The sequence below is a fragment of the Scomber japonicus genome, chromosome 16 (assembly GCF_027409825.1).
Source record: "Scomber japonicus isolate fScoJap1 chromosome 16, fScoJap1.pri, whole genome shotgun sequence".
In the NCBI taxonomy this organism is placed as follows: domain Eukaryota; kingdom Metazoa; phylum Chordata; class Actinopteri; order Scombriformes; family Scombridae; genus Scomber; species Scomber japonicus.
The window spans coordinates 14,297,959-14,353,773 of record NC_070593.1 but is presented as its reverse complement, the minus strand read 5'-3'; the positions used below and the strand labels follow the sequence as shown (position 1 = coordinate 14,353,773).

General features: G+C 39.8%; 2 protein-coding genes across 4 annotated transcripts; both read left to right on the top strand.

The window, feature by feature from the left end:
• Positions 1-7,946: 7,946 nt before the first annotated feature.
• LOC128375828 (ribosomal protein S6 kinase alpha-1) lies at positions 7,947-43,195 on the top strand. Of its 3 annotated transcripts, XM_053336246.1 has the most exons (22): positions 29,202-29,375; positions 30,928-30,981; positions 33,887-34,003; positions 34,157-34,238; positions 35,288-35,368; positions 35,520-35,599; positions 35,727-35,833; positions 36,399-36,436; positions 37,081-37,223; positions 37,321-37,391; positions 37,491-37,579; positions 37,742-37,806; positions 37,913-38,015; positions 38,334-38,464; positions 39,055-39,180; positions 39,477-39,566; positions 39,708-39,866; positions 40,125-40,286; positions 40,471-40,547; positions 40,638-40,755; positions 40,864-41,001; positions 41,217-43,195. In XM_053336246.1, exons 1-22 carry the CDS (start codon positions 29,334-29,336, stop codon positions 41,337-41,339), a joined length of 2,196 nt encoding a protein of 731 aa, XP_053192221.1. In that variant the 5' UTR covers positions 29,202-29,333; the 3' UTR covers positions 41,340-43,195. The 3 variants fall into 3 exon arrangements, with proteins under 3 accessions (XP_053192219.1, XP_053192221.1, XP_053192220.1); XM_053336244.1 differs by lacking the exons at positions 29,202-29,375; positions 30,928-30,981 and adding an exon at positions 7,947-7,967; XM_053336245.1 differs by lacking the exons at positions 29,202-29,375; positions 30,928-30,981 and adding an exon at positions 32,107-32,399.
• A 7,039-nt stretch (positions 43,196-50,234) lies between these two features.
• On the top strand, positions 50,235-50,870 carry LOC128375832 (TMF-regulated nuclear protein 1-like). The gene has a single exon (XM_053336250.1). The coding sequence runs from the start codon at positions 50,235-50,237 to the stop codon at positions 50,868-50,870; it is 636 nt and encodes a 211-aa protein (XP_053192225.1).
• The last annotated feature ends 4,945 nt before the right edge of the window (positions 50,871-55,815 follow it).

The window sequence follows — 55,815 nt, the reverse complement described above, 5'->3', positions numbered from 1 at the left end:
ATGCAACCATCATGTAGGACACAGGCTGTCTGCTCACGCCGATGTGCACATGGTAACAACCTGTGGCTCATAAAGCTGCACTGGTTTGGTGTAAATCACTTCCTTGTTTGTAATACGATATCTGTAGCATTGTAAGGCTGCACAAAAATCGTCTTTTTTGAATAAGTCAATTAAGCTGGTGAAGCGAGTATGTGATTCCCACGTTTTGTGTCTCTAATCTCATTGATGAATAGCTGCGTGCACAATATTACCCAGTGCCCTTAATCAGCTTTGCACAACATGAGTATAACTATAATTGAGGCTCATTTTTCTATCTCTCAGCCTAGATAACCTTTCTCATTTGATGGGTGCATGAACAAAAAGACGCTGAAGAAATCATTTTTGAACATTTGATTGATGAATTTGCCCATTTTGACCTTATGCATGAAATTCCAAAGACAGTTAATGGGATCAGTTTAATTTAGCCATGTAATTAATTCCATGAGTACTAGTACTTTCAACAATGTAGAGGGTATAGATTTTCACTTTGAGATATTATTTTGCAGTTAACTTTAAGAGTAGACAAATATCTGTGTGTGTGTGTGTGTGTGTGTGTGTGTGTGTGTGTGTGTGTGTGTGATGAAGGAAAACACCTGCACACAATGCAGAAAGAAGGACTAATTCAGAAACAGTGTCATCGTGACATATTTTGTACAGTGTTCTGCAGCGTGTGAGTTGGCTGAGTAGTGTGTTATAGCTGAACAGATGGTGTAGCTGAGTCTGTGAAGAGTGTTAAGTTTAATAGTGTAAAAATACGCTTGCTTGCCTGCTTTTGTTATGCGAGTTAGTTACAACTCTTTGATTGAGAAGCAAAATTGTGAGATGCATGATAACAAAGTAGCATATGCGTGTGTGTAATATATTAGATTATATGCATTGAGAAGTTGTTTTTGTTCCCAAATATCAGAATCAGCACCCCAAATCCAATATTGGTCATGCTGTAATTAATTTGATCGCACCAGCCACTGTCAGTCAGAATGGGATCTATGCCCTTTATCTCTTGTCACCAACCTACCAACAAGCTGCACACTCTGGTTCCTGATGGTGCACCAGAAAAGAAGAAGGGTTGGAGTAGAGATTGATTGAGCAGAAAGAGAGAATGAGACTGGAGGCCATGCCAGTGAGCATGTTGGAAGAGTCAAAAGGGAGGCGCAGCAACAGGAGTCTGCCTGGTGATATGGACAGATGGGACAGATGGATCCAGGTTTTGGAAATCAGTAGATGGAAGAAAAAAATCACGTATTATTATTAAACCACTATTCTCAAAACTACTTCATATGCAGTAGTTTCTCATCTGCATGAACTGAAACATATGCAGCACAGGATGATGTGCTGTGATATGCCAGTTTGCTAGAAGTCATCAAAGAGAAGCTGTCATGAATGGAAGGCAGGTGAATCGCATTTTTTGTAGCTTGATGCTGTGGCAAAGCAAGCAAAAATTATTCAAAGAGACCTATTCAGAAATATATGTTTGATTGAGTTCCATTATATTCACAAATCACAAAACCATGCCTGATGTGATTTAACTGATCCTCTGTGAATCATCTCTGACAAGTGAATTTCAACAAATCATCCCCATTCTATCCTAGTTGAGTCAGTACCACCTGCATCGCCTGCTGTCATTACTAGGTGAATGGAAGTCCTCCAAAAGATATGAATCATGTCTCAATGTCGGTATTTAATTATTGCAGATTACCACTACAGATAAGCTTCATGAATATGTATCCTTCAGGCTTTTTGAATCATTATAAAAATTTCAACCCCTTAACTTTACGCTTTTCATTGACTTACAAAGGTTGTAATATTCCCACTGTGATTTAAAGAAGTTTCTGTGCCCTTTTTTATGTAAAAAAAAGAAAGAAAAAGAAAATAATGAAATTCAGTTTTCTTCACTGGATAGAGGAGATTCCTAAGCACAAAATCCAAATTTTCCCCTAAAACTTTTTGTAAAGAAGGACAAGCAGGATTTATAGAGCACGTCTGTACAATCCCACGTGAAGGAGAGAGACAGAAACTTCTTACAGCGAAGGTTAAGTCCTTTTGGTTATTGCATAACTGAGTATAGGAGAAAGTAGGGTTAATAGGAGGAATGTGTGCCATGTTTGTTAGGCAGGTGTGGTCAGCACTGTAAAGTGCATGCTTTTTCTCTACGTGTGTGTGCGTATGCGTGGGCTTAGCTGCAGCTTATCTGGGTGTGACCCTGTGGAACACCTGAGCAGGGCTGGGTGGGCATGTGATAACAGGGCCCTTTGCTTGATAGGTGCTCTTAGAAAGGCAGCACTTGTGTCTTTTGAATTGAAAGCTTTTCTGTATGCTTGTGGTTGCTAATGCTAGTGAGAACCCTTTTTAGCACAGACTAAAACACAAATAGAAATAGCTAATGTCCATTTTCTGGAATTGAACAGAGGAGAACAATTTAGTAATGTGACCTGCTGTCAATAGTCACTGAGATTACAAGAAATTCAGTCAGATAGGATTACAGGCGCCAACAAAAGAACCATTATTGTATTTCGTAGTTGCCAGGATACAGGGCAGCGCTGCTCTAATCACGCTGTTAAAACACAGATTTACCCATCAAACACATACAGCAGCATTGCCCTGAGATTGTTTACTTTGTCTATTCATATAGGAGTCTTATGAGAAATTAAAAGTCCTCCTGTCTGGCTGTGGCTGGTTTTAATAGGTTGGTCTGTAAATCTTTTTACAGTATGCTTGTTTTTCTCCTAGGGAACACATGTGTGCTTTTTTGTTTCTGGGTATGTGTTTGCACAGCATAATTCACAGCATAACTCTACATACTCACTTTTACTTGGAAATCACGTTTGCCCATTAACGTATTCGACTTTGAGCATATTTATGGGGCTGTTTGTGTATGTGTGTGCATGCTTGTGCTCTGATTGAGGAAGCCCAGGGGAGGGAAAGCACCATTAACTGGGCCACTTGGATCAGCCATGCAGAGCTAATGAGGTTGAAATGTGTTGAGCAGCATCGTCAGGAAGGCATTTCTGACCACACACACACACACACAGTTTTCTCACACACTAAGATTCACTCACCTCATCATACTAGGTTAAGTAAAAGCAATAGGTTACACTTCACCAATATGGAATATGAGATGAAGGAAAGAAAAGAGCCAGAAAGTGGAGTGAAGTACTTCTGAAAGTTAAATTTCACACAACACACAGAACTTCCTCTCAGTTTTCTTTAAATTAGCCCTCCTAAAACACATCTGTGATTGACTTCGAACTGCACTTCACTGCTTAATTGCTGCTGTACCATTTCTCCTGTGTCACCCCACATTAAGGCTCTTGCAGCTTTTATGACTGGCACGGTTTGGCTAAATTAAATTGCCTCCCTTGAGATCACTATTAAAGTCCAACCAGATGAACTGTTGGTCTGTAAAACTGCCCGGGGTTGAAGAACCCATCCAATTTAAAGCTGTTGGTTGTTGTAAGTGTAAAGCACAAAGCAGAAAATGAGGAAGTACATCCAGTTGCTGAATGCATTTAATCACTTGACACCAAGATAATATGTTGTGTATTACAGTGACAGTAAATTAAATACAGTCTTCTGTGTGCTTTCTGTTCAGAAGCTCTATTTTTTCCTTCCAGTGTGCAAGAACCTTTCTCTTTCGTCACTGCTTGTGATTCTTTCAGTTTCTTGCACTGTAAAATCTTTTTGATAAGGCAAGTGCTTTTTATTGTGTTGACTGCTTGTCTTACATTGTGCAGTCTAAAGGAAGGGGAAGAGGGCATAGGAAGTGAACAACCTCAGCGTCGCCCTTCTGTGATGGGAAAACAAAGCAGAAAGCGGAAAAGGGGGGAGTAGTTATTTGGGATGTTGGATGTTAGGATAGAATACTTGGCTCCAGACAGAATCCAGTTTCTTTGATCATTGGAAGGGGTCAGTTATCATCATAGATTTATTTTCACACGTATCAGTGGTACAACACTGTACATCATTAAAGGGACACTCCACTGATTGATTTGTCTTAACATGATTACAGGTCACTTTACTAGTTTGAGTCAGCCTATGAAAACAGTTGTGTCAAGTTTTCTGTGGCCACGGAGGAGCTTTGATACTGGTGCCTGCATTACAACCTAGAAGTGTAGGGTTTGAAAGGGATGGTCTGACAAAAGATTTGAGCTGCAACGAGTTGTTAAGGTGATTGTCAGAAAACTAATTGGAACTTAAAGTTCAAGTATGTAACTCTGACACCAAGTGTTTAGAAATGGTACTGCAGCCCACGTTCAAAACACTGGAGAAAGCTGTCACTCCTCGCCCCCTCCTGCCAGAGTTGACGTTCACACAGGTTGCCAGTTGTAGGATATGATCCTGCACTCGCGCGAGACGAGTGCAAACATACACAATGCGGAGTGAGGACGCGACCCACAGTCAGATATCCCAACCTGCAGAAAGTCATTTCAGGGAGGTCCATTCTGAGGGTGGGAGGGGGTTACATTAGGTGTCTGTCCGGGGGTGGGGGGGGGGGTTGCGATCGGTCTAATAAGCGGCAACACAGAGTTATAAGGACGCTTTGCTCTCACACGCGCCACAATATGTGGGAGACTCCAGGAGGGTTGGGATGTCTGCACAATGTAAGTTGAACGGCTAATGTGTATGTTATTATTACTCATTGTTGAACGTAACCGCTGTGAAACAATCAGAAAATAACGTGTTATTGATCTGATTCACCAGCTTCTTACTGTCACTGCTCCCTCCCTCTTCATCCACTCTACCTCACTCCACCACAGTTAACACAACATCTGTCTATCACCAGATAGATTACACGGCTTGATTTACAACACTAATTGGTCCAAACCACTAGTAGTTCAGACACAAGCGCACAACTTGAATGGATGCTTGCACAGTATGTTGTATGATATGTCGTGATCTCATGAATCTTGCAAATTTTGCAAGGTAACGTGGCCTTTAATAGGTACCAAGAGTCAGGATATCATGACTTCTGGATCCATTTTTGACAAACTTCTGTTTTCTTTACTGTTGGAATGTCCCTTTAACACCACATTATATGAAATTATTTGATGAGGTAATGTCCCACTAACATGATGCAAACAGTAAAAATCACTTATACCAGGGTGTATGGTTCTCTACTTGAATGATGAAGCTGAGCTCATTATAACCTTTCATCCCTCTGGAACTGGGTAGTACATTTTTGCCTATCAAATACACAGCAAAACACTCATAGTATACTAATAAAATAAACAATACATGCCTTGACTAAGAATAGGTTTGACAACAATACTGTCATGAGTCATTATTTGACTTATTCTGCCAGTAATGTTTGACTTCCAGTGTGTGGTTGCATCTAAAACCGCTTTTGTGGATCTCACCTGAGTTGTATTGTTTTCATACAATATCGTATCACACTCTCAGGGCAAATGAGCTGGAATCTAAAGAAAAAAAGCCAAAACCTCCTTCTCAAGTCCCAAATGTGATGAGGCATTGCTGTGTCTTCACACAACATGTCGACCACCCTAGCCAAATAATGCCTTCCTACAGGAATTCTCTGCCTTCTTAACAACCTTATCTTCTGTGTCCCCAAATTTACTATTGCTGGGTGATTTTAATATTCACTTGGATAGCATCAACAATGCTTTTACAAAGGACTTTAATTCATGCCTCGACAGCTTTGGAATACAGCAATATATTGATTTTCCAACACACTCCAAAGGACACACTCTTGACCTAATCTGCTGTTCTGGTGTAACCCCTCATAACTGCTGTGCCTCAGATCTGCCTATCTCAGACCACAAGTTAATATCCTGCAATGTCAATCTAAGATTATCCAAGACTAATATGCATAGCTCTATCACATTCTGAAACATTAAAAATATTGACTTGACTTGTCCGTCTACAATGGATTTGATGACTTCCCCAGCAGAGAAAATGTATCCACCACAGATGAACTGGTATCTCACTACAATGATGGACTTCATGGACTGCTAAATACTCTTGCACCTCTGAAAAATAGGTCTGTTCCTGTTACCCACTCTGCTCCTTGGTTTACATCAGCATTACGCCAGCTCAAAACTAAAGGGTATCATTTAGAGCGCCTTGATGTAAAAACCGGCCTTGCAGTTCACATAGAAATGTATTATAATCACATACTTTAATACAAGGATGCTCTTTCCTCAGCCAAGACCACATACTACTCAACCTTAATCAGGACAGCTGATGGGAACACTAGAGCCCTATTCTCAACTCTCATCAATATTCTGAAACCACCTGATGTTCTACCACCCCACTTACACAGTTGCACAGTGTGATACCTTCATGACCTTCTTCAATGCCAAAATTGAAAATATCCACCAGACACTGACTGCTACAAATAACTCTGCATCCTCTCTGCACTCTTGGCCTACATCTTCCGTCAGCTCTCCGCTCACCAGCTTCATACTGCCAACTGTCTCCAAAATAACTGGTCTCATTCATAAATCCAAGTCATCTACCTGCCAGTTAGACCCCCTACCTACCCACCTGGTCAAAATCTGCCCACCTGCCCTGTCCACGTTAATAACTGACATCATTCATTCCTCACTGACTTCTGGTGTTGTTCCATCATCACTAAAGACTGCTGCAATAACACCAACACTCAAGAAACATGGTGCTGATCCCAATGACTTGAACAACTTCCGTCCCATCTCAAACTTGCCATTTCTCTCCAAAATACTAGAAAGAACGGTTGCAGCTCAGGTCCACACCCATCTGTCTGACAACAACCTCTATGAACAATTTCAGCCAGGCTTCCATCCCCTCCACAGCATTGAGACGGTCTTTGGTCTTCCGTGGAAATCTCTTCACAAACTCCAACTGGTACAGAACGCACCCGCTCGTATCATAACCAGAACTCCCTCTATTGAACACATCATTCCTGCCCTGCAGCAACTTCATTGGCTTCCTATCAAATCCTGCATTGACTTTAAGATTCTCCTCCTCACGTTCAAGATCCTTCACAACCTGGCACCATCATATCTCACTGACCTTATTCACATCTGCACACCTTCCCGAACTCTCCTATCCTCCTCTGCCAACCAGGTCTTTGCCCCATCTGCCAACTTACCCACCTTGGGGTCAAGAGCCTTCAGCTGATCTGCCCTCCACCTTTGGAAGTGTTATCTGATTTATATTGTTTGATCATACTGTTGTTGTGTTATATGTGCCTTGTAAGGTGTCCTTGAGTGCTTTGAAAGGCACCTTTTTAAATAAAATGCATTATTGTTATTATTATTATTGTAAGTCTTTCCTGAAAGTCAAATACAAACAGTATGCAATACAATCCATGCTGATGTATGTTTGCCTAAGTGTGTGTTCAGCGTCTGTAGACTTTACATAATATCAAGTGATCCAAATGTAACTTGATATTCTAATGGCTACTGTTGTTTGAAATATCATCACAGGTATCTTAATAATTTCCTTCACATCTTGCTTTTCAGTTCTCAGTGTTGTTCTTTTGCTTGGTGTCTAAGATAGCAAGATACATATCTAATCATCTACTCTGACTGAAATCCTACTGTATTTTCAAAGTTAGCCACCCACTTGTACTGTCTGAACAGCCTTTGGCAAGGCATTGTTTTACAAATAACAATGATTACCCTTTTCAGTGAGACTTACCTACAGGGGAACAGATGAAGGATGTGCATTTGTGTGTCAGCCTAAGATTATTAGGTTTGCCAGCAGAGGAGCAAAGTGCTGGATACAATGGACTGTTGCCACCCACACAGTCTTGCAAACATTCTCTTGCATCTCTCTCCCTCCTTGTCTTTCTTTGTCTCCCTCCTTTACACATACACACAGGAACACACATGATACATGCATTGTTGCACACACTGACTGTGTCTCATATCTGCTTTTTTTTACAGAATGGGCAGAGCACGACTGAAGATGGAGTCACGCCTGCAGTCAAGGTACATGACATCTCTGGAACACAGACACACACCCACAAATACAGATACACAGTCACACACACACAAACACACATACATACACATACATACACACACACACACCCACACACACACACACACACACACACAAATGTGATTCAATATTTATGCAGCCTAGCATCCAATAAATTAGACTGAGGATTGGACACAATTCTGCATTGAATTGAATTCTTTGCTTTTGTTACTGCTTTTATACAAACATGAGAAGCAGAAGGCAAAATTCCATTAAAGGGCATATTCTTGTGTGAATCTTCATTTGGAAATGTTTCCATTTTTCTCAAGTAGGAAAAGAAAGCCCTCATTTGTGCGTGCACACAAATGTGTGACTGCATTGATTTATTTGTTTAGAAAATGCATTGACAGCTTTTGGGCATTAGCAGGCTGGAGTTTAATGTGTTGAATACTGAGTGAGGCAGATCAAGCGATGTCCAGCTACGTGTCTGAGTGTATATAGTAGGGACATAGTATTACATAGTATTACACAACATGCATGTCCTCATCTCTCCTGCATGTTAACACGTCACACAAAGACAAATACACACAAGCTTGCACATATAGACGCACACTTGCTGAGAATCATTGAGTCAGCCCTTTTCCTGCCTCCTGGCTGGCCTCCATGTGTTATTGTCCAGCCCTGAAACATGATCCTGTTCCCTGCTGTTGACTATTACTCTCCAGCCATGTAGCAGAGGACAAGGCAATGTTCCCTCGCCTCTTTTTTTTCTGTTCTCCCTGTCAAGGAGGAGATGGTCTGAAGAGCAAAGCTGAGCGTCTTTTCTTTCAGTGCTGAAATATATCCTGTGATTGAGGGAGAGCTGAGTGTGCTGGATGAGAAAGAGGAGTATCAGTCAAAGATTCAGTACACAAGGGCTGCGCTGGTCAAAGCTATTCATTTTATGGCAATGAAAAAAGATGCAAGCTTCTTTAGCTTTTGCAGCATTTAGAAGAAAGCCCCCCACTGACTTAGCTAATATTATCATTGAAATAATTGTCACAGTATTAATAAGATATTTTACAATATTAGAATACAATATGACAAATATAAGCAACTCTCTTTGTTTTAGGGTGAAAGTTGTGGGAAATTACACCAACACTGTGTGTCTGCCAGTATCCATTACCATTTTCTTGAGATTTAAAATCTATTTACCTTACAGCGACTGGAATTATTTTTATGTATGGTAGCATGTGGCCTTTGGCACTAAAAAACAGAACACACACAAAATGTTGTACTTTAAGATGAAAAAGGCCTGGATTGATCGCATCATGTCTGATCTGTAAGATTATGTCAGTATCTCGGATACATCCCTAATCATATCATCACAATATGACTCTGCTCAAAGTTGATCATATTTAATTATCGCTGGGCAGTTTTGTAATTATGTACGTTGCATGTTTTGCTAATTGATTGGAGAGTATTTCAGTAATCTTATCATTCATGTAATCTTGTTAATAAGGATGTCCTCTGTACAGACGAGTGGATTTTCTGCCAGTGACTCTGCAGAAATGGTAGCTCGTATTTCTAAAACAACATGGTTAGACAGTATGAGATAGAAATATGTGATGCATTTGCAAGTGGTGAAAATAAGTTAAAACTCTCCAAATAAGATGATAAAAATGATATGTACCACTGAGACGCCTGAATCCGGTTATAGTTGTGGATGGGGATAGACCCTGTCACCCAACTGTTCTGGCACCATGCAGGCAGGGTAGTTGTAACCAGGCACTACAGCGATCGATGCCGAGCCACTGTTTTATTGCTGGGAATCTGATAATGGCTGCTGTTATCTACTCTAGCCATGGGAGTTACCTGGCTCCAGCAAACCTAATGGGAGGGACAGAGCAGAGAGAGGGGGAGGGTATAGAGGTGAGGATTGAGACCAATGGAGTGAGCGAAAGGGAGGAAAGGAGAACCTGCTCTTAATTCCTACACTAATGTTAGAGCTTGAAATTAATTTAATTAATTAATTAATTAATTACAGTAAAGTGATCAACAGCCTTAGAGAGAGAGAGAGAGAGAGAGTGTGTGTATGTGTTTGTTTCAGGACAGGGGGCAGCATGTATTACAAAGTTTTAGCTCTTAAGGCCTCAAAAGTGATTTGGATAAAACAAAAATTACTCTTTGATTGAATTGCTCATAACTTACAGACATGCAACCTTTGCTGAAGGGTCTCATGAAGATATTACTTCAAAAGTAGGGATCACAAGCGAAAAAGGTGGAGAACCAATTTAAGCTGTAACCAGCGATTAGTCTTTTGCTTGATAATTGACTTTACAACCATTTTTTGTTTTACTGCACATTTCTCTATAAGGCTTCTTCTCCAGCTCTCATTATCTTCAGACAGTTTAAAATAGATTTTAAAAAAGATATTCTGGTGTAAAAGTGCAGTCACCATAAACAACAATTGGCCTCTGGTGAGCTGTATCGATGGGATGATCAGACAGCAGAGCACAGTCACTTGAGAGGGTACTTTACTGATCTGTCTCGTCGCAGGGGGATGATATTACCCAGCAATTTACCACCTGGCAATAAGCCAGGCTTTCAATGATCTGCTCCAACACAAGTGTGGAAATTGAACTATTTCTAGCGACAAATCCCATTAACCTCATTTCCCTTGAAGATACCTGAGAGGAGGATTTGTTCATAAAGACGAAGCAATGGATATGAGAGCCTTACTTTTCAAGAAAGAAGTGCAACAGAAAGATGATTGAGAAAAGTCCATCAAATAGTGTATGTGGTGAGAGTTCTTCTGTCTTCTGCAGGAAAGGAAAAGGAAGGGTAGTTTAATAAGCCTAGCATTCAGGAATGACCTTAAATTAGGTTTACAGGACATAAAGCAAGCTGGCAGCTGTATTTGGATTTCATTTGGGCTAGTGCTTGTTGTTGGCAATCTTTTGGCAGGTGTGCTTTTTAAAAAAACAGCCGTGTCCTTCGTATGTCTGAAATGATTGGTGAGTTCATTGATTTCTTGATCAAAAGAAATTTAATTGGCTACAATTTTGATAAATTTTAGTTATTTGCTGGTCCCAGCTTCTCCAGTGTAGCATTTTGCTGATTTTCTTTGTTTTACAGTATAGTTGAATATATTTGGGCATGTCAATCAAAGCAATGTATTTAAAGACATGATCTTGGACTCTAGGAAACAGTAACTGGCATCTGGTATAATCCTCTGACTGCTAGATTAATTAATTATGAAAATAGCCGTTGGTTGCCGCCTTAATCCCTCAAACTGTTTGCCTTGGCAAATGAGTGTCTCATTGATTTTCTTTAGTGGAACTAATGAGACAAGGATTTGATTGTGGACAAACAAAGTCAAATGATAGTCAGTTAGCATCACATAGTAACTTGTAGAAATACTAACAAAGAGACAGCAGAACCAGAACAAAAATGGCCCTAATTAAAATGCCAATGAAAAAATATTTTATATTTTACCCAACATCACTATAAATGTTTGGAATTTTTTGATGAAAATGTTGAGCCAGAGCTTGACAATGCCCCCCATTTAACACAGTTAGTACACGCCTTGCATTTTATTACTGGAGATTGCAACAGATTAGAGATTTTTCTTTTTATGACATTTTTTTGGTGCAACAAAAAAATAATCTCTTGACCCAACTCAGGAAGTTGTAAATCCCCCTCATAAAACAAGAAATGTTCCAATTCCAAGACTGTTTGGTGACTCCAGTTTGCAATAGTATTCAAAAACATGATTTTTAGAATACATGGAAATAACACATTTATACTGCATGCAAACCTCATGAAGAGGAAACAACAAACTTTTATAGCAAGCTTAAAGGAGGCAAGGATTTCATTCTAAAAAACTAGGCTGTGTTATATATGCTAATATGGTGACTAAGGGCCCCATTTTAATGATCTATAGTGCATGGCATCCCCTCATTAATCATAGGCGTGTTTTGGGCCTAACACGTGGTAAACCCACCAGAGTGTCATCTCCCATTCCCTTTAATATCCAGGAGCGCTTTGGCGGATTTTTATTATAACAGCGCATTTACCCAGCAATGCGTTTCAATAATGTAACTTACTTTTGCTGAAAAGAAAGTTGGCTGATGAGCTGCTAACCTCACATTTAATTATATAAAGGGAGAATATGGAGATATAACCAACCAGTCTGATGAGTGTAGCAGCCTAGTGTCATCAGCTGATTGAATAAACAGTGAGTGGCTGTGCGTAATGGCACTGCGCTCTGTGCAGCATCAGAGGCTACAGACTTTCATAGGTTGTTAGGACTGTCCACAGCGGCACTCTCCATTTTTTACAATTAATTAAATCTGATAAATATTATGACTAACTAATATGACTGTATTTTTAATATGTGGATGTACATCATAATACGAATTCACATTGTGGTCCTTTTATTTGTAATGCTTTGCATGTTTGTGTGCTGCTGCGCGTCCGTGTGTGTAACAAGACCAGTGTCGGCGTGCAGCACACCCGCTTATATAGGATCATATTGGAGTCTTGATAATGCGCCCCTTAAATAACAGTGAAATATGCGCCAGTGACTTTAGACCTGTTTTTTTTTTTGGTCAGTAGCGCAATCGCTTTCCTCTGCCTCAAAATAGCAATGCGCCACCAATGCGCCTGACCACACCTCATTTTGAGACCAACACGCCCATAGGCGCACAGACTGGTGCAAGTGCATTTGCTATTTAGACAATGTGGGCGCAGGAAGAGAAAATGACAACTGCGCCGGGGGAAACTAACAAAGCCACATGAGCCACGCCCGCCATCCGCTGTGCGCCGACCGCAAGATGGGGCCCTAAATCTTAAGAAGAACAAAGTATGTGGGGAATTATATTCATAGTATGGAATTTTATTTGTATGCCTGATGTGTTCTTGTCTGTGCTTTAATGTCATAATTCTGTTGCTGCATTTCCCACTCAAGTATGAACTCCCACCTTCCAAGCCTGAGGGCAGAAAGCAGAAATAGGTAATGCCTTTTCCATTGATGTCAGTGACATGTTTGTAGCCCCTCATGTAGATAATGGCTTTTTACTGCAGCGAGGTGCTGAGCGAGTGATATTTGTGCTTCACTGACCGAGTGACAAGGGGGCACAGCAGAGCTGAGATGGGAACAGAGGAATTGTCGAGAGCATGAGGGGATAGAGGGTAGAGCAAACAGCACAGGAGGACTGCAGGAGTGAAGTGTAGAGGAGAGAGCAAACAGGCTGCCCCTGCATAGTTGTCCCTCCATTCACTCAAATGTGGACACAGACACAGTTGCACAGTTTTTGGCTGAAGAAAGATTCAGTGTGCAGGAAACCAAAAGAGAGGAAGTAGCAGAATAACATTTTCAGACACACACACTGGGATCCTCGGATCACTAACTACAGGCATTCATACACAGTACTCCTGTGCATCATTCCTCGTTGGTCATGTGTGTTTTAATAAAAAAGGAGGGCTCTTGATGTGGAGTGTTTCCAGGATTGATTAAATATTTACCAGTGGAGAGAGTGTGTAGGCAGCGATTGTGGCAAACGCAGTGATCTTTTTGACCTCCGTGCTACCGTAGGGCTGGCGAGTCAGGAAATGGGAAAGTCAAGGCTCTGTAGCCTTGCAGTGTTTGTTTGTTTAACCGTAAAGCCTCACTGTGTGCACATGCACATTGTAGGCATGGCAACCACTCTTTTTTTTTTCACAACATGACCTCGTACTTGATATATGTAGCGTTACCCACCTCCTGCCCCCCACACACAGGCACTGTTAAACATACATGCATGCAGAGGTAGACACACTAAGCCCTCCTTTCCAATTCCTGTTGTATCTGTGTATAATCTTAAAAGCCTGGATGGGGTTAGGATTATACTCTGTACAGGATATCATCTAGATCACTCAATACATTGATGGACCATCTGTTTACTGCTCTGATTGGTTGTGTATCCTTTTTCTCTTGTCTGTAAGTCACATTGATGAGGAATTAACTTGCAGATGCTTAGATTTATGTGAAAGTATAAGAAATAAAACTACCTGCCTCTTCATGAATAGCTGTGGTTGCTAAGATACTGCCAATGACACTAATTAAGACAGTGAGTCCGAGACAATACTACACAATTCCATATCTGTCTCATATAAATAAACCACTTAATAACACAACTTGTTGGTTTTACTATTCGATTTAAAGAAACAAGATATCATGTGTTAAGTAGTGATTTTTTTGCTGGTATGCAGATTTTGTTGGGTTTAGACAAAGCACGGGTTTAAACTAAGATAAGCTAACTAAATAGTGTATTTTCCAAAATGTCAAACTATTCCTTTAACAGAAGTTGAGTTGCAATAAGTAGACAATAAATTGATTAGTTGAATTAATCAGCAACAATTTTCATTATTGACTAATTATTTTAGTCATTGCTCAAGATTTGCTGGTTCAGGTTCCCAAATGTGGTCATTGTGACCAAACACATTTTTGACCATAACTCAAGAATTCATTCTCTGTGTGCCTGTTGTGAGGAGCATCCTCCTTTATGAGAGGCAGTCTGCAAGTATTTCTCCTTCTGAGGGCTTTCAATCTGGTAATTTCACTGAACTCTCTTCAGAGATTCCAAGGGCAGAAAGCAACAGGGAAAAGAAAGGCAGAACAATTTCTTCTCTACCTTCTCAGTTGCTTGTCTTCCTCTTTTCCTACATAAGCTATCTTTTTTTTTCTCTTGGCTTCACATCACTGCAGGGGCTGTTTGCATTTTACCTCTTGATGAGACGCATCCTATCATTTGAAGCTTCCCTTTCATGTTCCTTTTGGGTTTTTGCCGAGTAATAGTAGGATTTATGTGACGAAACTGAGCATGTGCATGAGACAGTTTTGAGCAAAGGTGTGTAGTTTTGCTCTAAGCTCCTACTGAAGCTCTTATTCACACCAGGATAAAGAACTGTTGTGTTGAAACAAACTCTTAGCATTTTTGTAAGCCTCAGTTTAAAGTTGCAACGTGGAACACATAGATCAGTATTCTTGTGTTTAATAAATAACCTGACACTATCTAAATATGGTACTACTCACCAACCATCTGCTACTCATGTTTGCCAAGTTCAGTGAATGCCAAGAATAATTTGCAAATACTGTAATGATCATATGATCAGTCCTGCTATTCTGGATTACTTTACTTTAACATCTCAATTTGAGTTCATTTTCATTTGGTGTTTAAATTTCACAGCTCATTTTTAATGTTGTATCAACATGTCTTTTGTTTCTCTTTTTGCTTCCCCTATCCTCAAAACCTTGAAACATCCTTGTGCAAGCGCTGAGTTGCTTGCGCAAGGATGGTAAGTGGCTCTGTTTGAGATAAAGACAGAAAGATTTTGGCCTGCACTGATCAGCTCAAAGGTGTAAATGTGTGTGACTGGGCTACAGGATATTACTGAAAAAGGGTATGGGCCTTCCTGAGCTTATTAAACTTTAAATGAATACAATTAAACTTTATGGAAGGAGCAGCTATCTTGAGAGAAGGAGGCTGTTAAGCGATAATTCCAGCGTGAGCCTGTGCTTTATTTTGTTTCTCTGCTCTGTGTAGCATTAGGTATGAGGCATAAGTATTGTACATTTCTTATAAATCCTGATCATCTTACAACAGAGTTCAAAATCCTGCCAGAGGAGTAATGTATTATACTGGCATCTGCTTGGCTGTGATCTCCAGTGAGCAGAGGCCTGTATTAACAAGGTTTCCACACGCCTTAGAGCTCCACAGAACCAAACACTTCACATTCCTCTGCAGGTTTAGGAGGAGTTATGAACAGGCGGGAGAGGGGCTTGGGGTAAAGGGAATAGAGCTGTCTATTATTGTCTGGCCGGGGCACACATGCAGCAGTGTGTGTATGTGTCTCTGGGTTTAAGTGTGATGCCTTTAGTCAGATGAACTTGTGAAGTTTCATGGTGCTCTGTTTGTTCTTCCTTTTCCCCAAAATAAATCCTAAAATATTGCAACTGTGCGCATCTGTTAGTATCTCACAACTTGCTCCATTGTGTGTGTGTGTGTGTGTGTGTGTGTGTGTTTTGTGCATACGTTTATTTCCAGAACAATAAGTGACGTTGACTAAACAGGGTTCAGCAATAGGGGAAATGAAAACGTCAACTTTTACATTCTAATAAGGGGAATTGCTGATGGCAGCATTGTAGCACGGACTCAGAGGTGACATTGGTTGTGCCCATCACAGATGTGGCTCTACCAAACACACACACACATATCCCCTGATAGTCTTGCATCACACTTTGTGACAGGACACCTAGGAGGCAGCTTATAGCCACACAGGGCCTAGATATAGCGGACACACAGACAGAGTGTGGTGTTTGTCTGTCTGCCTCTGAAGTACAGATACTTGACTCTGTTTTGTTTTTGTTGGGTTGCTCATCATTTTCTCGCCCATCATGTACGAACAGGAGTGCACCGTCTTCCCGTTCGTCCATGACTCAGCCAGTTAAAAAGTGTCTAAAATGACAGGATTATGTGCTTGGCTCAGAGTTGACGGAGCTTATTGCTCTCCACCGGTCCCCCATAACTCACTGCTTCTGCCTTTTCTTCCTTTGGTAACATACATCATTACCGTTCATACCTCAGCAGCCCCTTTCATTTCCTGGGTGTGTGATTAGCTGCTAGTTAGTTATCATGTTAATGAGCTGCTTGTCATAAAATACACACCCACGGACTGGTATGCCAGGAGCCAGAGGATGTTATCAACTAGATTCTAATACATAGTGAGAGTTTTCTCTTTATTTGAATTTAGCTTGATTTATTTGTGTTGCTCTTAAACTTTTAAAGAATATGGCAGCTGCAGCTCTCATCATCAGAATAACAGTTTTAGATTAAGAAAAAAGATTGTTATTTATGAGGATTATGTTTCCATAAAATTAGATTTAGAGATTAAAACATATCTTGCCATGCATTCTGAATATCTGAATCTTTGATCAAAGTCTATAAATCCAGTGTAAGGTATATAAAGGGATTTATGAATTATTCAGGTGCATACAGTACACGTCTTTTATGTGCAATAGTACATGGAGCAAGATATATGAAACTGTTATTACAGAAGAAAGTCTTTGTGTGCTTTAATTGGAAATAGTATGTCTAGCAGTATTTTATCATAATAATGAAACCTTGCTCGCTGAGTGTTTCAGCTGTGTTCCACTTCTGTTCCAAAACCGTACCCATGCATAATTGTGGCGCTTGCACCAACAATTAACTATAAATGGGTTTTAACATAACCCAATTTAACCTGATTTGCACTTAAATGGCAGTCACCCTCATGGACCATAATGCTAGACTGTCATCTTTCCCTGGAAATAATAGAAAATAATTATTCTGCAATTAAACCAGCCAGAATACTGTAATTGTGCACAAACTGTAAGAACCTTAAAATGAGATGAGGCCTAACAGAGACTGACGGTGCCCCTCTCTCAAAGCAAAGGTGCTGGACCACCAGCTGTTATACTCTTTTGTCTCTTGTTGAAGCCATAGGAGGGCTGAGGTTGTGTCAAGCAGTATTAATACAAGACGAGTGGCCTAGGTAGAACACCCTGGGTTTTACCATTCGCCTCACAGAACAAATGATGTTCCTTTTTAAATAGCTTTTAAGACTGTGATTACATTGAAATTGGAAACCTTACAGGTATTTGATACTGTGTTCTTCTCTGCTCTGTTTTAGGCCAGAAAGTTGAGTGTCTTAAGATTTATGCTTGCTGTCATCTTGCCAAATTTTTTAACAATGTTAAAGCAGCCAATATTTCATTACCCAAAGTGATGCACGGTTGCACAGTTATATATTATAAGGGGTAATAACCTAATGATTGGTGGCGGTTTTAGGTTTTATATTGTATACATATTGAGACATAATATTCCTGTTGGAAATTCCTTTTCATATTCTTGGTGAAAATTGCTACAGTTTGCTGTATGTAAAACAGATTATGATTACTTTGTTTGCGCATGCATTATTTACATCTGACCATTTGACTTGTTATGTTACTTATGTGAATGTTAGCATTATTGTTCCACTCATACTATATATTTGTGTATTTCTGCGTTCTGATCAATATTTCACCACTTTGATTTTACACCTTCAAATCTATCAATTCAATTGAAATGTGCCAATGGAAAGCCCAAAAATGTCATGACAACACACCCTTTCAGAACGGTACTGTGTTTAAGAAAGTCTGAGAGAACATTTATATCAATATGACAGCTTATTAATAGTTCATGTAATGTGCAGGTGTTGCCTGCATGATTAAAGCAGGGTCAAATCTAGTAAAAGTATTAATACATGATCCTTTTGAATTGTGTTAGATCTAACATCAGTTAATCAGTTCTCTTCCATTCATACCACCATGAGGTAGATATTGAATCTTGCAAACTATTTCTAGTTATTGCACTTGTAATTATAACAAAGAGATTTTTATGTAATGTGTCCCCCGCTAGACAGTTACTACTTGAAATCCAGTTTGATGAATGGATTGGATGTACCTCAATTTTCTACAATTGCTAACTGGCTAATGGTAGTTGAAATGTTTAGGTCCATTACTCATCAGAATATCAAATGGTGACAGATTATACTGCAGTGTGAGTGATGTGTGTTTTAAGTGCTTTGGGAATTGACTTTTTGAAGTTTAAATACTTTTTGAGTATCCTTGTTGTAAGAAGCTCTGCTTGCCAGTGAAACTAAGATGCAGATTAAAAAGAAACCCCCAGATTTCTTTAAAGATGGTAATTTCTCAGGAGTTCAGAGAGAATCAGCAATGAGCCTGATCAATGATCTAATGAGACTCTAATGAGAAGTGAATAAGTACAAGATGCTTTGATGTAGAGAGGAGGGAAAGGAGTGTCAAGTGATAGCAATCACACGTCTCACTTTCTACTTGAGAGGAGAGTAAATAAAAGTAAATCGTTTTGGTACACCATTTTTAATTATTAGCACAAGAACTCTCCTTAAAGGATTAAAAGTTGTCATGGTACCTCTGGCAGCGAGCTCTTGTGTGAGTGCTGATGTGAATCGCCAGGCTTTGATAGTCCTCACAGATATTCTACAAATGTTTACACCACACAAGTGAGCCACATCCCGAAAAATGACGTGTGTGTGTGTGTGTGTGTGTGTGTGTGTGTGTGTGTGTGTGTGTGTGTGTGTGTGTGTGTGTGTGTGTGTGTGTGTGTGTGTGTGTGTGTGTGTGTGTGTGTGTGTGTGTGTGTGTGTGTGTGTGTGTCAAATGACCTTTTATAAGAAATGGGAGGTTGAATAAACCAGGATTATGGAATAAAAATGCAGGGATTAGTAAGTGAAAAATATTGATCTTTTATTATTAGTACACCTCAGCCTTCATTCACACCTAATCCATGTGTTTAATGTTTTATTCGTCAGAATAAGTGTGAGAATGTGTTTTCCTTGAACAGCAGCAATCTCTGTAAACTTTTATACCAGCCTGAATATATCCTCTACCAGTGCTGTGAAAAAACAAAGACTAGACAGATTGTATTTGTATAAGAGTGGTAACAGATGATGGTGACACGTATCCCAAATTCACCCATAATCCAAAATGTACCTCAGACTTTTCTCTGTTAATCTCACCAATACCAAAAGGTAACTACTGCCCAGCTCACAACATATGTGCTGTATATCTCATTTATCTGTGGAAAAGCTTCACAAGTGATTGGCAACAATGTGGTCTGAATTATGAATTAGTGACTACATGATTTTCCACTCAGATATAAAATGATTTGTGTTCTGTGCTCACTGACAATGGGTGGATATCCTTTTAATAGAAGAACAGGTGGTTGAGTTGGGGGTTTTGTTTGTTTGTTTTATTTTTTCATTAGTTTTTAGAGGTTAGCTCATGCATTTTGATAACACTTTTCACTTTGTATGAATATTACTAACATGTAGTCATTTGGAACATTTGGACTATGATAAATATTCTAGAAATACAGGATTTGTTGTATTATTTTCAATGCTCTTGATCAGTGTGATGATTTCACTACATTATTTATTGGTTCTTAAATGAACCAACTACACCATATCATTGGTGCTTTATAATAAAAGTAACACTATCACTAATATTGATAATGGAGTTGAAAGATTAGTTGATTAACTGCACATATTTTCCATAATCATTAAATTGCTTGAGTCACTTTTGCTATTCATACCAAACTGTTGTTTCTTTGATGGTCATTCACAGTGACTACTACATAATAATATACAAGGTCAAAATGAAAAATTGTATTTTTGATACTAAGCCAAAAGAGTATTTACAGTGCTATTGTGATATATTTTCCAAATGACTTACTTTTGAAATATCATGAGTATTTTTATTTTTATCATCCTTTTATAACAGGGTTGTCAAACATAAGGCCCGTGGGCCAGAACCGGCCCCGCCAAGGGATCCAGTCCGGCCCACTGGATATCTGTGTGAAGTATGAAAATTGCAGAAAAGTAATTACAGTTTTTCTGCTGCTTCAGAGTTTTTATTTTTATTTTTTCACTCTGAAAAAAATAACACGTATTGTGGTCATATTTAAAACATTCTTATATTAAACATAAAATCAGCACTGTGCAAAATACAGTAGCTGCTGATTTGATGACAGAAGTCGGCTTCTATAAGCATTAGAAAACTATTGAGGCATTTTCTGTGAATTGTCAATCAGTCAAGCGTCTGGTTTTGTTTTTCTATGTAAAAAAAATAAAATAAAATTTGAATACAATTTGTTTTATAGACAAACTTAGTGAAAAACCTAGAATGATCGCTTTCATTTTTAAGCATTGTAGATTATGGTTACAATATTGTGGTAACATTTCAGCCTACTAATGTATATGGTGGCCCTTGTCATTTCAGTTACATGTGTAATATCTGATCAAAAAGACTTGACATTATAAGGCTACTAATGTGGGTGTCGACACTGAATATGTCCACAAAGCCTCTTTTTCTCTTCCGTACTCTCAATCTGTTTTGGCAGAACTTTCTCACCCTCTGCCTCTTCATCTCTGTATCACACATGGTAATGGGACTGAATGCGTCGGTTTCAAAGGCAGAGAGGTCGGGCTCATTTGATTATTTTATTTATTTATTTTCCCTGAGCAGGCAGACCAGAAACAATCAGACCTGCCAGTTATGGCTTTAATTTAATAAACAATAAAAATCATGGCGATAACGACAAGTGGAACTATCAAAGTGACGCAGTATGGGTGGACTATGGTGTCCCTGCAGCCCTTTAGATGACGACAAGCAGGAAACCCTCACACACATACACACACGCGCACACACACCTCCTAAATGAGAAAAAGCATTGAGGCTTGAAGATGCCCTCTTTCAGGCTCTTACTCTCACTGCCCCTCATCATTTTACTCAGTACATTCCAGTACATCATCCCCTCCTGTTCCCCCCCCCTATCTTTCATCACTACTCCTCAGCACTCCTCCTTAAAGTCCAATACATCATTATGTCCCGTAGTCGAGATAAAGCCTGGCTAGTTAACGATTTCTTGAGCAAGTGCCCTTGACTGTCCTGCCCTGTTTTATCCTCCTCACGTTTGTTCTGCAAAGTTTCTGCACCAAACTTCTCTTCTCTCTATGAAGTTCGTCAGTCAATGGCAAAGCCAGCCTGAACACTTTTTTTGTTAGCTCTTTGAATACCTGTATTTCAGCAAGGTCATACCAAGCATTGCAGAAAGGATGTTTGACATTGTGACGGCTGATTGAATGAATGGCATTCGGCAAATCAATAGCTTTTGGTGAATAGTTGCAGCTGTGTTCGGCTTATCTGTTATGTATAAACAACTTAAAATGTTCCTGCTTCTACACGGTTAGTCTCTTACGCACAAGAGGAATGGAAATCAGTGTCTTAACGCAAGCCGGATGGACTTTGATCCAACACACAAAACCCTTACGCACAATCTCCTGGGTACAGTCAAACTAAATCTATTACCTACCTAGACCTATCTGAATCCACACACACACACACACACACACACACACACAATCATTCACATCTCACTGAGTGTGAGTCAGAGAGTTGTGTTTATGCAGCAACTTAATTGAGCCTCTCCAGAAGGTTTTAACACAAATTAAAATGGCTCCTTATACTTTGCAGTAGCTAACAGACCTTGTTATGATTGCCTCTGCAGGCCCAGGAGCGGTGTGTGCAATTTAATGTGTGCGTGTGCATGTGCATGTGCGGTAGTGCTTGAAGGAAGTAAATCAGTAATTGTTAGTGATATGTCGGTGCAATTTGTAACGTGTGTTTGGGGGGTTGGTAGTGTTTGATTGAAGTGTCTGTCAAGCAGTTATCCTCCTATCTGTGTTTATCATCAACAGATACCGATGTTAATGGCAACAGTAGTTTAGGTGGCATGGGGTGCTTGCGGGCACACAGACAAACACAAACACACACACACACACACACACACACACACACACACACACACACACACACACACACACACACACACACACACACACACACACACACAGGCTGGGAGATGGTTTACAGCCCAATTACCCAGCCTGCCTCTGTGCTAGAAGGGGGCTCTAAATCTTGGTTTGTATTGTACACAATATAACCTATGTGTCTCTCTCGCTCTCTCTCATGCTCTCTTCTTGCCTATCAGCTATATACAGTAGTTCACTACATAATAACTCACTGTATATGTGGGATGCTGTTAAAAAAATCTTTCATCTTTTTCACAACCTGTGTTTCAGATCTCAAAGTATCCATTTCGTAATTATTATGATGCAATTGTTATGATTTTGAGAAAGCATAATTTCTTTGCATCTCAGTGGCAACTGTTCCATGGCTTGGTTTCAGTCCACGCCTTGGGGTTGGGAAACACTGATCTAAACCACTTAACTTGGAGGTCTTTTTAGCAATATCCATGCTTTTTTCCAGCAATGTCTCACAGTCTAGTGTCATTATTACCAATAGGAACAATGGCCAAATATATATGGCATATATAGGAACAATGGCTGTGTGAGTGTGCCGAGCATGTCCAAGTCCAAAATAGCGATATCAGTGGGAACAGACTAAAAACCTACTAGGCTTGAACCAGATGTCCCTCAGACTCATGATCCATCCATCTTTTGCCTTCATCCCCCTCCTCCTTCCATTCATGGCTGCTATGAGCCCAGTTGTCATGGTTACTGTGTCCTCGGCGTCGCTAAGCCCGGACTGCGACTTGTGCTGCCAGGAGGGGGAAAAAGGTTTATTATAACCCATATACACACAAGATCAAATGCACAAAAACACACACTTTTAAAGGGATACACAAACATTAGTACAGTACAGTGCAGTGAACACACAGGCATACCCTGACAGAAAGTCAGCCCCATCAATCATCCAGCATGTGTGTGCATTGTCTCATAGATAAGTCTGTGTATTCTGAAAGGTCTCTGATATTGGAGTCACAAGCTACACTGCCAACCTTTAAAGGCCATCAAAATGTATTACTTCCAGAAAAAATGTAGATGAATTCATTCTCATGCAGTATATATGGTGAGGAGAGGAGGACTCAGGCAAAAAAAATTGCAACATTGAAGTGTGTGAAAGCTCAGAAGTGCTCTATTTGTGAAAGTGGATACAAGCAAATGTTACCTGGAAGCATCCTCTAAAAATGTTTGTGTGTGTGTGTGTGTGTGTGTGTGTGTGTGTGTGTGTGTATGGCCTTGCCTTTGTTCCACCTCTTATCTTACAAAGAGGATGCTGGAAGATGGAGACAGAAAACATAGTTGCCATAGTTTCATGCTTCTTCCTCTCGGGGTCAATTTAAGGAAAGTGTGCTTATGCTTTTATAGTCCTCATTAACATGGATGCTGATCCTCTTTGTTCTGCTCTTCTTTTCTCTCTTTTCTCTCTTGTTTTGCTTATTTCACTTTTCATGTTAAAGTCTTGTATTTGTGTGTTCTGTCTCTTTCTATATTTTATTCTTTTTCTCTCTCACCTCTTTTTTCCTTCTCAGCAGTTTTAAGCATTGCACTCAGGAGTATATAACCTTTGACACTGGTTGCCATGGCAGCAGTGTCATGCAGTAGAGGAAATGTAAAATTCCAGTAACGTATTTCATAGGCTTTCCTCTTCCGAATGATGTTTATCCCTTTCAGATGAAGCTGATGTAGTTACTTATCAGACTGTTTTTCATCTACTTCATTTTTTTGGCATCTCTTTGAAAGACTCCTGAACTTTTTTCACTTTTTGTGTCAGAACCACATATTCATTTTTGAGTGTAAATATACAGAACCTTAATGGGGAAATGGCCTTCAGAAGTAATTTTCTTTCACATTGATTTAACACAGTCTGACATGACCAAAGGCAGAGCTCCAATCAAATACTGGAAAATTGTGGCTGTGCTTTCCCCATTTGTCATATTTGTAGTGGCTTAGTAAGTAGATGAGTCACCATGGGATACTTTTTATTCTACTGCTTTTATTTACTAAATGTGGATTTTTGTTTATTTTGTCCTTCTTAATTTAATGCTGCATTTCCTTAAATTATAATAAGAGAGAAAAGTTAAAGCTGCACAAATTTTATATTAACAGTGAATTACAATTGAAATGAGAAAATCACAGAGAATTAACACCTCACTCTAACAGTTCATCTCAGCTTCATGGAGTGTTTTAGTGTGTGCTCTATGGCCCACAAATGTATTGTTTTGGTTCAATTTCACTGCTCTTATCACCTCGGTGTCGTGCTAACAAGCTTTCATGTATAGTAAATCTACCAAGCACCAAATGACACACAGACACAATTAACAACAAGCTACATAATGGGGTAATGGAGCATTTAGCAGCAAAAGAGACACATTCTTCCCTCAGGAGTAAGTGGACACCAAAACAGAGTTGAAAAGAGAGTGAATACTGACCTCATTTCATTGTGTCAGCAGAAACGCAACTCCAATTGAATGCTTATGTTTTAAATACCTACTGGATGTTTGAATAATGAACAGTTAGCTCATTTGTTCACCATAACAAGTTTTATAGGTTGTCAATGTTGTGTTTACAGCTTGTTCCACTGTAGGAGAAATCAGAAACTACCCCCATATGTAATATAGTAAGAGAAGATAATTAACCTTTTTTTTTTTTTTTTACACCTTAATCTTACTGGTGAAACATATACATATGGGTGGCTGACTGATTACATGATTACCATAGATTTTCTTACTGTACCTGTGCTGCCAGTTCCCTGTGCTGCTGGATTTAAGATATGAACAATGCTGGTGGTTATCCGCATAGTGTTTGTTTATCATAGAAGATTAGTGAGACAAGCTTAAGACAGATATTGGAAAAATGCACTAGTACATACAACAGTGTTTTGGTTTCTGTGCATGTGTGTGTTTTGAATGGAAAGAGGATAGGTTGATATTTAAGGAAAGAGGATAACCATGAGAGGGAGGAAGCAGGAAGTATGAGATATGATGTTGCTATTTTAGACCACTCTGGTTGGTGTGAAGAGCAGGAATGGTTACATGATGACAGATATTAGAGATTAGTGACATGAAGCTTCAGCAATGTTATTGTTTGTCTCTTTATAGGTTGTACTCTGTGTTTGTGTGTTTGTGTGTATGTGTGTATATGCAGGTGTTGTCCTATATTATATGCATGCCACTGCAATACATTTCCACTGCTGTCAGCCAGCTTAGTTTAAACTCCGATGACCTCACTGTTTTATTACCAGAATCCACTTTTTCTTCTCTCCCTCTGCCTCCTCTATCTCTCCCCCTCTGATGCATCTCCCTCTCTTTTGTTCTCTCTTTCTTTCTCCTGCCATTTCTGTCTTCCTTTATAAAATGTAGTTGTTTTTTTTTGACCACCCCTTCCACAGAAGATGTTACACAAGGCCATTATGGCCTCATGTCAACTGGCCCAGCACTGAACTGCCTATCATGCCTATCATCTTACTGCTATCCTTGCTTGTGCTATTAATATTACAGATGCCAACACAGGATTTCCTGTAGCGTCCGTGCTAATCCTGTGCTACCTCTGGTACATTTCCTGTAGCATCCACCTTCAACTTGGCATTTGATAAAACTAGCATCTGTGCCATGCCAGTGTAGTCAGTGTAGTCAGTGTAGTGTTAGTCTAGTTTTAGAAGGATTTTTAAATTTTATTTTTATTACAAATCTGTTTATAAAAGTACATGTGTATTTGTGGGTGTGTGGATGCCATAGATGTATTTGGATGAGAAGATTGGACAGATGGCAAAGTCTGCTAAAGGGTGGGTATTACAGTAACCCCAATGGTTCTCTACATCAGGGGCTTGAGGGTCAAAACATGTTACTTCTCAACAGTGACTGTACATCCTGGGACTTGTCTCAAATGTCTCACAAAACCAAATGACTTCTTTTTTAAATATTGTTTCCTTCTATATTTCCATTTCATTCTTTTGCTGTGCTTTTCTGACAGCTAGAGCCCAGCCAATCGGTAAGGCTCTAGTATCGATCGGCCAGTATTATCAGCTGATATTGGCCTATCCAAAATAAATCTGTATCACTGTATAAGTTATGCCAACATTTTTTTTAAGTTACCTAGGCAGTAAAGCATATAGGCATTTTCTGTATTTTTTTTCCAATTTATGTATAAATTCCCTGTTTCAGTGTATTGATGTCATTTTGGACAATAAAAATATCCTGCTTCCCTTATATATACAGTAATTGTCAAACATGGTTAATGTTTTAGGGATCATTGCAAAAAATGTATTTATGTATAGAATAATTGGCTGAATTTTTTTGCTCCCCAATATCGGCATCGGCCTCTAAAATTGACCGGGATCTAATGACAACTGCTGATTAAAAAAAGAGGAAGTATTACATGTAATGGTTTCCAATATTGTTATTTTGATATAGTTTTTCTTTAGTGTTTGTTCTCCTTCTAAAACATAATCTTTTCCTACTTTTAGTCTAAATGCTATATTGTAGATGAAGCTCTTGCAGCACTAGCAAAGACACAGATAATCAAGTTAAGTAGTGATGGATTGAGACTGTAAGTATTTGCAATGCTGCTAGTTCTCTGGTGTGATCCCATGGGTTAGTCTGCCGGCTTCAACCTAAAATTTCTACTTTTTCTCAATTTGCCTCTTTTATGACATTCTTTAAATCTCTTCTCTGCCCGTCTGCCCCAGGGAAAGCTTCCAATAAAACATAGAGAGACATTCTTGGGACTCATTTGACAGATTTGGGTGCCAGCCTGGAGATGTTGTGGACACTTGTAAACAAAGACGCAAGGGTATAGGCATTCACACGCACAGATGCAACACTTTTCTGGGAATTGGCAATCATTTCCTACACCAGTCAGTGCATGTGTACAGACATGTGTACATAGATGGTGTTATGCCTCTTTTGGTGGTAATATGTTTTTACTTTCAAGTAGGAGACCAAGTGTTCTGTCCATAACTCTTAAAATGTTATGTTAAATACAAGACCAGCAAGCAAGTCAAGTAGGGTCCAAGCACCCTACTTGAACTGTGCTGAATTACAGTGACCAGACTGATGACATCACTGAATCGGGCTTTAACAGGTGGTTTAATCTGCATTTCTTTCATGCAGTCAGATGTGTAAATAAGTTGCAACGTTGTTTTCCTGATAAACACTAACCAAACTCAAAAAGTTGTTCTTATTAGTAGCTTACTGGATTACATCATTAACCATTAATGAATGTAGTAAGTACAAATTTTTAGGAAAGGTTTTTAGAAAGTGGCACTCAGAAATATGATGCTTATTTCTCTTAAAGGGGTATTCATTTTGCCATCCTGCCTACCATGTTGTAAAGAGTTTCCTCTTCTTCTCAGCGATTATTATGTAATTTTAGTCAGTTCTGCAGAGTCCCTATGTAGTGTATTTTACCCCTCTGTGTGAGTACGCGTTCATGCAGACCAAATCTAGTGTAGGATATTTGTTTTCACAGTAATGAGAATGAAGCATGGTTGGTTGGATGGATGTTTAGACTACTCTGTCTCCCTCTGTGTACACTGGTCGTTTAAGCTGTCTCCTCGCTCTGGACATTCTCTCTTTTTTTTCCCTCCTCCTCTGCTCCAACAGTCAGAGCTGTCATGCATTTGAAGACGTGCAGGTGCTGCTGCTCTATTTTCCAGGAAAGAGGAGAAGCTCCAGTGAGACACGCAGAGACAAATACTGTAATTGTCTCGTGTTATTCAGACAGCTGAAGCCTGAATGAACTTCTTTTTTTAGTGTTCAAGCACCAGTTTAACCTTAAACAGGCGCTTTCTTTTCTTTTTTTGCATTCATGTCATATAGTGCAGGTTAGGGCTCCAGTGTATTACCTCAAGACACTATGACAAGGCCTGGCTGCTGCCGGGCTTAAACCTGTCTGACCTTTGCTGTTGTAATTGGACAGTTTTTGAGCTGTAGGGCAGCCTCTTACACCTCCCACATGTTCCCTTTCTGTCCCACTTTTTGTCTCCCTGGCTGTAATTGATGTCAGAAGCAACACTGAGATTTGGAGGAGGCTTGAGCTTGAACATGGCCTTACTTGGCTATAGCTCCTATCTCCTATGCACTCTTCTTTTTAGTGCTGGCCACTATTTTGGCTGTGGACCTGCACTGGCCCCTTGTGTCTACTGAAGAGCATTACATCACTTCTGTATCTGACAGGAGGTACATCTGCTTTCACACTTTCAGAACAGAGGTTACTGAAGGTGCAAGAAATGCCTCAGTACAAGTTTTAATTTTAACTGATGTATTCAGTTAGTTTGTTTTGGTGTTGATTTGGTAGTGAAAGAATTTAAAGAACTATGACATGAAAGGTATCAAGGTCTTCCAGCTATTGTTGGAGTGTAGCCATATGAGATTCCAAAGGAATTGCAAACTTCAAACAGGACCGCCATTTTCTCTTGTCTGTCAGAGGCAGTTAGAACACAGAGTCTTTACAAGCATGCATCAGCATGCAGTCTTTTTTCACTCCTTCTCTGCGAACTCCTGTAGTTGCTAACCGAGGCTTGTGTAATCATATAGAGTGCCTAAATTTGTCAATATTTGTTTCATTTGACTGCACATCAAAGTGTATAAAGCAGTTGAGCTGACTTGCCTGCAACAGCTCTGTGTCCCTGCTAATGTGTATTTTTGCTTTATTTCTTTGTCAGCCTAATTAATAGCCTCTTCCTGCTGTTTTGGAACCATTTCCTCCTGCTTAATACAAGTCAGTCGGCTGCTCATGTCCATTTTTATAACTTCACTTCCCATTTTCGTGTGCGTGCATGCAGATTGCATCTATAATTGTGGTTTTGCACACAGAAGGTGTTAGCCAACTCTGACTGAAATGCTGTGCATTTGTAAGTCAACAAGTGTCGCAGAGAGTCAATTACCCCTGTAACAGTATTAGTGACATGGACAAGTGTGGACACAGACATGTTGAGCTTCTTATTCCGCACCAAAATCCGCAACCAAGAGGCAAGTGGCTGCTTTTTTCATGTGTATTTCAGCTTCTCTGTGTGAGTGTGGGTGATGGGTGTGTTGGCGACTGTGGACTTGCCTGAAACGAGCAACCATGTGTGTGAGTATGTTTGCTAGTGGTGGGATATTTTGGGAGAAGAGGAAGGGGTTTTCAACGTGAGTGTGGATGCGATGCTGAGCTTCCATCTTCTAAGAAGCGATGTGAGAGGAAACACAGGAGGACATGTTTATCTTCCACCTCCTCCAATCCTAAAACTCATCGTAAGCAGTTAGTTTCACTGATTAAACTTTTGTTCCTTCTTTCCTCATGTCCAATTCATTCATTCAAGGCTATTGATAATCCGTCAGTGCCCTTTTGTGGTTCAGTGTCGTTCTGACTCACTAGCCTAATGTGTAGCCAGTTTAACACAATCTAAAGATCATGCGTGTCAAAATGACCCCATTAAATTGTCAAATGAGCACTGGGCGTACTCACTCACTTCCTCATGTTCTAGATTGTAAATATCGCTAACACCCTTTGTGTGTTTTGGTGCTGCATCAGTTTGCAGAAAATCTTACTGAGTAGCAGTGATGCTGGGAAATGCAGCTCCCCCGCTGCTGCCATGTTGGGGTTACCAAGCAGGAAGGAAGAGAGATTGGTTCATGAAAAAAAGGAAGTTAGAAATAACAGAGAAGAGGGGTTTCCTGTTACTAGTGTGGTAATCATCAAACACCTTGTCCTTTTTCTAAACCCCTCTGCCCGCATGTGTGGGCACGTGTGTGTGCATGTATGGAGTATACCTGCAATGCATTTGTGTCCAGTACATGTTGTTTTGTATTTCTGTATGATAGTCATGATATGGTCATGGTCATGATATGGTTTTGTAACAGTCACCGGTTCTTGGAACTTGCGTCATTTCCCTTTTCTCAATCTGTATAGCTGAATGTTGAAATTCCTCTGAGTTGATTGGACGGTTTTTAATTTCAGACTGGCTCCAAAATAATAATGAAAAGCAACTGGATGCATTCTCCTCTTTGCCAATCAGGGTGTAACGACACCTTTTCTTTGAGGCTTTACTCTATGTGGGGGCGGGAAACTGCACACCCATGTTATTCTGATCCTTCCTCAATTTACTGTTTAGGCCTTATAGAGACTTCTTTGCTGCATTTCTGATTGAGGATTATTTCAAGCATTCTGGAGCCTAGTTTGAGTGAATATTTAAAAAATCACCTTGTAACTAGTTTACCTACATTAAGGCAGGTATTAGTGCTATTCATGCAAGAGTTTTTACACATTTCCTTATTATCAAAATTATTGATAATTACTATTGAGGAGATATTTAATTATAATTCCAGAGGCATTATTTTTTATTGTATGTATAATTATTGAGGAGGGATTTTTCCATTGTGAGCTTTGTTTCTCCATGTATAATATTTTTTTGCATTTTTTAGATTGTGGGGTTATCATGTGAAGCCTTGCGAACCATTACTGCCACGTATTGTATTGTAATTTGTCCTCTGTCAGCCATATTAACATCTCCATTCCAACACAACCATTTTCCCCTGTCAGAACGAGTCTCATATCACCTGGATAGAGAAGGACTTTGCCAATATTAGAGTCCAGGTAAGCTCTGACCACTTGTACTGTACTGCTACTTTATACCAGACCTATCTGCAGCTCCTCCCTCGCAAAGCAAACACACTCCAGCTAACTGCTTTGGCTGCTTATGTTGAATCATCCTTATGAACGACATACTGTAACATCTCTGCATTTTATCCACTTCAGCCTAGCACAGTTAGGCTAAAGCAGCAGGAATTCTGAAATGATCTTTTTTTTGAGTAAGGACTGCAATGCAGTGTGATTAGATGTTTGTGAACTGCAGGTCTTGTGGCAGCTCAGTGATGCTATTGTTTGGTCAAGAGAGAAGTTAACCCTGTTGGCCTGTTCTCTCTTGTTTAAAGAGGTATTTATAAAGGCAATAAAGTGCAAGATGGAGGATAGAAAAATAATTAAAGGGAACTTGAGGACTGTTAAGGGCCGTTTTAAGAGACAGGATGGGCAGGAATAGACCATTATGAGAGGAAAGAGATGGACATGCCTGGCCACAGACAGGAAAATATCTGTCATCTGCAGGCACTGAGTCGTCGGAATCGTCCCTGCTGTGTTGACATTGAGAGGGGACACCTCATCCTCTCTGTGCTTTCCTCTAGCTTTTACTTTGTTGGATTGTGGGGAAAGATTTTTGGAATCAAGGCAATTACTGATGGCACAGAAACATATGCAGTGACATTTTTTATGATTTCCGGTCAGAGGTGTAGAAAAGCACTATTTTTTTTATAACTATTTCAAGCACTCTCTTTTTTTGTTTGTTTCAGTTTCAATGTCTTTCTTAATCTCTGTGGAACTCACTCTCTCACTTTTTCAACCACAGATGCATGTGGTTGAATATGTGAGGCTGTTTATGTGTGTGGGACCTGTGCAGGACTGTGAGAATGAGAGCGAGCTCTTCCTTCCTGCTTGCTTTGGTTCCCGTTCAGCTAACTTCAGCTGCATTCAGTCACTGATGACACACCAGGCTAATCAGACCAACACAGACCGAGGGTGAGGGAGGATAATTGAAGGGAAAATGGTGATGAAGAGTTAAAAATGACAGCAGAGGGCCCCTGCAGAGAATATAGTTAAAGGGCAAAGGCTGAGAGTTTTTTCCATATTTACCTGCAGTCCACAGAACTAATCTAACATCACAAATGAGTCTAAAGTGTACTTGTGGTGAGAAGAGGTGAGGTTTAAAATGATTTATGTGAAGCAGAAGGGTGTTTACCTTGGCTTGCAAATGGGTATGCTGATGAAGCAGAAGTTTCTGCAATGCTGAGATGGAGAAAGACAAGAGAAAGTTCAACTTGAGCCGCTTGCTGACCCTCTACTTGTCTAAAAAGAACAAAGTTTTGACTGACAGTCCTGCTCACTGCAACAGCTGTAGATCAGCAGCTACAACAAGCCACGATACAGACACTGTATCTGCACCGAGGAACCACTGGACGGTAAAATGACAATCTTCATTTTAACATCTTGATAAACTTTGACTAGCCACCACATAGCTATTGCAATTTGCAAGCATTATGATGGTGTTAAGCATGTCATTTTTAAAATAAACAGGAAGATAATTAGGATTTATCAATATGGGAAAAAATGCAGACAAAGCTTTACTGTGGTATTTGCTATCATGGGTGGTTGTTTAGAAACAGTGCAGAAAAAGTGCAGCTGCTTGCATGTTTCCTGTTGTCAAGTAGAGTACCAGGCTTGAGTGGTCTTTGGTACTGGCGTTTGTTTGTATGGTTGAAGCATTGTCATCAGTGATTAATCTGCCTTTTATTAAAATTAACATTACTTTTGTTATAAAAGCTGTATGGCAGTCATTTATTCAGTAAATCCATTCATTGTCTTAAAAATGTCATTAAACACTGAAAAATGACAACAAGCAGCAAATCCACAAGAAAATAGAAGAATCAAATCTGTGGTGCTTTTACTTGATACACTGTGTTTGATTAATGATTATCAAAAAAATATACAATTCATAAATGTCATTTCAGCATGGTCCTCCTCATGTAAACACAATTTATTTTATTTTATGAGCTGCCATTGCTTGTTGTACTGAATATAAAATGCATGACATATTTTGTATTTGGGCATGGAGGATAATCATGTCCATAATGTTTGGTATAACAAACCCTGCAAGTAACTGTGAGCTCAAAAGTACAAGTATATAACAAGCATTTCCTCTTTAACTACAAAGTTAAATTTGAAATGCTGCCTACAGGTTAACTATAGTTATGTGCCATATTTTAGGCCTGGGGTGTATATTTCTGAGTATTATTAATTCAGAGTATTATTAATTCCGAGAACTGAGAAAAGCTGATATCTTGAAAGGGTGTTGTTAGTGTTGCCATGCTGTTTATGTTTTTGTGTAAGGTGTTGTTGAGTTGGGGATGAGGTTGACACCAGGTCAGCAGGGAGTTTTCATGTGGTGCAGCTGTCAGCGTTTGCCAGTGCTCCACCCCATACAGAACCAGAGATGTTGTCTTAAAAGTCTCAGAGCAAAAAGCCAAGATTGAGGTTACACATCTTGTCTCCACAAACAGAAAAATGAACCACTGGAAGGCATTGTGCTGTTTAAATGTGCACTGGAGGTTTAATGTTATAGTTCCTTGCATGTAATGTTGCAGTGACCATCATTTCCAGAAACCTATTTAAAAAAACACCACATTACACTGACTATATAATCACTCGCTCTCAGGCACTCATCTTACTTTTTACTGGGCTTCCTCTTTCTGTAGTGTTTTATTTTGATGTATTGCTATTTACAGTAAAGGAAACTCCTATGAAAGAACTGCTGCCTTCTGCAAAGCAAAGAATCTGACACATTCTATCCTTCTCAGACAATTCTCTAAAACATACAGTTTCCTCATCCTTGCTCTGTAATCACCGACTAACTGTTTATACTGTTTCTCACTGTTATTTCACACTGCAGGATGATGGAGAAATCAAGGAGATCAACATCACCCATGTGGTCAAAGAGGGCTCAGAGAAGGCTGATGCCTCTCAGTTTGAGCTCCTCAAAGTCTTGGGACAAGGATCATTTGGAAAGGTAACATACATAATCACAATTGCTTTTTATGTGGCCCTCTTTAATAGTGCATATCTCTTTTTCATTTCCTCTTTTTCACTCCCAGACCCTCAATCGCTGATCTGATATTCAGTAATAGGTTTTTTTTTGGTGTGTTTGTGGCACTGATTACAGGTGTTCTTGGTGCGGAAGGTAACCCCTCCTGATGCCAACCAGCTCTACGCCATGAAGGTCCTCAAGAAGGCCACACTCAAAGGTAGAGGACCCTGTGATGTAGTGGTGTCATTATAGTGGGAAAGTATAAAGTCATTAAGCAAGAAGCAGTTTTATACCTGAATAAATGGAATACTTTGGGTTTTGGATGGTTAGTTTTTAAACTCACTGTTTCTTTTAACGACTAACCATCAAGATGAAGTGACTGTGAAAAAAAACCCATCAGAATCAGTCATCAGTACTTGCAGCATGGTATTTGTTGCATTTGTGGAACTGCGACTTTCCCAGCATATACAATTACAGTAAGCTTCTCTTTGGCTTTTGTGGCGCTGTCATCATTTGTTTTCAAGTGGCAATACCCCGAGTTTCTTGTAAGAGGGTGGATGCCTTTCCTGTAACCCAAAGAGAACCACACAGATCAATAGAAGTTTCATAGCAAAGTAAGACCACCACAGCTTGCAGTGGATCTTTCACTTTTGTACACAGGTGTTGTGGTCTCATTTTTCTTGACAAACACCAGGGAATTAGATTGGTTTACATAGGCCCCAGTTTGCATCTCTAGCATCTTTATAGTTTTACTGGCATGAGCATTTAGTATGGAGTAGAGTAGAGATGATGCTGCTGGATTCATTTAACTCACTATTCAGTAAGAACAGCCAAATTGTTATTAACCCACCTGCTGGGGAACAGCGGTGAGAGAGAACTAATGAAACATGCTGTGGGCACACTAGTGAGTCACTATCTACTTTATATGACTTTTCTTTTTCTTTTTTCATAACAAAACACTACATTGTGTATCCAAAGGTCAGATGGCTTTACCCAACTTCAATAGAAAATCTGGATGACCTGACAGCCTCTACAACTATGAATAAGCAAAACTGATCACAATTAAGTTTTGTTTAAGGGTTAGGGTTAGGGTATGCATCCTTGCTAGTACAGTGGGTAAAGTGGAAATTTGAAGTTGGATAACTTTGTGAAGCTACATTTCCATTTAAATGTTAAAATCAATAATGAAAACTTTTTTTTTTCAAGTCCACTTCATCCAAGTGTTACACAGCCACACTTACAGCTGTGCTCTAATTTATCCTTCAGTGAGAGACCGTGTGAGAACAAAGATGGAGAGAGACATCCTGGCAGATGTCAACCACCCATTTGTTGTCAAACTGCACTATGGTGAGTCAACCTGAAACTGTATTTTGCTTTAACTCACAAACCAATTCTGTTGACTCTACTGATGTAATTACTGCTTCATCCCTTTTATCACTCGTGTTGTCTGATTTAGGGAAGTGGATTTTACTGACACTTTCCATTTGTGTATTTGTAGCATTCCAGACTGAAGGGAAATTGTACTTGATCCTGGACTTTCTCAGAGGGGGCGATCTGTTCACCAGGCTTTCTAAAGAGGTGAGCATTGTGTGTTTGTGGTACATGTCTACTTTCTTTTCTTCAGTCATAAGTCCAGTCATTTATCTCACTCCCTTTCTTATTCTTTCTCTTTTCTTACTTTCTTTGGTGTGTCTCTGTCTCCCAGGTGATGTTCACAGAGGAAGATGTGAAGTTTTACCTTGCAGAGCTGGCATTAGGACTGGACCACCTCCACAGCTTGGGCATCATTTACAGAGATCTCAAACCTGAAAAGTAAGAACAAATTGTCACACACTGAATGCACAGTACAATAAACATACACACAACAATGTATATTTAATCGTGATGGATTTGTGTGCTGAACTGCAGCATCAGTGACCATCTACTCAATCCAGTAAATGTATGAGACTGCATTCACCATCAGTCAAAAATTCTTCAAAGTTGGCATGGTTTCACATTTGTAAGGGTAAATTCCAGAGGACTAGATCTGCAATAGAAGGCTTTTGGAATTACTCAGACATACATAAAGTCTTGCAGTCTTTATGAAAAAGCTTTTAGCCCTCCTGCAGTGCTTTAAAAGAGGCTTTTCTGGAGTAATCTAATACATGCACTGGAAATGTTTACAATCAGCATTTCTATCCTAAACACATGCATTTATCCTTAAGGCCTAACAAACATTATTGATGCATTTTCCACCTCATATACGAAACCTTTTCTTAACTCCACAGCCTAACATGATGTAAAGTTTCTAAAATTATTATTATACTTAGATGGGATTAGTTTTATCTATTAGTTCCTTATCATCATTGCTCTAACGTTTGACAATGTTGTCCTCTAGCATTCTCCTGGATGAGGAGGGACATATCAAACTCACAGGTGAGTCTCCTGCTCTTTCCTTCACTCCTTCACTCTCTCTCTCTTTCTCTCTCTCTCACCCACACTTTCCTGTCCTCTACTTAGTTGACCTTCATTACTCACAGCAAACTGACAGGCCTTATCTCGCTGACTCAGATATCTGCATATGAGCTTGTATATGTTTCTCAAGTTAATAATTACACTTTATCTTATCGTCATCCATAATTACAGCCATTTATTTACTCCGGGTCCTGCTGCCATTAAATCAAAGGTGACCTTAGGAGGTTTTACAGAGGCAATAGAACAAGTTACACTGATAAAGCTACAGAGGGACTAATGCTGACAAAATAGATTGCTATGGTGAAAAATTAAATTGATGTTGAAGCTTGTTTTGCTGCTTTGCTTTTTCATCCTCTTGAAAATGTGAAATAATGTTTGTGATATTTTCTTAACTTCAGAATAGAGGTATTTCAATACATTAAAGCATGCTGTATAATAGAAGAGACAATGGGGCAACATAAATCAGCTACAAATAAAGGAAGACTATATCTTTAAAGATAGCATAACCCAAACAAGTAGAAACTGTAAATAATTCTGAATAACAAGGCACTACCCTATGAAACCATTTAGTAATTTATAATTTATTCTTGTGGTATGTTTTCTAGATTTTGGCTTGTGTAAAGAAGCCATTGATCATGAGAAGAAAGCTTATTCCTTCTGTGGTACTGTGGAGTACATGGCACCGGAGGTTGTGAACAGGCAGGGACACATCCACAGTGCTGACTGGTGGTCATTCGGAGTACTGATGGTAAGGGGGTAAAATAATCATAGTCAGTGGTACACACACTGTATTGTGTTATGTACATAAAGATGACGTTTGTTGTTGTTGATGTTCTCTCCTCCAGTTTGAGATGTTGACAGGAGCACTACCATTTCAAGGGAAGGACCGCAAAGAAACAATGAACTTGATTTTGAAGTGAGTATCCCCAGCATAGAAGAAAACTCTAACTAAACAAACTGTTTTCGCTCAATACCCGGTGAAGTAATTTAAGCTTTGTGCCATCTCCCCCTGCAGGGCACGTCTGGGAATGCCTCAGTTCCTGAGTGCAGAGGCCCAGTCTCTGCTCAGGGCTTTGTTCAAGAGAAACCCTGCCAACAGACTGGGTAGGTATCAACTCCTGAACACAGTTTTCACAAATAGCTGCATTTGCACAGTTTGACACAATTTCAGAGATAAGGCTGAAGCCTGGCCCTGTTTCCTGTATATATTTCTCAACATGCATTAGTTGAAATCTACATCGCTAACTGTTAACGTTTTATTGACAGGATCTGGTGCTGACGGTGCTGAAGAGATCAAACGGCATGGTTTCTTCTCCACCATAGACTGGAATGTGAGTGTCTGACTGTTACTGGTTATTTTAATATATAAAATATATAAATAAACAGCTGTCAAGCCTCAACTGTATTGTGTGACTAAAAGTACTTTATTCCTTTTAGAAACTGTTCCGGAGAGAGCTAAAGCCACCATTCAGACCAGCAGTGGCACGTCCGGATGACACATTCTACTTTGACTCTGAGTTCACCTCCCGCACTCCTAAAGGTCAGAGGTCAAAGCTGAAAGTTTATCTAGTTGTGTGCTATTGGTTGACTGCATCTCAACTACTATCTGTCTTTTTTTGCTCCCTGAAAGCAGTTCAGTAGAAGTGTTACACTTTTCTTCTTGAATTAAAAAATAAATAAATAAATCTGTTCAAGATGTTTGATCATTTCGAGGTGTTGATTTCATCACCATTAAGATGCAATAAGTCTAAAAAGGCTGGTTGGCAGCAGCTTATTTTAACATGACGTCTTTAGAATTACTCCTAATACGTATATATTTCCTTTATTCCAATACTCAACTTTCCTGATTATCTTCCAGACTCCCCTGGTGTGCCCCCCAGTGCTGGAGCTCACCAGCTCTTCAGAGGCTTCAGCTTCATTGCATCGACTCTTCTGGAGGAGGAAGGCTCAGTGGAGCCTGTCCAGCCCCCACCTCACCCAGTGGTCCAGGTGAGCTTCCAGTCTCTAAGGGGAGATGCCCATTATTGGTTCAAATGAGGAAGAGCGCAGGAGAGGACAACACTGTTCCAAGGAGGGACGTGTGCAGATTAACTTTACTGAAAAAAATGACGGTTATAACTCTAGTGATTTCTACAATCATCACTGACTATGCAAGATCCAGCTATCCAAAAAAACAGCTCTGAAAGATCATCAAGGACCAATGATGCACAGTGAAATATAGCATAGTAACAATTTATGAAAGTTGCAGTGTAGTTTTTCAGTGGTGTTATGCAGTTTTGGGTTCTCTTTGATGGCTGACATGAAAGGCAAAGGAGAAAAAAGACTGAGACAGTGTGCAAGGTGTGTGAAAGGAAGAAATGGCTTAACAATTTTAAATTGCCTCAGATCCTGTTTCATGCATGGCAGAAGCATAATTAATACTTTGGTAGATTGAGAGGGACAGTTAGACAAAGAGATAGAGAGAGACTATGTTGCTTGAAACTTCCCTGAAAACCATCAACATCCCTCTGTCTCCTCTGCTTCATGTCAGTCCCCCACATTTCCACTCACCACCACTCTCCTTAACTCTTACTCTGCAGCAATTACATGGGAAGAACCTGCTGTTCAGCGACGGCTATGTACTGAAGGAAGACATTGGCATGGGCTCCTTTTCTGTCTGTAAACGATGTATTCACAAAGCCACCAACACAGAATACGCTGTTAAGGTATGAAAATACATGTATGCATCCACACACACGTGCATTCAACAATCATTGCTGTCTCTGTAATATTTGCTCAATAATTTTGATTAAAGAAAATAAGAAAATGTATTAAGCAAACTGTTCTTAAACGGCAAAGATGCAGAATAAGAATCTGTTATAATTAGCCCTGCAATTCAAAGATTTATAGACACAAAATGAGGATTAAAAGTCAAAAGAATCAAGACTATTCAACCATATCACCTTGAACATACCCCCTTAAAATGCCAGCTTCATGTCACTGTTGTTTTTGTGTTTGGCAGATGATTGACAAGACCAGTACAGACCCCTCTGAGGAGATTGAGATTCTTCTTAGATACGGACAGCACCCCAACATCATAACACTGAAGGATGTGAGTATAAGCATGCACACACACACACACACACACACACACACACACACACACACACACACACACACACACACACACACAAATACACACATGTATATCACAGTATTATTATACTTAGGACATTAAGTATCTCTGTGTTAGGTGTACGACATCGGTAAGCAAGTGTACCTGGTGACAGAACTGATGCGTGGAGGAGAACTGCTGGATCGGATCCTCAAACAGAAGTTCTTCTCAGAGAGAGAGGCCAGCGCTGTACTTCACACCATCACCAAGACTGTAGAATACCTGCACTCACAGGGGGTGAGGATGACACAATATAACAATATATAACAATAAGTTGTGGACACACCTTTCCATACCGTTAAATGAGAAATTGTGTCCCAACTTTTGACTAGTACTGTATATTTTGCTGTGTGGGGAATTATTAAAGATTTGACACAAATGTTGAAGCACATATGATGCCTTACATTTGTTGATGTTTTCCCTACTTAGTCTCAGATTAAGTTTTTTTATATTACCTCTCTTTTATTGTCTATCTGTGTCTCTGTGTATCTCCAGGTGGTGCACAGAGACCTGAAGCCCAGCAACATTCTCTACGTTGACGAGTCGGGGAACCCAGAGTCAATCAGGATCTGTGACTTTGGGTTTGCAAAGCAGTTGCGTGCTAACAACGGCCTGCTGATGACCCCATGCTACACTGCTAACTTTGTAGCTCCTGAGGTAAGCAGATTTGCTCGTCAGTCTCGTAGTTGTCAGGGTCCATGTTGGCAGAAATTAAGTATACTGTAAAGTGATTAATTTTGTTCACATCTATATTTAACCGAAACAGTTATGATGTTGAGTTAAAACAATTAACAGTTATAAACAATTAAATAAAATGTGTGTTTATCTGTCTTCATTACAGGTGTTGAAGCGTCAGGGCTATGATGAAGGATGTGACATCTGGAGTCTGGGAGTCTTACTGTACACCATGCTGGCTGGGTGAATAGCAACACTCAACACTCCCATGATAAGATTTTTCCCTCTTAATGTCCTTCATTTTCACTCATCTGTCTCCTTTTCTTCCACCAGTTTTACTCCGTTCGCCAATGGACCTGAGGACACCCCAAATGAGATCCTGAACAGGATAGGACATGGTCACTTCAGCCTCACTGGAGGCAACTGGGACACTGTGTCTGATGCTGCCAAGGTAGGGTCTACAAACCTGACTGGCAACTCAATTTTTCTGTTCCTTACACATGACTCTGGCCTCCCTCTGTCCAACACTAGTTTCATATTTAATGTGTACTCCTTCTAGGATCTTGTGTCCAAGATGCTTCATGTGGACCCCCATCAGAGACTGACTGCTAAGCAGGTCCTCAAACACCCCTGGATTGTCCAGAGAGACAAATTACCCAACAGCCAGCTCCCACACCAGGACCCCAAACTAGTCAAGGTAACAGAGCAGAGCGCATTCTCTCAAAATTTATCGTCAAAATTATATTCTCCAAGTAGAGATGTCAAATTTTTAGCTACCACATAATAAAACATCTTGATTGCTTCTAAAATGATAACTTAGTGGATATCATCATATTTAAAAAAATATTGTTAGCTGATGGTAATTGTTTGGACAGTTAGATTTTAAGACTAAAATAATCTCTTAATCTACAGGGTGCAATGGCAGCCACCTACTCTGCCCTGAAGAACTCCCAACCCACTCCAGAGCTCAAGCCCATCGAGAGCTCCTTCTTAGCCCAGAGGCGTGTCAAGAAGCTTCCCTCCACCTCCCTGTAGAGACTCAAAACAACATATCAGCTCACTGGAGACTAACCAAAACTGCACCTTCTGGCTCCAACCACTCAGTCAGCTTGCCAGGGGAGAGCCGCCACTACCAGCCAAGGAACACTGACTGTGGTCCTGCCCGTATCTTGAGACATCAGTTGTCCTGCTCTTGCTATCATCCTCCTTGTTCGGGCTTGTCAGTAGTCCAATATTATTTGGACTAGCAAAAGATCATGAAGATTGATGGGGGCAACGAGGGCCAAAAAAAAAGGGTGCAGGTTTTTGGCAGATGTGTTAGTGCTGGGTGAGTGTGTGATTGTGTGTGTGTGTGTGTGTGTGTGTGTGAGGGCGTTCGTGCATGATCTGCCACAGAGCCGACGCAGCCATGCTTTCGGGTTGTGACAATGAAAGTTTTCTCTAATCATCAATGCCGTAATTGGTTGTCATTCAGCTTGCTGCACGCCTATCTGTCTGCCTGGTTTTGTTGTCCGTCTTCCTGTTCTTTTTGTCAAGTTGATGAGCTTTATATGACCGGTTGTGCTGCCAAATCAACCTGTGCCGACAGCACAAAACCACAGTACTGTCCAACTGCTGTTGAGTGTTTTTGAAAGAGCATTATTAATATGAATATGAAGCATTTCTGCCAAAAATGCCTCTTGGGCTTTGGTACAGCCAGAATATATGGATTCTGGGAAATGTCAAATGCTTATATTTTGGTTGATGTCAATCTATGCTTGTATTTTGTTTTACAGAGTGTGTGCGTGTGTGAGTGCGTATGTGCCAGTTGCATGACTTGCAGTGTGTGTGTATGTGTGTGTGTGTGTGTGTATGTACTGTCTTGCGGGATGCTGCAGGGTCATGTGCATGGTCAGATGTGATGATGTCATGTTGCTTCCCTGTTTCTCTCCTCTCCCATTTTCTCTGCTTGGTCAAACTGCTGGCAACCATTTGAGATGTCTATTATTTTTATTACTACAAAAACTAGTAAAATAGGTGGCTTTCTGTGAAAGAAACTTGCCCAAGAAACAATGCGGCATGTTAAAGTCTATATTTGCTTTGGTTTTTTTGTTTTTCTGTTGCTGTTGGGGTTTTTTCACTGTGGTTCTCAGATAATGCATATTGAATGCTGTTTCCTGTGTTGGCTGCTTTTGTTGTTGATTGTTTCGTTTTTTTTCTTTTTGTCCAATGAAAGTGGTGATTTAAAATAGTGAAAGACACGCTGAGCACATCGCAGTCTGTGGACTTAACGCAGTACATGTTTCTTCTTCTGTTTTGAAATGTAAAAGGGAGGCAGGGCTGACTGTTGTCTTTATGGAATTGAGCACTCCAACACAGCCTTTCTTTCCCTTAAATTCTCTGTCAAGTCACTGGTTGTTAACATCAAGCAGACCTCCCCTCCCCAATGTGGAGTATCTTCAGCAGTCTTGTATTTAACTTTCTTCATTCATGATATTTGAATTTCCATCAATTCTGTTGATTAGCTGACCTGTTTTCATTTTATTTCCAACAAATCTAAGACATCCTAACAAAGAGTAAGGGGTCAATGTGTCTCATGTAAGTAGCCTCATAGGGTAGGTCATCCTGCTTTTAGCTTGGTGCCTAGGCCTACAGATGAGGCAGAATGTCTTACATGGAAAACACATGATAACCAACCAAACAGCCAGAAGATACTACACGTGTGAAAGAGAAGACCTGTGTGGCTGAATAATCTATGAACCAGCTGTCTTACCTCAAAAGGGATCAAAGTTATATAATTCTTGTTTGATGGCAACGCCCTCCCTCCTTTGACAAAATCTATGGTAAAATGTTATTGTATGATAAAGATGAAGATTTTTATATCTTACAAGTATTAAAAATTGAGTTGCTACAACAAACCGTCTCTCATGTTTTGGTTGTGTAGTGTAAGCTGCTTTCATATTTACTCTTGTCCCATTCCGATTTTCATTTTGACTGTTTTTTTGACAAATGAAGCTATTTGAATATGTTGCCTTGGGTTTGTGGAAATTGTGAGCTTTTTTTACTGTCACTTTTTTTTAAACTACATTTTATGGACCAAACAATTCATCATTCACAGAAGAAGATAAATGTCAGATTAACCAATAATGAAAATAACAGTGATGCACCTGTGTGTCTGACCTTTGCATGCTTCCTTCTCATGGGCCCTCAGCTTAGTGCGTTTCCTGTGCTGGTCACTGGGGGGAGATGAAGTGCAAGCTTGTTTTCATGTAAACATGAAATAATTCCTGGTCCACTTAGTTAAATGCTTTTCTGCCCAAGCACTTAGTACTGACCATGACCATTGCTGCATTCTCCTCTTTGCAGTTAATTTTACCACTGTCTTACAAGTAAGTATGACCTACAGATGTACAGTATATTTACTCTTAAATAACAGTCTCATATATCTGTTACCCGGTGATGAAAAGTATGGGCTGGGGTAACATCTGTGATTGCATAATATCCTATAAAATGTAAAATATTGATATTTATACATGGACAGTGGAGACCCCTTATGTTTGTATGTAAATGACTTTCTGCTTCATCGCCTCTCCATCTTTCTTCTTGCCTGTAGCATTTTAACTGTCATCTTATTCCTCCTCCTCTCTGCTCCAGTATGCAGCAGATTCAATATAACAGTGTTAACTTGTAGTATCACATACTTTGACCTGCTATTGCCTGCCTCCGTACTGTATAACTATGCAAAGCAGCACTCCCCTATATAACAGTCACACAGTAGCTGCTTCTCCTGCTTTCGGCAGCAGGTCTCACTCAATCATCTGCCGTCTACTGACAAAATTTCTGCTGAAAATACACACTGTCCAATGTCCAAGAGAGAGCCAGTCTTAACTTATTCATACACAGACATTCTCTGATATATCCCACTTGGGCTCAGTTCTCTGCACAATAACGTCATCATGCCAGTAATTCATGCTGTTCTGAACGACTTCCTGCCCTTTTAAGACCCATACACACAAACAGACAGACTGACTCAGCCTGCAGCAGGAGAATAAGGTGGCTGATATTGATTACAGAGCAACGGAAAACCAGCATCATCACCGTCATCAGTCTCTGAAGAGAAGAAAGTGGTGCAGTTTCTATCCAGGGCCATTCTCCTGAGTTTACTGCAGCTGACAGCTGAGGTAGCTCTGTTCAAATGAAGGGCAGATTTTTTAAATTTATTTTTTGGTGTGGGGGGGTTTTAAGAACGAGAGAGTTGGGTGCATGAGAGTGGATGCAGATCCTTGTCTGATCTGATCTACTGTATAATACCTTTTAAAAATATTTCCTCTCTGAGGTTTTATTATACCTGATGTGAGTTATGGTATGCTGCTTATAGCATTCCCTGTTCTGGTAAATCGTATAAGCAAGGACAAAAACCTAAGATTTATTCTCTCTGTAGAACATGTCTCCAAGGGTAATGTATCATTTTTACGAGAAGAAAATGGTCACCCATAGTTTATTCAAATTACACATGTACACAGACATGATTCTTCGTTTCCTACATACATAACATGCAGATAATTAATACTGGGGAGTTTATGCTGGTGCACCATTCATCCAGGGACTAGATTCATGTGATATACTGTATGACAAGGTACATGCAGTGTATATGATAATGGCTGCACCAGCTATGAAGGTCACCCAGCACTGACCAAAAACACTGCTGCTAGAGTTGCAAAAGTAACAAATATTGCAATCTACTATACCTGAATAAGAAAAACAGCAACACAAATAAACATTGTTAAAAACAGTTACCTTCAAAAGCAGAGTAGCTGGTTAGAGGTTGAAGTAGTCACTATGAGACCAATTTAATTAAGTGCTGATGAACGATGTCATGTTGCCTTTCAAGACTTTGTAAATGAATATGAAGTGTATGTCTTGTCTCATAGATAAATGTGCCCATCCAACCTTTTCATATAAAGTGCAATGATGGGTGGTGTAACTGCCACTAGTGATGACACTGACTGCAAAGTGAAAGACTGAGTCCAGTGGTTTTTGAGTGGAGACAGATGTCTTTAGATAATGTCACCTAATCTAGGACTGATAAAAAACGACTGCTTCGATAAGCTGTTTCCTACAAGGCAAGGGGAAATGTGTTTTGTTCAGGTATAAATATCCTATTTTTGGTTTTAATTTACCTGTAAGTGTGTCAATATGAAATTTAAATGTAAGTTTTTTATCTAACCAGATGCCTAGATATTTGTATTATTTAACCCTTTCAATACTGGGTGGTGATACATAAACCATCATTTGTGACACTTCTTGCTCTTCAGAATACCATGTATTTGGTCTCTGATTTGCATTAAGGAGCAATTGAGATGTGGCTGCTGTAATATATCAAAGGTTTGCTGGAGGATTTTAATGGCTGAGTGTGTGTGGTATTGGAAGTGCAATACAGAACTGTATCATCGGCATAAAGATGGATGTTACAATCTGTTATGTAGTTTGTAATGTTATTGATGTAAATAGTGAACAGGACAGGAGCCAGTATTGAGTCTTGTGGAACCTCCTTTGTTAATGGTAAGAAAGAAGAGTGATAGTTTCTTAGAGTCACACATTGCTGTTGGTGAGATAGGTCATTTTGAAACCATTTGAGGGAACTGAAGTCAAATCCAACATATTTCAGTCTTTGGAGTTTAGTCAACAAATAGGGCAGCACAGTGTTTTCCTTTGTCCATAGCACATACAATGTTGTTTGTAACTTATGTGATTGCGGTAGTAGTGTGATGTTTGGTTTGGAAACTGAACTGGTGAGGACTCAACAAATAATTTTGTGAAAAGAATGATTTGAGCTGATTATTGACTAGAGATTCTAGGACCTTTGCAAGACAGGGTCATTTGGAAATTGGTCGATAGTTGTTGAGATTTGCTTTATCACCATTCTTATGAAGTGGGATTACACTTTGCCCCCTACACTTTCCAGACCTGGGGTATAACTCCAGAGGAAATTGAGAGATCAAACAGACATGTAATTTGTTCTGCAATGTAAGGAGCACAGAGCTTTAAGACATAAGGATCTATTTTATCCTCACCAATTGATTTCCTGCTGTTCCTGAAGAGCCATTATTTAACAAAGGAGAACTGAACGTGGACATTGTTTACACTGCAATGTGAACGCCTGTGTGTAAACAGACAGGAGTGGTATGAGGACAGGTGATGCAGTGGTTGACTATTGAAAGCAAGACCAGAATATACCATATCGAACTGGTTACCAGCAGCAGCAAAATGTGCATTAAAAGCATCACAAATCTCTGAGGGTTTATCAATTAAACAGTCATTACATGAAATAGAGGGAGGGAAGGATCCACAAGACTAAATGTACTGCTTTCCAAAATTTAGATGAGGGAAGTAAGGGAGCTAGAGATTAGTTTAATGTGATAATTAGCTTTTGCCTTTCTTAATGCAGAAGTTGTCTAAATGTTAACAAGTTAGCTGCTTCACCAGTAAACCTTATATACACTTCATATTTACATATCTGAAGTAAAATAATTATTGTGAAGAAAATGTGCCAGGACAGAAAACAGGAGCAGAAAGTGCAAACTGAGGTTTTGGTTGTTTTTCATATCTGAAAAAAATATTAATTATTAAAGTACCCAATCATACTAGCTTTCTTTATTAAATAATATACAGCATGTCATTGGATTAGATTAGCCTTTTTACATTTAGAATTTCTTAGATTTCATAGAGTCACTCAAAACCTTTCCTACTAACTATATAATGGGTAATAAATCCACTCCAGTTCATTTGTCTCCCAGATTCTTTCTCGGCCTAATGTGGGCCACAGCTGTTTCCCCACTCTCACCTCTGCTGGACAGACGTTATTTATCTAAACTCAAATCTGATGATGTAATCATTTCACAGTAACTGCTGCCACATTGCATCCCTGCTAACGTGCATATCTGTAGATACACACACATTGCACAACTCTGATGCCAAAATCCGAACAGCTCAGGGAAAATCAAAAAACTCAATAACACACAAAACAGACAACATAGGCAAACAGATGCACTCACTCCTCCATGTGCACACCCCAAATACATGCACAAACACACTTGACACAGATTAAAGTAATCTGGAACAGAGGGTACAGTTTGAGAGATTGAGAACAGGCTTTCACCACAATTTTAGCTAAGCGAGAGGAGGGAGAAATAAATGGGGACGGAAGGTGAAATGGGGAATTGCATAATTGTATTTTTGAAAGGATTTAACACTTAAATTAATTCTGCATAATCAATGAAGAGTCTGAGTGTCTAAGCTTGAATGCAGAACAATGTGTCAAAGTATGTGTATTTGACTTTGTAAAAGCAAAACTGTTTTGTTCTGTGTTTGCAGACAGGCCAAGTCCTGCTGTTCAAGTTGTTTGCCAAAGATGATGGCACTATGTGCTAGCAGTGCTGTAGGCATCACGTGGCATTAGTTTCAAGTGACTAACAATGTTGCGCAACCAACTGAATCTTCCAAATTTTGGCATGATGTTAAAAAAATACACCACTGAAGCATCTTTTCTTTATCCCTAAAATCTTTACTTACTCAGGCAGTCATGTTTAAATGCACAACAGTATAAACCTAAGGAAAACTGAATAACACATGCACATTAAAATAGTGCTCAAGAAATCCAGTGTCTTGTGTATATAACTTACTTTTGTATAAAATGAAGGCTTCTTATGAACTAATATTTCAAAATGTATCTTTCTTATTTAACTTTACATTGTGCTTTTATTCTCTGAATTTCAGCAGCACAGACTTCTGTATATCCTCCTCATTACTCTAATCATTTTGCATAGGTGGCTTGCATTTTGAATAGCAGGATAACTAGTCTCAGAGTATCTCAAAGTATTTCCTGGTATTTACTATCTATCTATCTTCTGTTTTATATACGAATGTCATCCTTTTCTCTTCTCTGCACGTCTGCATTTCTCTCGCTTCTCTCTAGAGATTAGTGGAGCTAAAAGCAAAGGGAGAGCAGCTCGTTTTACTGCTAATGCAATGCCAATCCTGAGATAAAAGCGCAGTGCTAAGTGAACACTCAAATATGCAACACACACACACACACACACACACACACACACACACAAGCACACACACACACAACCAAGCACACACACCTCTGACCTGCTAAAAGCTTCATTTTTCTATTCGCTCCAGCTGAAGGCAGTTACACACAATGCATCTGGTACTGTTTTCAGTTGTGTATAAAAGGGTGCATGTGTGTGTTATGAGTGTATTTGATACTTTGCCTTACTTCATACTCTGATCATATCTACAATGCGGCTGTGCCACCGGTCAATATTTGTCTAGACAGGGATTAGCTATTGAGGGAATGGATGTTAAAGCAAGGAAAAGAAGAAAAGGAAAAAATAAGGTATTATGTCATGATAACAATGACAACAGGTTGAAACTGGTAAAGCAGAAACATGTATCGGTGCTGTAACAGTTGAGTTCAGATTTCTGTTGTGAATGCTGCAGCACTGGTGATTGAACAACTCAGGACAAATGTACCTCTTCACTTCAGGTCACAGAATAGATACAAATGAAACATTCAGGACAAGATATTTATTTAGGATTAAGCACATCACAAAAGCTTTCATTTGGATTAAACACTCTGAAAAATTGGGATCACAGGGTTGCCCTCACATAGTTCACCCATTATTTTCCTACTTTACTGTTTAGGAAGAATATTTAATCTGGGCATGCTAATGGTGCTTTAGGAAACTTGATACATGCTGCATTTGTTACATAGATTAATCAATGCACAGTGAAATAAGTAGTTTCTGGGAATAAACATTGGCTAAGATTGATCCAAGCATACTGAGGCATTTACGTGTTTGGAGCTACAAACAGCTGTATTTGCAGTGAGAGAATGTTTTATAAGCCTGGTATTGTTTTTAGTACCACACATACAGTTATACACTTTGAGTGTTGTGCCAGAAAACAGTGTGAACTTAACCTACAACTAATTATAATAAGAATGATGCTGTCCTAATTGTCTTAGCCAGCAATTGGCTGTTTCTTAGCAACAGCAAGTCTTCACTGCTTGGCATTTGTGTACTCGCATTCATACACATTTACAGCAACCAACAGTTTTTGGGTTTGCACTAGAGGTAATCCAAATGTGCATGTTTGTGTGCTGTGTTGTTTATTTGTATGTTTTAGACAAATATTATCAGATATGTTACTTTCATAGTTAGATGGAGATACATAGTTTGCAGAAAGGCTGTGAGCTCTCAAATGGGTCAAAGAAGAGAGAGAACGTGAGAGAATGAGTACCGGGAAAGGGTGATAATACTGAGCAGGAAGGTGATAAAGGGAGAGCAAAATTGGAGCGTCACCCCTCCCTCCCGCTTTCACCATCTGATGTCAAGACGGTGTTGCTAGGGGCAACCATCAGAGCGAGAGGAAGGGAGAAAGAGGGAAAATGGAGAGACCAGCTGGTAAGAGGGATGGCTGGGGGAAGGCAAAGTGAGCCAAACAGCATTGGCAAAGAGGAGAGCGACCTGAGACTTCTGCATCTCTCACCTCACTCTGCCTCGTTTCACTGAGCAGTGCTGATCATAGCAGAGCTCCAGATGACGACAACGACCGAGCAAAACAGTCGAGCAGAGGACACAACAAGCCTGCCAGCATCAGCAGCAGAGAGGCAGGCTGGCCAATCATCAGCTGACATGCTCATAAGCTCAGCAGCCAATGAGCTGGCACGAGGCTCCTCCTGAGCACAACCACTCACACGCAGAGACAGCAGAAGCCTGGCTCAGATCTCTTATTAATGAATGGAGCAGTTCCCAGGCTGCATCACTCCACATCTCTGCTCAAACACTCTCTGCTCCGACACAGGAAGACAGAGGAAAACATCAACAGAGACAGGAAAGACAACGTCTGCACAGGAAGAGTTCAACAGAAGTAATACTGGCCATGAAGGGACGACAAAGAAACACAGACACCAATCATGAGGACACAACTGAGGACATGGCAGCAGCTATTACAAATACGGACCCTCATCCTGATATCCATCCACCAGATTCACCATCTTCATCATCATCTTCTTCAACCACTCTTCCTCCATTAGCCATGGCACCTTCTACATCTGCCTCTGGTCTCCTGTCACTGGCCTCTCCAGCCACCAGGCGCTCCATTTCCATGGGGGACTTCCGGAGGGTAACAGGGGCACTGCTAACTGGTTCCGAGCCCCCATCGACTTCGGCCACAGCCCCCTCCTCCAAGCTTGTCACCCCCAGCTCCAGCATGGAGTTTGAGGCGGCTCGGCGGCGCCTCCTGGAGGTGGAAGAGCGCCAGCGTGTCATCAGAGAGATGGAGCGGCGGCTTGAGGAGCTTAGGGAGGTGTTTGTGCGCTCAGAACAGGAAGTGGTGGTCCATGGGGAGCTGGTGTCGCGGATATCCAGTGCAGCCCAGCAGGGGGAGCTGTACGTGGCAGAAAACAGCCAACGGCTAAAGAAAGGCCTGCGGTTCAAGAAACATCGACCCACCATTGTTTTCTCCTCCATGCTCGGGCTTCGCACATGCCTCCCTTGGCCTGTGAAGCTCAAATAGGATGAAACAGAGGCTTGCATTTCCACTATTGCTTTAGAAATGCGCTTTACATAAACAGGAAAATGGACTTCCGTTCTTTAGCTATCACTCATTGACACGGCTGCTCTTCGGTTTCCACCTCTCTGCTCTTGTATCCTGAGGCTGGTCCTCCAAGTCTTTAGAGTGCCTACAATAATCATAAATGCTAGTATGGAGCTTCCTTGTCTGAGCACTGTGTATCTCTGAGGTAATCCTCTGGCTAGCAACCCAATCAAACTACTAGTGCAAGTGTGCAGGTTGTCTTTTTGTCCTCATTGCTGTAACATATATTTTGCTGCTTTCAGTTTAGTATGTATAGGAAAAGATTGTTTATTGATGCTGAATCCATGGTGCATGGATGAGTCATTTTTCAGGTGATGAGAGAGAAGAGAGGTTCAGTCTAGCCTGCGAGGTAACAAGAGCTTTACTGTACATCTCTTCACCTTATGCAGTAAGAAAGAAAAGCCAATAACGATTATGTAATGTTAAGCTTTTTTGAGTAGGAAGAAAGAGGGCAAGAGAGAAAGCAAAAAAAATGAGAGAGCTTTGAACAGCCTGCCTCTTCAACCTGTTAAGTAAGAGGAAGTGAGGGGTAACGAACGAGAGGTGAAGCTATGATAGGGATTGCTGCATTGTTATATAAAACCAAGGATGCAGAGAAGGCACAGGAAATGGAAAATAGGAGAAGTCTGAAAACAAGAGAATGCACAAAATGTGGAACGTAGATGACTAAGACATACATAGAAAATGTGCCTTGGCTTATCTGTGACCACTCATCCACTACTGCAGCCTCTGTCTGTTTTTGGTAGTATAAAGGAGGAAAAGGCAAGAGAGGAGGAGAGGGTTTTATACTGGGATGATTCCACCTGTGGCCTCTTTTTATCCTGTCACCTAGCAACCACTCAATCTCTCCAAAATCTGTTTCCACAAACCTACAGAATGTATCCAGCGGAGGACTGTAACAACATCACACTGTAGACATCCCCCAGGGATTTAGAAGCTGGAATTTGTGATGCTTTTATTAAAAACTGGCTATGTTGTCAAAAAATATAAGCAGGAGCTGTTGTCAAAGCTGCTCATTTATTTGATTGTTACGGTTGCACTTAGGTTAGGCCATGTATGTATTAGCAAGGATTGCAAAGGTATCACTGTTTGCTTATCGGGTCTTGGTGTTGTAACATTTAATTTCTGACAATGGGAAGCTGTTTAAATTTGTAGAACAGCACCCCAGTATAGTGTATAGCGTGCACAATAGCATTTTTGCTCAAATCAGGTCATTCTATTTTTTGGCATTTAAGGAGGTTAGATAACATGCATTCATTCAGGGTTTGTATGTCAAAACCAAAACAGTTTTAACAAGTGATATATGTAAAACACATTTATTTAATATCTAGTTGCTATACTGTGGATGATTCTTTATATTTAATTCATCAGTAATTATTCAAAGCCTAGACAAAATCAATAATTATGTTGTGACACTTCACATGCACAGCAATGTCCTCATCCTACATGCAGTATGTGACCTGATTTCTACATATAGACACTCACACATTTTTTTGTCCTAATTCTCTCCCTTCCTCCTGTTTCTGTTCTCTTTGGATTAGAATTGACTAAGTATCTCTTGCATTCATCTCTTTCACCAATCCCTTGCTTAAGCTGTATGTGTGTGTGTGTGTGTGCGTAGGGAGTAAAGCCAATACACTAGGGCTATCTATATTTGGCATTTGAAGGTTATGGGAGAGAGGCAGGTATTCAACCTCAGCTCAGTTTTCAATGGGAAAAGCATGTATAGCAATGTGAGTGCATGTTAGTATCCATCTGCTACTTTGCAAAAGAATGAAAGGAGATTTCTCACTGCGAAAGTGCAGAATTTCTGACGGTGCTTTGTTTGCTCTCCTATTGTAAATTACCTCACTGAAGAACAAAGGAGCAAGACAGGCAAATGCTTTTACTGTATAATTGCTTAGCTCTCCATAAAATCATAACACATGCTCTGATATTTCAATTTTAATCTCTCCCTCGTTGCAAAGATATGTATGATTCAGGCATGTTACTGCATCATTTGAGATGTGTTAGCCGTGTCTCTGTTGCTTTGTTTCTGTTGAGTCAAGGTTAACAGATAAAGCTGATATATTGGTCTGACACCAGGCTGCCTGTATCAGGGACCCTGCAGGCAATGTGATAAAAAAAAAGAAAAGAAAAGAAAAAGAGGTGCATGTGAAATGTGATGTGATGACTGAACGCACATGTAGATTGATGCAAATCAAATAGAATAAGGCCACATGTCAGTTGATAAATTCCTTGTTTTTAACTTTAAGGGCTCAAAGGGTCAATTTTTCTCATTTTAGTGGGAGCACAGTTGAGCAAGGATAAAGTTACAGCTTCAGTGTTACTGCTGATTTTCTCAACTTTCAGATTTCTGATGGCCATGATGACCTTATCATTGAATGTTGACCAACTCTATTTAAGCATTCCACATTGCCAAGGGAACTACTGCTTGCCAGCTTTGTGCACATCTACACTATACCAAACAATATTAAGCTATAACAGTTGCTAGCAGAAAGCTTGTGCAAAATAAAAAGGTCTAATAAGGCCTTAAACATGTATTTATGGTCCTATGTATATAGCTAGAGTTATAACTGAATATACAGCTGGCCTATATATTGCTTTTCATATGCCTTATGCAATGTTTGTGCATTGGCAATGACAGTAATGATGGTGATATACTGTTGATGAAGGTGATGGTAAACTGGCAAACTCATGGCCATCATAAACCTCATCCACAAGCATTATCTGGGCAGAAGAAAAAAAAACAACCCATATACTCTTGTTGGACTGCACCTTTTGTGTTTTCTATGAATGAAAAAGAACACTACATCTCCCAAAGATCTCTGGGCCCACTTGCAGAATGAATGTAATGTTAATGATCTCTGAAGTGTTTGTTTTTTCCTCAAGTCTGAATACAGTATAATCTCAGCTATCTTGTTTGAACCTGTGGTTGGCAATAAATCCTCTGGTATTCCTCTTGTAGGGATTTCAACTCTCAAATCCAAACTGACAAATGTTTTTGGAATACTGAGAACTAACTCGTAAAGCCCTTTACTGAAGCAAATGCTGGCCAACCACATGTCCAAAACCTTTCTTATGTTGATTTGTCCTTTAAGTGTTTTAATATTTTGTGTTTGTTGATATGTGGTATGGTACACATTTATGTTCTGGTGGAGTAAGCACATACTTGCAATTTTAATCACAGTATGATCTTTTTTGTTGTTGATTGAGAGCTGTACTGTATATTCTACTTTAGTATGAATGTTAAATTTTACTCAGAAAAATGTTGTTTAACAGTAACCACAGGTTTGGAGACAATTTGTTTTCAGTTCCACATGTTGAACGAAAATGCTATTTTTAAAATTAAAGAGCCTTAATTGCACATCATTCCTGACAGATTTATGGTTGTGAGACTATGTTCAAGGGAAAGAAAACTTTCCATTTTCCAAATTGAATTAAAAAGTCAGCTGGATTTAATTGAATGCTATTTGTCTTCAAACCTTTATAATGTACTAACACTGCTTCTCAAAAGGCTTTTACTTTCTGCTGCACAGTAAAAGAATGAATGTTCTATGTTTTATATTTACATTTGCTAAAACTTTCTTGACACTGTCATTTACTTGAGCACAGAGCTACAATGTACAAGATAAGAAATATTTAAGGGTAGATTTCATTATAAGCATTATCAGGTTTTGTAAGATAGGCTAAATTATTAGAATAAAATGATTAAAATGATGCAGAGGACTGATTGTTTTTCTTGTCACAGGATGGAGGGAACATTCTAAATACTGTCTCTTTGAGATTCTGTGGGAAACTGTTAACATGAAGTGTTCATCTCTCAGGTGGGATCACTATATATTATATCTTTTAGAGCTGAGATGTCTAGGTCGCATCAGGTTCACCTTGCAGCAACTCACAGCAGCAAAGCAGTGTAGTGCCTGGTCAGGAGAAAGCTGGTCCTTGACGTAACAGGATGCTGCCGGGCAGAAAGGAACAAACTGAAAAAGCTACATTTAACATGCCTTATTTTGTATCTGTTTGATCTATAGTTGTATAGTGTAGTTCAGTAAAGTGCTTGTCCATTAGAGGCTCTTTTCATTTGATAATTTGATTAAATTGAGGTTAGATAAGCCTGTGTGGAAAACACAGGAAAAGGCAGAATTACTGGAAATATATCCCACTTCCAAGTGCTCATTATTGCAAGCGAGGATTTGTGAGGTTGCATTAAGCTGATGTTTCTGCTGTTGCTCACATAATGAAAGGCATTACCCATGCAGATGGGCAGGTCTGACTATCTAGGGTATTAGAAAGTTAGAACATCCTCTATTATATTTTATTTTTAGAGATTACAGATTGCCATGCATACAGACTTGACATACAGACCAAAAAAAAAAAAGCTAGTAATGGACCCTAGCCACACTTCCTCCCCACCCAGAGCCCAGAGATTAATAAAGGCATTTCATGGATTACTATTATATTCCACAGTATGTACATAACATATATTTGTGTTACTGTGTCTAGTGTCTGTGTGTGCAAACATAAACACATAATGGATGAGAGCATTAGTGAATACATTTACTAGTGTATTTTGGAAGTAGCATTTGACAGAGAGTGCTTCTTGTATACATTAGTACACACATGCAGGCCAATGGGGTCATATGGGTGTGCACGTAAAAGAGAATAGCAGCATCATTATCCTGGCTGTTAGCGAGGTGGACTGTTATGTAAGTGACAGGTTGGAATTTCATCATCCTGGCTCTGGGACACAGGGTCAGGGCTAAGTAACATCCGGATGGAGATGAAAATGAGGCTGGAAGGACAGAGAGCTGCAGGGAAAACTGCCAAGAGAGATGGATTGAGGGATAGTTTTAGGGTGGCA

Bases quoted from the DNA above. Each gene is read 5' to 3' on its own strand.
- LOC128375828 (XM_053336245.1), top strand. From the start codon at position 32,232: ATGGAGAAAGACAAGAGAAAGTTCAACTTGAGCCGCTTGCTGACCCTC. The intron at 35,600-35,726 runs GTGAGCATTGTG...TCTGTCTCCCAG, and splicing joins TCACCAGGCTTTCTAAAGAG to GTGATGTTCACAGAGGAAGA. The intron at 37,580-37,741 runs GTAGGTATCAAC...TTTTATTGACAG, and splicing joins AAACCCTGCCAACAGACTGG to GATCTGGTGCTGACGGTGCT.
- LOC128375832 (XM_053336250.1), top strand. From the start codon at position 50,235: ATGAAGGGACGACAAAGAAACACAGACACCAATCATGAGGACACAACT.